General features: G+C 48.0%; 1 protein-coding gene and 1 pseudogene across 1 annotated transcript; both read left to right on the top strand.

The window, feature by feature from the left end:
• Window positions 1-12,493: 12,493 nt before the first annotated feature.
• Window positions 12,494-13,050, top strand: LOC114196967 (translationally-controlled tumor protein-like; annotated as a pseudogene).
• A 37,576-nt stretch (window positions 13,051-50,626) lies between these two features.
• Window positions 50,627-52,297, top strand: SOWAHD (sosondowah ankyrin repeat domain family member D). The gene has a single exon (XM_028087757.2). The coding sequence runs from the start codon at window positions 50,751-50,753 to the stop codon at window positions 51,705-51,707; it is 957 nt and encodes a 318-aa protein (XP_027943558.1). The 5' UTR covers window positions 50,627-50,750; the 3' UTR covers window positions 51,708-52,297.
• Window positions 52,298-71,580: the final 19,283 nt, after the last annotated feature.

Genomic DNA, 71,580 nt, shown 5'->3' with positions numbered 1-71,580 from the left:
GAACTGTAAATGGAAACCACGAGAAACACCCACTTCACACATACTAGGGTAGCTACAATAAAAATGACATACAATAGCAAGTGTTGGCAAGAAAGTGGAGAAATTGGAACCATCCTTCACAGCTGGCTGTAATGTATAAAGGTGCAGCTGCTTTGGAAAGCAGGCCGGCAGCTCCTAAAATGTTAAGCGTAGTCATTATATGACCCAGGAGAAATGAAAACATAGGTCTCCCCAAAAACTTGTATGTGAAAGCACATAGCAGCATTCATCATAATGACCAAAAAGTGGAAACAACCCAAATGTCCATCAATGGATGGGTGGAGAAATAACAGTGGTACGTCCATACAATGGAATATTATTCTGCCTTAAAAAGGAATGAAGTTCCGATACGTGCTGCAACATGGATGAACCTTGAAAACATGATGCTAAGTGAAAGAAGCCAGTCACCAAAGACCATGTACTGTATAATTCTAATTTTACTAAGTGTCCAGAATAGGGAAGTCTACACTCTGTAGATTCATATTTGCCTAGAGCTGGAAAGGTTGGGAGGGGGCGGGGGCGTGACTGCCAATGGCTCTGGGGTTTCTTTTGGAAGTGAGGAAAATGTTCTAAAATTAGATTGTGACAATGGTTGGCATATCCGAGAAATGCTAAAAGCCACTGAATTGTACCTTTTAAAAAGGAGAGTTGTATGATTATGTGAATTATATCTCAATAAAGCCATTATTAAGAAAAATCTTTGGGGAGCCTGGGTGGCTCAATCGGTTAAGCGGCTGCCTTCAGCTCAGATCCTGATCCCAGGGTCCTGGGATCAAGTCCCACATCGGGCTCCCTGCTCAGCAGGGAGTCTGCTTCTCCCTCTCCCTCTGCCTCTGCTGTTCCCCCCGTTTGTGCTCTCTCACCCTCGCTGTCTCTCAAATAAATAAATAAAATCCTTAAAAGAAAGAAAGAAAGAAAGAAAGAAAGAAAGAAAGAAAGAAAGAAAGAAAGAAAGAAAGGAAGGAAGGAAGGAAGGAAGGAAGGAAGGAAGGAAGGAAGGAAGGAAGGAAGGAAGAAAGAAAGAAATCTTTGTGGTGACAGGTGCAGAAAAGAAACTGGAGACAGTGAGACCAGAGGCCACAGAAGTGACTGGTGCATGGGTCAGGGCAGGAGAGGATAAGGTCTGAGCTGGAACAGGGTTGATGGAATAGATTCAAGAGAGAGATTCCAGATGGACATAGGCCAGGACTCGGCGCTGATTGGGTTTTGGCTTGATTCTTGGTTGCATAGTATCTGTCCTGACACTACCAGAGTTTGTATCCGTGCATTGCTCTTTGTGTACAAAGTTGCCACATGCTCCAAGCCAGCACCATCATCATTCATCTCAACTACTGCCCTCCTGGATGGCCTGCCTGCATCCACTCGTGCTCCCTGCCAATCTCTTCTCTACACCGGAGCCACGGCAATCTTCTCACGCTGCAAATCTGATACGTCAGCCTCCTGCTTTCAACTCGCCAATGATTTCCCTTTGCGCTTCAGATAAAGACCAAAATCCTTAACCCAGTTGACCCTCCTGAATGCCCTAGCCCCTGCCTATCTCTCTGAACCTGTCCTTCACTCTTTGCGCTCCAAGTCCGCTGACGGCTTTGCAGTGCCTCCCCGTGCTCTCTCCTACCACAGGGTCTTTGCACATGTTGTTTTCTCTGTGGAATACTTCCTTGCTTTGCTTGATGACTCCAACTCTCCCTTCAGTTACCAACCTCACCATCATTTCCTCCGGGAAGCCTTCCCTGATGTCCTATTTTATGTTCTCAAAGCTCTTGGTGCTTCTCCTTCATGACTCTTATCACAGGGTGTTTATTTGTGGCATCCTTTGATTAACGTCTGTGTCTTTCATTCAATTGTAAGCTTCATTAAGATCGGTATCTATGGCCATTTTTGTTCACCATTGTGTCTCTGGTACCTAATACAGTGTTCAGCACATAGTTGGTCCTGAATTTTATCTGTTGAATAAATAAGCCTCAGGAGCAATTTTATTTTTTTATTTTTTTTAAAGATTTTATTTATTTATTCGACAGATAGAGTGCATAAGTAGGCAGAGTGGCAGGCAGAGAGAGAGGGAGAAGTAGGCTCTCCGCTGAGTGGGGAGCCAGACGCGGGGCTCGATCCCAGGACCCCAGGATCATGACCTGAGCCGAAGGCAGCCGCCTAACCGACTGAGCCACCCAGGCGCCCCAGGAGCAATTTTAGATGCAATTCAAGCCAACAGTGATCTACCCTATTGTGCCCATAGATTGGCAAAGTTGAAAAAGATTAAAAATACTCACTGTAGGCAAGGATTGAGGGAAATGGGCACCCTCACACCCTGGGTGCTGGGTGGGTAGATTGCTATGTCCTTTGTGGAGGGCAATTGGACCTTCAAATGTTCACACTGTTGGATCCCACAATTCTACCCATGAAAATTTATTCCAAGAAAATGATCACTCATGTGCATAATGGTATACACAGGAGGATGTTTACCGAAGCACTGTGTGTAATAGAAGAGGGTTGGAAACAACTTAATGTTCAACAATAGGACATTAGTTCAATAAATTATGGTACATTCATACAATGGAATACCGTGCAGCCAAAAAAATACTCATGTGAATTGTATTTATTGACATGATAAGACGTTCGTGATAGAATCTATAGTAAAAATAAGCAGTTAATAGTGTGATAGGAGGATGAAAGGTTTCCTTTTTCAATAGTATGTAAAGCAGATCTCTAAATTTAGAGAAAAACAGCTGAGAGGATAAATGCAAAGCTATTTACTAGAATTGCTTCTGGGGTCTTTCACATTTTACCCTATATTGTTCTATATTTTGTTGAAAGCTTTTATGAAAATGCACTCATGTACCACTTGCATAATTGAAGAAGTTTCAAATTAAAAAAAAAGAAAAAGAAAGATAGAATACCAAAGGTAAATATCCACATATGACCATATGGATATCTATTTTAGATAAACGTACATATCAAAAGGATCCGAACTCATCACAGAAGTACTAACACACAATCACAAAGGTACTAACAGTGGTTGTTGTGGGTTGTGGGGTTTATGGGTGACCTTTATGCTCTCGTCTTGCTTGTCTGTATCTTCTATAATTAGCACCTATTACTTCTGTAATAAGAAAACCTCATGAAGGGCGCCTGGGTGGCTCAGTCGTTGAGCTTCTGCCTTCGGCTCAGGTCATGATCCCAGGGTGCTGGGATCGAGTCCCGCATCGGACTCCCTGCTCGGCGGGAAGTCTGCTTCTCCCTCTCCCACTCCCCCTGCTTGTGTTCCTGCTCTCGCTGTGTCTCTCTGTCAAATAAATAAATAAAATCTTTAAAAAAAAAAGAAAAAAGAAAACCTCATGAAATATATTTCATGTTGAAAAAACATTACAATGAGAAATAGAGGCCAAGAGAGAAGGACTATTTATGCAGGCTAGCCAGCCCATTGTGCCCTCTGGGCAGATCTGCGAGAGGGGCCACATTTTAATGAGAAGGTTGCTTAGTGACCATAGAACCAGAGCAAGGGGCTTAGCTGGATGGCTTTAATGTCCAAAAACAGCAAGCAACAGTAGGGTGCTACGTTCACCGCCCCTGCAGTGAGAAACTGCCTGCCATGCCTAGTGCCCCAAGAATCCACCCCAAGATTGTTGGATCGCATTGCACTGGACCTCCTTGCTTGTGTGTGTGTATATATATATATATATATATATATATATATATATATATATACACATGACTTCGCCTCCCCCGACCGTGTCTTAGAGGCCGACAGTAAACTCACAGCTGTACCACTCAGCTTTGCATCCATTTGAGGTCTGGCGTCTGACCCTCTGTTTTGCCCTTGGACTTCTCGAGGCTTCATCTGCAGCCTCTCCCCAGTGGATTTCACTTTGGACTTGCTCCTTGACTTCCCTCTAAGCTTCTCTAGCTTCACAACCCCAATAGGGGCCCTGCCTCTACCTGCCCCACTCCTGGGGTGGGGGCAGGGCGCGGGGATTCAGACACACACCTGACAAGTGACCCAGACATTTCAAGAAGTTGAGTGAGACCCTCAGACGTGAGGGCACTGGGTGGGCCCTGCCAATTCTTTCTCTAGTTCCCACTTCTCTGTGTCTGGTGTTGACTGCTTCCCTTCTGAGCAACACATCCTCTCTTCAGCTTATAACTCTCTGTTAAGTTACAGTCAATTTCTTACTCTCCCTGCTTTGGGCCTGGGAAACATTTTGCCCTTAAAATATTATTTTTAATGTCTGATCTTCTCCATCATATGCTGATTGTATTACTTTGAGGGAGGGATTGCCCTGCTAATCAACAGAAACCAAAGCATATTTTAAATTTCTTATATACCCCTAGCATCTAACACAATGCCAGGCATACAGCAGGTGCTCAGTAATAAATGAGTGAAAGAATGAATTCAATGAAAGGGAATGCGAAATATACGGACAACAGAGTGGGGATGTGGGACAAATCAGCCTTTTAGAGTTTGAGTCTTAAAACATAAGTGCATTATTAATTGCACAGATAATGCATGAATCCAATGTTATAAAAAAGAAAACAAAAGACAAAAGAATAAAGTCAAAGTTCCCCAGGGTGGCTGGCTGGCTGGGTCGGAGGAGCATGTGACTCTTGATCTCAGGGTTGTGAGTTCGAGCCCCACACTGGGTGTAGAGATGACTTAAATAAATAAATACTTTTTTAAAAAAAAGTCAAGTTCCCTTTCATCAACTATCCCCAAACCTAATCTCTTCCCTACAGGTAACCACTGTTTGACATGCATCTTCTGAAGCACTTATTTTTTTTTTAAGATTTTATTTATTTATTTATTTGACAGAGAGAGAGACGCAGCGAGAGAAGGAACACAAGCAGGGGGAGTGGGAGAGGGAGAAGCAGGCTCCCCGCCGAGCAGGGAGCCCGATGCGGGGCTCGATCCCAGGACCCTGGGATCATGACCTGAGCCGAGGGCAGACGCTTAACGACTGAGCCACCCAGGCGCCCCTTCTGAAGCACTTTATATGTATATCTCTATGTCCACTGACATGGAGTGAACTCAAAGATACATTGTAAAATGAAAAAACATTGGAATACAATAGTTACAATCTGGTGCCACGTATATTTTTTAAAACTCTCATTAACTGTGACGTTGGTTCTGGAAACAATTCCAATGTGTAGTGGCAGGGCGGGGGGCAGGGGTTCCCCTCACACCAACAAGCAATTATTGGATACCAGCAGGGGGACCGAGGAGTCAACACAATACTGACACTATGTGATAGCGTCAGGTCTCACAGGTCAAGGGTTCAATCTTACAAGACTCTTCCCACCCCCGCCGACCGCCACTTCAGAGACCAATGGCAAGTACAGGTTGTTAGGGTTATAAATCAGAGATTCCCACAGCCCCCTCCTCAGGTTCAATTAATTTGCTAGAGTGGCTCATAGAACCCAGGGAACACGTTTACCAGTTTGTTGAACGGTATGATAAGGATGCAGATGGACGGGGCGCCTGGGTGGCTCAGTCGGTTAAGCATCTGCCTTCAGCTCAGGTCATGATCCCGGGGTCCTGGGATCGAGCCCTGCATCGGGATCCTTGCTCCGCGGGAAGCCTGCTTCTCCATCTGCCTGCCGCTCCCCCTGCTTGTGCTCTCTCTCTCTCACACACACAGATAAATAAATAAAACCTTTAAAAAAGGGGGGGAGGGGGAACGCAAATGAACAGTCAGATGGAAGAGGTGCACAGGGCAAGGCATGTGGAAGGTGCCACAGAGCCTTGAACGTCCTCTCCAGGAAAGCCACTGTGCCCAATCTCCACATGTTCGCCAACCTGGAAGCTCTCTGAACCCCGTACTGGGGGGACTTTATGGAGGCTCACTCACGTGATCACGACTGATCATTAAGTCCATTTTTCAGCCCTTCTCCCTTCTCAAGGAAATAAGGGGCAGGGCGGAAAATTCCAAGCTTCTAATCAAGGCTTGGTCTTTCTTTCTTTCTTTTTTTTTTTTTTTTTAAGATTTTATTTATTTATTTGACAGAGAGACACAGCCAGAGAGGGAACACAAGCAGGGGGAGTGGGAGAGGGAGAAGCAGGCTTCCCGTGGAGCAGAGAGCCCGATGCGGGGCTCGATCCCAGGACCCTGGGATCATGACCTGAGCCGAAGGCAGCCACTTAACGACTGAGCCACGCAGGCGCCCCAAGGCTTGATCTTTCTGGCGAGCAGTCCTCATCCAAGCATTACCCAAGAACCCACCCAGAGTCGCCTCATTTGTCAGAAAAGGACACTGCTGTCACCCTGAAATGATAAGGGTTTGGGAGTCCTGTGCCAAAACTTGTCAAAAAACCCCAACATTAGAGCAAAAGAGGCTCCTGGTGCTCTGATCGCTTGGGAAATCTCAATGGCTCAAGAGCCCTATGCCAGGAACCGGGCGCAGAGACAGACACATATTTTTATTTCTATTATCTCACAGCCCACCCCCTGGTCCCTGGCCACAGAGCCCTTACAGCAAAATGATACACAAGTCAAAAGATAAAGGCTCATTACTAGAACCTCTTGCAGTCATTCATACCCACCCAGTCCATCATCTTATTGTAGGAAAACGTCTCCCAGTGCGAGGCCACTCAGGCGTGCAGGCTTCCACTCGGTCTTGTCCCAAAAGCAAGAGTGGTTTCAGCAAACATATGGCTTCACCACTTCAGGCATCTGGTATAATCAACTAAGAGCGAATATCATCTTTTGCTCGGAGCTCCTTTCGAAGTGTTACTGTAATATTGGAGTTCCCTTTATTACGTAACCCATGTGTTTATTTCCTTACCCTCCATGACTCTTTTTCCTTCTCTCCATTTATATGCAAACGTTCTCACCTCGGGGAGGGACATCAGGTGCTGTCTACTGTGTTGGTCTAGACTGCAGGCAGCTCTATCAGCCCAGCAAATACCCACGCTCGGTCCAGTGCTGTTCACACACGGTACAGGTCACGGGTGCAGAGCTAGTGGGCTCTCTTCCCCACCAGGCAGTATATAGCTGCATTTGCTGTTCATTCCAATTTTGTCAGAGGAGGCGAACGTACATCCTGCCCCATTAGGCCCTTAGAAATTCTGTCTGACATACTGGTCACAATCATAGTTAACGGTGTCTCATTCTGAAATCAGCCCTACTTCCAGCCCCTGTAATTGCAGCCCCGGTCCTATCACCACTGCTCCAAGTAGGGGGAAAAAAAGTTGAGGTGATGTGAGGAAGAAGAAAAAAAAAAGTATAGGGCAGCCTGGGTGGCTCAGTCGGTCAGTTCAGCATCTGCCTTCGGCTCAGGTCATGATCCCGGGGTCCTGGGATCGAGCCCCGCGTCGGGCTCCCTGCTCAGCGGGGAGCCTGCTTCTCCCTCTCCCTCTGCCTGCCCCTCCGCCTGTTTGTGCTCTCTCTCTCTGTCAAATAAATAAAATCTTTAAAAAAAAGAAAAGTATAGCTGTGATACCTGTGTCTTCCCTTGGCAAGAACTGCATAGTCAACAGTGTATTATGCTAAGTGAAATAAGACAGAGAAAGACAAATACTGTATGATTTCACTTCTATGTGAAATCTAAACTACAAAACAATGGAACAAACAAAACAAAACAGAAACAGGCTCCTAAGTACAGAGAACAACCTGGTGGATGCCAGAGGGGAGAGTGGGGGGATGCATGAGGTAGGTGAAGTGCATCCAAAGGTACCACCTTCCAGTTATACAATCAATAAGTCACAGGGATGTAAAGTACAGCACAGGGACTGTGGTCAGGAATATCATAATGACTTCGTAGGGTGACTACACTTACCACAGTGAGCATTTTGTAATGTATATAATTCTCTAATCACTATGGTGGGTGCCTGAAGCTAATTTTTAAAAAGAATTGGATTTTTTATTTTATTTTATTTTATTTTTATTTATTTATTTGAGAGAGAGAGAATGAGAGATAGAGAGCACAAGAGGGAAGAGGGTCAGAGGGAGAAGCAGACTCCCCGCTGAGCAGGGAGCCCGATGTGGGACTCGATCCCGGGACTCCAGGATCATGACCTGAGCCGACGGCAGTCGCTTAACCAACTGAGCCACCCAGGCGCCCAAGAATTGGATTTTTAAAAGACTTTATTTATTTATTTGAGAGAGAGAGAGATCATGAGCAGCGGGGAAGAATAGAGGGAGAAGCAGCCCCCCCACTGAGCAGGGAGCCCGATGTGGGGCTCGATCCCAGGACCCTGGGATCATGACCTGAGCCAAAGGCAGACGCTTAACCATCTGAGCCACCCAGGTGTCCTGTTCCGGGTCTTTTAGAGCACTCAGAGCACTGGCATCTACCACCCCGTAAGCAACACCCAGGCTAGAGTCAACATCTGTCTGTTCGTGTCAGGACCCATTAGTGGCCCCCAGTGCTGCCACAGTCAGTCTCGCTTGCCAGCTACGTTCAGGGCCTTCCCACCCTTGGCCACACAGCCATCTGCAGTCTCTGTCTCTCTTGATGGCAGACAGAACCGTTTTTATTGGCATTTTGTGCCTCAGAAGGTGCAGGAGGAACATGTCTACACTCGGCCCATCTCTGCCTTGCTGGAGACCTCCAATGTCCACTTATTTCATGGATCCAGGTGGCCATCTCCAGGGAGCACCCGAGGATATCTGTTTGTAAATTCCTGTCATCTTCCAGACCTGGAAGGGAGCTCTTCTGATGGGCATTGACATGTCCTTCTTCAATGCACCCGTCTAATTTCCATAGAACCAAGCCCCATACAGGCATCCTTTTAACAGGCCAGATTTTCATTGTCCTCCTATCTGACCATACGACCAGGCCATTGGCCACTTCCTATGAGTCGGTAAAAACCCCAACATAAGGGCTCTTTCCACTATTCAATTCTTCCATCACCGCAGGAAAACAGTGTGCGTTTCAGCCCACTGAGCCGATTTGTTTTGACCTTCTTTGATCAGAGTGGTTGGCCATCCAAACAAGATGTTGTCCATTTACCGTGGAGCTGCCACTCACAAATCAAGGGACTCTTTGTTGGGCCATCAAGAGCTGTGTGTAGGGCACTGTCCAAGTTACAGTTGATGCCAACAAGTCCTCATGCAGTTCCAGAGTCAGTCCTAGGGGGAAAAAAAGTCTCCTTGCTCACGAGCATCTCCTCCTCATGATCCCATATAAACCACTTCCATTTTCTTATGGAACACCTCTGGGCGCGGCCATTTCCATTAGAGCTTTGCTCCAACATCACCCAAGACATTGCGAGTATTTCAGGTTTCAAGAACATTTTATGTCCTTCAGTCATCAGAGTAGATTTTTAAAGATTTTATTTTATTTATTTATTTTTGTATTAGAGAGAGAGACACAGCGAGAGAGGAAACACAAGCAGGGGGAGTGGGAGAGGGAGAAGCAGGCTTCCCGCCGAGCAGGGAGCCCGATGCGGGGCTCGATCCCAGGACCCTGGGATCATGACCTGAGCCGAAGGCAGACGCCTAAGGACTGAGCCACCCAGGCACCCCCATCGGAGTAGCTTTAATTACTGTCCGAAACCAAGGTAGTGAGTGCCCCTCAAATTGAATTCTCTAGTCCAAAGTCCTACTAGTCATTGCTGGGAGGCACTCAAAGACTTTCCCAGAAGTCCCAGTCCATTGTCTACACAGGCCTATTGCCCCAAGAAATGGTCCCTACCAATACTCTAGCTTCTTCTATTCCTCACTGTGTGGGCTCACGTGGTCTTCCTGATTCCCATTCAGCATGCCCAAGTAATATCTCATGAAAGGCCAACTTGCCCGCCTTCTGTTTATAAAACAGAACACTAGGTGGGGGAAACATTCCCCAGTCAGATACAATGTTTATTTCCAAAATACAATCAAGTAATGACCCAAACACTTCACAGAAAGACCATTCACACGTACCAATTCTCCTACAAACTTTTACTGAATTCCATCAACCCTTACATTCCTAACTGTAGCCTCCATTAGGACTTCATCAGCAGGTTTGGGTTTTACAGAACTGGATAGGGAAAGGGTTTGGGGGCCAGACATAATATCCACTCCCATGTAGGGGACGGCTGAGACCTCCCTGTAATAAAAAGACAGATTATTGGGGGGAAAAAAAACATAGAAGTTTAATAACACGTACACCTCCTGTAAACATGGGACATATACCAGGAAAACTAACTTCTAAAAATGGCCCAAGCTACCACCTTAAATATCTCCAGCTAAAGACAAAAGATGGGGGTGGGGGAAGCAGTTATGGGAGGTTCCCAGGCAAAGCACAGTGAAGGAGGGTAAGTCTCAGATTTCAGTGTCTGCCTTCTCCATGGATAAAAATTTCTAGAGATTTCTCAGCCATCCTTCTCTTTCTGGTACACCAAAGGAGACACCCTTACAAATGGAGATTTCCCTTATAAACATAAATGTCCCTTACAAAAGGGTTTTTAAGGTTTTATTTATTTATTTGTCAGAGAGAGAGAGAGAGCACAAGCAAGGGGAGCTGCAGGTGGAGGGAGAAGCAGGCTCCCCACCAAGCAGGGAGCCCGATGTGGGGCTCAATGCGGGGCTCGATGCGGGGCTCGATGCGGGGCTCGATGCGGGGCTCGATGCGGGGCTCGATCCCAGGACCCTGGGGTCATGACCTGAGCCGAAGGCAGATGCTTAACAACTGAGCCACCCAGGCGCTCCTCAAAAGGGTAACTTCTACTTGTTTTTCAGAGCTTCTCCTGTGTCTGCTGTTTCTTAAAAATAACCAGCTCAAGATAATCCTTAAGCCAAAGAGACTTGTTTGGGGTGGCCGCTTCTGCTCCCCTTTACCCATAAAACATTCAGGGGGCCCAACTTCTTTACACAATGCCTGTTTACACGTTCCAACCTTCACAATCCTATCAACCATTTTAAAATTCTTTTGATCTAATTGTAGCCCGAATCAGGGCTTCACCAGTGTTTTGGTACCACAGTGTGTGAGGCTCCTGTATTGATGAGTCCTGGAAACTTCTCTTCTCCATCCCCTGACCATTTTACTCACTTTTGTTCAACGGGTTTGCATCACCATCGAGGGGCCAAGCCAAGGGACCCTGGACCTTTTGTCAGTCTTTACCTTGATTAACCTGCCTAACCATCACCCCCAGTGATTGCTGGTCAACTTTCTCATAGTAATCTCTACCTTCCAGCTTTTTAAAAATTTAACACCAGTGGCGCCTGGGGGGCTCAGTCGGTTAAGTGTCTGCCTTCAGCTCAGGTCATGATCTCACGAGCCCAGCCTCAGGCTCCCTGCTCTGCAGGGAGTCTGCTTCTCCCTTTCTCTCTGCCCTCACCACCACCCCCCACCCCGCTCATGCTCACTCTCTCTCTCAAATAAATAAAATCTTTTAAAAAGAAAGATTCTCTCTCTCCTCCTTCCCCTGCCCCCTCCAATTTTTTTACACCATAAATAAATTAATTAATTAACTAATTAATTAATTAATTTTAACACCAAACAGGGGTAAATAGAGTACACTGACTTGGGTCACTTTAATGTTGGGGGAACCAATAAGGAGTCCCTTTGTTCGACACAGCCTTTGGTAATACCAATTAAAACCTTCGTTTTGTTAAGAAGAAAACCACAGGCCCAAAATGGCATTGCTTGGGTCAAGCCAAGTCACCAAACCAGGGCTTCATACCTAACCTAATTGCAGTCTCAACCTCCTCCTAAAATGTAAGTCAACGTGTCAATCAGGAATTTTCTGATAAACATCAGTGAGGTAATCTATCACGGGGGCCTTCTCCATTGGGCAAAGGAAGATGAGGTGATCTGCATAAGACCCTTGCCCGTCTTCCAAGGGAAGGTGATCCCACCTGAAATAATCCTGGCTTTTCTTTCGCTTATAACTTTCTTGCCCTTACCTACAAAAACCCTTCTTCCATTTTGTTCTTCTGGGAGTGTCCCTCTACTTGCTAGATGAGGTGCTGCCCGATTCATGAATCGCTGAATAAAACCAGCTAGATCTTCAAATTTACTCAGTTGAATTTTGCTTTTCTTTTTTTTTTTTAAGATTTTTTTTTAAATTTATTTGACAGAGAGAGACACAGCGAGAGAGGGAACACAAGCAGGGGGAGTGGGAGAGGGAGAAGCAGGCTTCCCGCGGAGCAGCGAGCCCGATGCGGGGCTCGATCCCAGGACCCTGGGATCATGACCTGAGCCGAAGGCAGACGCTTAACGACTGAGCCACCCAGGCGCCCTTGAATTTTGCTTTTCAACAGATCAAACCCTATCCATGTCCATTTTATTCATCCCATTTCTTAATAACCATCTAAAGACTTCCACCCTGTGGGGGAGAGGCCAGTGACTCTCTCCTTTCTGCTTCCTCTTGGTTTCTCCCCATCAATATTTGCCTTACTCACCGTATTTCTTATTAGCCATTTAAAAATGTTCACCTTAGCTTTTCCACCCGCTCCCCCCTCTCCCCGAGTGCCGCTCCGGCTGCACCGCGCTCGCTCAGAGCTCCCGGCTTCTGCTAAGGTAGTGCCGCGGTCGTCTCTCTCCAGCCGTCGTCATGATCATCTACCGGGACCTCATTAGCCATGATGAGATGTTCTCCGACATCTACAAGATCCGGGAGATCGCGGACGGGCTGTGCCCGGAGGTGGAGGGGAAGATGGTCAGTAGGACAGAGGGTAACATTGATGACTCGCTCACTGGTGGAAATGCCTCCGCTGAAGGCCCAGAGGGCGAAGGTACGGAAAGCGCAGTAATCACTGGTGTTGATATTGTCATGAACCATCACTTGCAGGAAACCAGCTTCACAAAAGAAGCCTACAAGAAGTACATCAAAGATTACATGAAATCAATCAAAGGCAAACTTGAAGAACAGAGGCCAGAAAGAGTAAAGCCTTTTATGACAGGGGCTGCAGAACAAATTAAGCACATCCTTGCTAAACCAGTTCTTTATTGGTGAAAACATGAATCCAGATGGCATGGTTGCTCTGCTGGACTACCGTGAGGATGGTGTGACCCCATATATGATTTTCTTTAAGGATGGTTTAGAAATGGAGAAATGTTAACGAATTCGGCCGTGACTTTGGATGTGTCACCTGTCGCCGTAACGGGCTGCTCCTCTTCATCCACACGACACCAGGACTTAGACAGATGGGACTAATGGCATCTTGAGCTCTTCATTTGTTTTGACCCTGATTTATATGGAGCAGAGGCATTGTTTTTAAGAAAAAAACATGTCATGTAGGTTGTCTAAAAATAAAATGCATTTAAACTCAAAAAAAAAAAAATGTTCACCTTAGGGCCACCTGACGGGCTCAGTTCCTAGAGCATGCCAAGTCTTGATCTCGAGGTCATGAGTTCAAGCCCCACACTGGGTGTAGAGCTTACTTAAACACACACACACAGTTAAAAAAAAAAAGTAATTAAAAATTTCCACCTTGATGATAAGAGTTCCACGACTCTCCCCCAGCCTCTCCCCATTCCCTTGTTAATTAACCTACTGGGGTTTTTGTTTGTTTTTTAAAGATTTTTAAAAAGATTTTATTTATTTATTTGAGAGAGAGAGAGAGAGAGACAGTAGGAGCAGGGGCAGAGGGAGAGGGAGAAGCAGGCTCTACTCCTCTTCACCACGAAACGAAACAACTCCTTCACACTATCCCCCCTGGTTTCAATGATTTCTTGGTTTTTGCCCTTCCCCCATGTTGATTACCTCCTTGGGGACCAGAGGTCCTAGAGGTACGTTCTTGTGGCCCCTACATAATTGTTCTCTTTGTAGGTGGCTTTGAGGCTAGTCACTGAAGCTTGGACCAACCCAAATCTGAGCTTAGTTTAGCATCAAGGACAGATCAGGCACTTTCTCTTACTTTCATTTTAGCTTGTTAACTTTCAAAATAAAACTGTCCATTATTTTACCAGCAACAATGGGTTTATTCCGGAATAGCAATTTGGGACAAGAAAGCTACATAAAACCATTGGCCCAGGGGAGCTGGGGGGGCTTTCATAAGCACATTGCTAGGGCCCCAGGGCACCCGTGGTGACCAGGGCAAGAGGATTTGCTTTGCCGGCCCGCTGCTCAGCTTCTGGCATTGCCAGTAAAAAGAGTCACCTTTCCCGGGGCAGGAGCTAATTGCTCCCAAAGTCTTCAGAGAGCTATTTGGATCAGCAAGGTGTGGCCTTGTGCAGACAGAACACTCCCGGAGAGTCCTCACAAGCTCTCAGAATTTATAGTCTAAATGTCCCTTTGCCGTAGTTGCTTCTTCCTATGTTTTTATTGATGAGCCCCCAGTGGGGCCCCTCAGCAGCTGAGCTACTGAGTTCTTTTTTTTTTAAAGATTTATTTATTTATTTGAGAGAGAGAGAGAGTGAGTGTGCACACATGTGTGAGGTGGGGAGGAGCAGAGGGAGAGGGGGTATCTTAAGCAGACTTCGTGCTCAGCGTGGAGCCGCATGTAGGGCTTGATCTCACAACCCTGAGATCATGACCTGAGCCGACATCAACAGTCCGACGCTCAACCGACTGAGCTGCCCAGGCGCCCCCTGAGCTACTGAGTTCTCATCGGTGAGAAGACAGGAGAGGACAACATCCTAACACAACTTACTTCATTCTTAGAACAACTTTACCTCCAAAAACAACTTTTTTTTTGGGGGGGGGCGCTTTGCCATAAAAAGTAGATTAAAACAACTTCACTTAAGTCATAAACAAGTGGGTTTGAAATCACATCAAGCCAATACACAACAGTCCCTCGGTGGTGTCTGCCTTTACTGGAGCTATCCCTTTCCTGCTCCGGGAACCACTCTGACCCATCAGCAGGATGGGCCCTGCATCGGTTCCCTAGGGCTGCTGTATAGCAAAGTACCACAAACTAGGTGACGAAAACTCCAGAAATGTATTGTCTTACAGTTCTGGGGACTCCGAGTTCAAAATCAGGAGTCATCAGGGCCACACTCAACTCTGCCACCGGCACAGGAATCCTTCCTTGTCTCTTCCTAGCTTCTGGTGGTTTGCCGGGGATCTTTGCTGTTCCTTGGCTTATAGAGGCATTGCCCCGCCCCTCCAGGTTCCCATGCCATCCTTGCCATCCTCCCTGTGTGTCTCACACCATCTTTGCTCTGGCCATGTCTCTGTGTTCAAATTCTCCCTTTCCATGAGGACGCCAGCCATATTGGATTGGGGCCCACCTTCTTGACTTCATCTCAACTTGAATACCTCTGTAAAGACCCTCTCTCCAAAGACCCTCCCTCCAAATGAGGTCACATTCTGATGTACCGGGGGTTAGGATTTCAACATATCTTTTTTTGGAGGGACACGGTTCAGCCCATAACAGCCCCCAGGAAACCATGTTAAGATTGCAGTGCTTGCCCTCCTGCCCATGGCTGATTGAACGAGGGTGACTCAAGGTGAATTAGTCGGGCTTTTTCTCTCAAGATTTTGGATCTAGAATCGAGAAACATAATCTTCAGGTGTGAACTGGGAGCTGAAAAGTGCTATTTTGCACTCTGTGGACCAGAAAAGCAGAAAAAGCCAGTCTGTAGAGGGAATATGGAAGCAGATACACACAGAGAAATAGAAGATGAAAATACTTAGAGTCTACGCAATACCCATGTACTGAATACGGCTAATGCGTAAGGTCCGGGCAACTCCTTTCTATCCGTTAGCTGATTGCCTCATCTTAACATGTATTATCTCCATTGTGAAGACGAGAAGAGTGAGGTTCAGAAAGGTTAAGTTGCTTGCCCAAAGCCACCCAGCTATTAAATAACAAAGCAAAGCTTCAAATCTGCCTGGACCCACAGTTCTATACTCTCAGTGCTCACACTAGATCTCTGTCCTGGCTCTAACCCCATCCTGAGGCCCACATACATTTCTGCTCTTGAATTCTAAGACACATTATAATAAAGTACATACATCTTAAGAGCATAGATCAATAAATTTTGACATATTTGGGGGGCACCTGGGTGGCTCAGTCGTTAAGCGTCTGCCTTCGGCTCAGGTCATGATCCCAGGGTCCTGGGATGGAGCCCCACATGGGGCTACCTGCTCAGTGGGGGAGCCTGCTTCTCCCTCTCCCTCTGCCCCTCCCCCCACTCATGCTCTCGCTGATTCTCTCTCAAATAAATACAATCTTGAAATAAATAAATTTTTACATACTTTTATATACACCCGTGTACATGTACCTAATTCATGATGGAGTACATTTCCGGCACCCCAGAAGCCTCCCTCCTGACACTTCCCAGTCAATTCCCCCCAAAGGTGACCACTTCTCTGATCTCTCTAGCACCACAGACAAAGACGTGGGGTTTTTTTGTTTTGTTTTTTTTTAACCAGCTCTTGTGCTCTTCTCTTACCTACAACCTGAGAGTCCTCTAATTCAGTGTGTTTCATACTAAGTTTCGACCCATTAGTGGCTTTTGAAATCAAGCATTTTCTTTTTAAGGGAAAACATCAGAGTACATCAGACGTAGTAAGGGCATTATTTTGAAACTTGTATGATAATGGCGTGTGCCTGTGTGTATGAGTGTGTGTATACTGAGTCGTGATGGAAAATGCATTTCTCTGTAGGAATCATACTAAAAAAAAAAAAATGTTTCCAAAACACGCATTAATTCCCACAGGGGGCTGGGGAGAAGGGCGGCCCCTTCTCTGTCCCAGGCCTGGGGCGGGGGGGGGACCCATTCCAGCTGGCTAGCTACCAGGGCCTCAGAAGACAGACAGACACAGAACACCTCCCTGAGCCCTGGGTCTCTCTGTGGGGTGACTCTCTCTCACTCCGTGCCGGGCCGTGTGTATCGGTCCAACCCCAAGGGGGTGCGTCTGTGCATCAAGAGAGACAGCAACCAGGCTGGCGGCGAGCTAAGTTGTGCCCTTGGATCTGTGGCCCTGACCTTGGGCTGCCCTTGAGTCTGCCTCATGCTGCCTTTCAGATCACGCGGGACAGTCTGCTGTCCCACCCACCTAGTGTGTTATCTTGGTGGCTCGAGGGCCACAGTGGCTGAGAGGAAGGGCAACCTGACGCGCTCAGAAAGGACTGGCGGCGCCCAAGAAACAGAGCCTTTTGAAACGGGAGCTATACGGGGGTTCTGTGCGTCAATCTTGCAGCTTTTCTGGAAGCTAGAACTCATTTCCAAAGTAAAACATTTTGATTCGAAACCATTAATTGCCTTCTGCAGACTCCTTCCTGTTAGAAACAGCTCAAAGAAGCCAGAATGGTTCTCGCTGGGTCCTAGGTGGTAGGTGCAATGGTAGAGGTTCAGAAAAAATGAAAACATGCATTTTCATTCCTTCGTTCCCTAAATATTCATCAAGAAGCAGCTCTGTACTCAGCACTGGGGACACAGCTGAGGGAAGGACCGCCAGCATCAAGCCCTCATGGAGTTCACAGTCTAGTAGAGGTCAATAATTAAGAATCACATACAGGGGCACCTGGGTGGCTCAGTCGGTTAAGCGTCTGCCTTCGGCTCAGGTCATGATCCCAGGGTCCTGGGATGGAGCCCCACATGGGGCTCCCTGCTCAGCGGGGAGCCTGCTTCTCCCTCTCCCTCTGCCCCTCTCCCCTGCTCATGCTCTTGCTCTGTCTCTCTCCCAAATGAATAAATCAAATCTTTAAAAAAAAAAAAGAATCACATTACAGGGGCACCTGGCTGGCTCAGTCGGTAGAACATGTGACAATTAATCTCAGGATTGTGAGTTCAAGCCCCATGTTGGGCAAGGAGCCTACTTAAAATTAAAAAAAAAAAATCACATACAGAAGTGCCTGGGTGGTTCAGTTGGTTAAGAGTCTGACTCAGTCTCAGGGTCCTGGGATCAAGCCCCGTGTTGGGCCCCCTGCTCAATTGAGACTGCTCAAGGATTCTCTCTCTCCCTCTACCCCTCCCCCTGCTCACTCTCTTTCTCAAATAAATAAATAAACCTTTTAAAAATTTTTTTTAAAAATTAAAAATCACATACAGACATGTAAAATTGCAACCATAATCAGGTCCGGGAAGGAGAATTAGGTGAGAACCCATAATCAGAGGAATTCTCAGGCCTTTTCTGAGGCAATGATCATAAGATCAAAAGGATGAATAGGTGTTAACTAGGCAGAGTGGAGGGAAGACTTGTTTCAAAAATGGGGGGGGGCAGTATGTGCAAAGGCCCTGTGGTAGAAGAAGGTAGCTGGGCATCCACAAGGAACTGAAAGCATGCCAGTGACACTAGAGTCATGAGCTCAAGGGGGACCTTGGGGATGAGGAGGCTGGAGAGGAAGCAGAGCCAGACCCCACAGGACCTCAGAGGCCAGGCCAAGGATTGTGACTTTTATTTTAAAGGAAGGGAAGCCATCGAAGCATTTTCGACAGGGGTGAGTAGAAGCAGGGAAACCAGTTAGACGACCATCCAGGATAACAGTCAGAAAGATGGGTGCGCTGGTGAGAGTGGAGATGGAGAGCCGAAGAAGATCCATAGCCACAGGACTTGGTGGTGGGTTAAATAGAGGGGGTGGAAGAAGAGAGAACAACTATGGAACCCACTGGAAGACAAGAGGGCCAGAGGTCTGGAGGTGAGCGGATCATGTTGAGTTGGCGAGGCCTTTGAAACATTCAGGCCGAGATGTTCGAGAAGCAGCTAGATACGTCGTCTGGAGTTCAGAGGCATGTCTGGGTCAGACATAGACATTTGGGAGGCAGTGGTGTGCAGATGGTGTGGACGCTGGGCACCGCGGGGAGAGGAGCCAAGAGGGAAGAGTACAGAGACCAGAAGGACCAGAAGAAAAGGCGCTCAGGAATGAGGCTTGAGGCGCACCTCCTTAATGGCCAGGGAAAGCAGGTTGAGCCTGCGAAGGAGACGAAGGAACAGCCAGAGAAGGGGGAGGAAAGCCAAGGGAGGGTGGGCCGCAGAAGCCCAGGATATCAGCCATGTCAAAGTCGGAAAATTCGCAATCTCCAGAAAGGGGCTGAAAAGTGACCTTTGGACTGGGTGACAACGGAGACCCTTTGTGACCTCACCGATGGCTGTTTCAGCCGAGTGGCCGTGTCAGGAGCCAGGCTGGCGCGGGTGGAGGCAGAGGCGAGTGGGGAAGAAGTGGAGGTAGCCCGTATAGACAGACACCCCAGGTAGTGCGGTTCCGAAGGGGCGGGATAAATGGCAGCGGCTGGGAGGGGGTGTCGTGCGCTCGGGGCAGGGATGGTGTGTTGTGTTTTACATCAGGATCTTGAGTTGACTTTGAGGCAAACTAGCCTAGAAACAGCAGAGGATGGTCGAAGGAGCTTGGCCTTGACCTCGGGTTGCATCTCATCCGTGCCAGACGGCAGCTAGGCTGCCTCACCTGTAACCCCAGCTCCGCACTCAGACTCCCTGGTGTGACTGTAGGTCAGTTACGTGCTGTGCCTCGGTTGCCCTTTCTGTCAAATGGGTATAGTAACAGTATACCCACTGCATAGGATTGCTGTAAGAAGTGAGGTAATTCCTGCAAAGTGCTTAGAACAGCGAGTGCCCGGTGCGGAGTTAAAGCTTGCTGCGCATTAACTGCTATTATCATTGCGGGCTAATTGACCTTGGCCGTGTCATTTAACTCCCCATCTGTCTTTCAACCTCTCATTTAACTTCTCATCATTCCTCACTTTTGCTCTAAGGCCTCAAAGCACCTGGGACATAATAGGTATTCAATAACAGTTCCCTTCGTTCTTTATACAGTAGTAATAATATTTCACATATGAATCCTTACTATGTGCTGAGCATTTTACCTACTGCCTTAATTATCCGACCATATGAGGAAGGTGTGAGATTGGGAAGCCGGTATCCCTTGTTTCCAGATGAGGAAGCGGAGGGGCGTATACATTGCGACTGGCCCAATGGCTTATACACAAAGTGGTGGCGCTGCGATTTAAACGATTTACCTTTTGAATATTGATGCTGGAGCGGGAGATGGCCGGTGGTTTGTGAATTCAGTGGCTGGTCCTTTATTGCTATATGGCTTCAGACTGATTTTCCTTACAGGCTGGTGAGGGAAGGCTTCCTAGCCTCCCTCTGAGCAGGAACGCTTTGCTGCCCCCTTGTGACTCATCAAGGTCTTACTTCCAGGTTCGGCTTCATTAAAAAAAAAAAAAGGTTTTATTTATTTATTTGACAGAGAGGGAGAGAGAGCACAAGCAGGGGGAGTGGCAGGCAGAGGGAGAGGGAGAAGCAGACTCCCCGCTGAGCAGGGAGCCCGACGTGGGGCTCAGTCCCAGGACCCTGAGACCATGACCTGAGCCGGAGGCAGACGCTTAACCGACTGAGCCACCAAGGCGCCCCCCATAAGAGACTCTTAATCAGAGGAAACAAACTGAGGGTTGCTGGGGGGGGTGCGGGGATGGGGTCACTGGGGAATGGATATTCGGGAGGGCACGTGATGTAATGAGCACTGGGTGTGACATAAGACTGATGTACCTCTGAAACTAATTATACACTATACGTTAATTAATTGAATTTAAATAAAAATAAATAAAAGCCAAAAAATTCAGTTGAGTAAATTTGAAGATCTAATTGGCTTTATTCAACAATTCATGGATTGAGCAGCATCCCACCCAGCAAGTAGAAAGGAGCTCTGAAGAGCTACATAGAATGAAGGGCTTTTATAGACAGAAGGGGGCAGGTAAAAGACATTTCTAGTAAGGAGTGGATTTTTTTAAAGATTTATTATTTGAGAGAGAGAGAAAGAGAGAGAGCATGGGCATGCGTGGGGAGAGGGAGAGAAGCCGACTCCCCAGTAAGCACAGAGCTTGATGTGGGGCTCGATCTCACAGCCCTGAGATCATGACCTGAGCTGAAATCAAGAGTTGGACGACGCTTTTGGGGCGCCTGGGTGGCTCAGTCGTTAAGCGTCTGCCTTCAGCTCAGGTCATGACCCCCGGGTCCTGGGATCGAGCCCCGCATCGGGCTCCCTGCTCGGGGAGCAGACTCCCAGGGAGCCTGCTTCTCCCTCTCCCTCTGCCTGCCACTCCCCCTGCTTGTGCTCCCCCCACCTCTCTCTCTCTGTCAGATAAATAAATAAAAATCTTAAAAAAAAAAAAAAGAGTTGGACGATGCTCAACCAACTGAGCCACCCAGGTGCCCTGAAGAGTGGATTGTTTTAGGCAAGGTCACCTTCCTATAGGGGACAGGAGGGGCTTACCTCACTAGCACTGACCAGGCGATTCCAGACTGACTGGTTCAGGCTGACATTGCTGGGAGAGGCTGAGACTGCAGGTAGGTTAGGTATTAAGTCTTAGTTTGCTGATGTGGGGCTGAGCACAAATGACTCCATTTTGGGCCTGTTGTTTCTTTTTTTTTAACAGAGAAGATTTTTAAAATTCAAGCTTGTTGTCTCTACAACACATGCTCAAACTTGTCATATAGTGGGTCCTCATTCTGGAGTTTGGAAATTAAAGTCATTGTGGCTGAGAGGTTAGCATCTGTTTCTAGAAAGTTTGGGTAAGGGGCAAGGTATTGAGGTCAGTCTGGAAAACAGGGGAACTTCCCTAGTGAGGGGATTCCAGGCACCCTGAGGACACCTACAGGGAAAGAAATGGTTTCCTCTTTCCCCCCTTTCTACTTCTTTCCTCTTCCCTCTTTTCCTTCATTTATTCACTCAGGCAGCAAACCTTTACCAAAATACATAAGGCTGTGCAGGCACTGGATGAGGCCCTGGGGATACGGGGCTGAAAAGACACAGAGCCTGCCCTCGGGAAGCTCACAGTTTCCTGGAGAAGAAAGACAAATTGCACGAGAGGCAGGCATTAACTGAGGTGTGGGCCGTGGGGTCCCTGAGGACCATCTGGCTAACTCTGCCTCAGGACATGGGAGTTTCACAAAGGTGGTGACGGTTGGGTTGGGTCTTGAAGGATGAGTAAGAGTTTTCCAGGCAGATGAGGAGGAGGAAGGGCCTTCCGAGCAGAGGGAACGGTATCGGCAAAGGCAAGGAGAGTTAATGGAGCACTGTAGGATTTTAAGCTAGGAGAGCAGCAGGATCAGATTGATTCATTCATGGACTCCATATATGTGCCACGTCCCACTAGGTGCTGAGGGTGATGGTGGTGAAAAACCCAGCCCCTAAACTCAGGGAGCTTACGTTCTAGTTGGAGAGATTGACAAGGAGCAAAGGGATAAAAATGAGGATACGGGGGCACCAGAAGATGCTCTTTTATTTTTTTAAAGATCTTATTTATTCATTTGAGAGAGAGAGAGAGAGAGAGCACGAGCAGGGGGAGGGGCAGACAGAGAGAAACAAGCAGAGTCCCTGCTGAGCAGGGAGCCCAATGCGGGGCTCGATCTCAGGACCCCGACATCATGACCCAAGCCGAAGGCAGACACTTAACCCACTGAGCCACCCAGGCGCCCCAGAAGATGCTATTTTAGACAGGTGGTCAGGGAAGGCCTCCCTGACCAAGTGACATTTGAGCAGCACTGAATGAAGTGAGGGAGCAAGCCTCCTGAATAAATGGGGACAGATACACTAGGCAGCAAGGACTGCAGGTGCAAAGGCCCTGAGGTGGGAGTGTGCTTGGCATGATCAAGGAACAAGCAAGCTGGGTGGGGGAAGACTGGAGCAGCATGAGGGGATGGGGTGGAGCCGGCAGGAGATGGAACGGGGGAGGTAGAGGAGGACTCGATCATGTAGGGCCTTGTGGGCCACACACGGCGAGGAGTGGAGATCTCACTCTAGGTGGGATGGGAGTTGTGCTGAGACTGCATGTTGGGGCATGAGAGGAAAGTGAGGCATTAGGATGACATGAAGGTTTTCACCCAAGCAATTGGAAGGATAGAGATGCCATTAAGGGATGCGGAGGAGACTGGGGGGCAGCTCAGGAGGACTTCAATTTGGACATGCTAAGTTTGAAAGGCCTATCAGACCTCCAGAGGGAACTGTCCAGGAGGCAGCTGGATCTGTCTGTCTGGTACCCAGAGGAAAGTTCTGGGCAGCAGGTGTCCTTGCAGATAGAGCGTTTAAAGACCTGAAACTAGATGAGGTCCTTGAGGGGGTGAATGTACAGAGAGGTAGTCAAAGGCCGGAGCCCCAAGGCCCTCCAACCTCCAGACTCTAGAGGATGGGGGGAAGAGGAGCCGGCAGAAGGCACAGAGAACTGACTGACTGGTGAGATCAGAGATAAATCAGGAGAGCTTGGTGTCCCAGAAACCAAGAGAGCCAAGGGTGGCAAAAACAGGGTGATCAGTTGTGTCAGATGCCACTGAGAAGTCCAGTAAGACGGGGACTTTGAACTCGCCATTGGCTTTGACAGCAGGAAGAGAGGCCATGGATGACCTTGGCACACTCCTGCTTCATAGGCATGCAACCTATGCACTGGGACAGGGTCCCGTTCTCAGCAGGGTCCTGTGCTTAATTTAATGCTCTTCTTCAACCATCTTGACATTCTTAAATAACTTTTTTTTAAAGATTCTATTTATTTATTTGAGAGAGAGAATAAGAGATAGAGAGCACGAGAAGGAAGAGGGTCAGAGGGTCAGAGGGAGAAGCAGACTCCCCGCCGAGCGGGGAGCCCGATGCGGGACTCGATCCCGGGACTCCAGGATCATGACCCGAGCCGAAGGTAGCCGCCCAACCAACTGAGCCACCCAGGCGCCCTTAAATAACTTTTTATAGTGGGTTGAATGATGGCTCCTCTCCTAAAAGATATGTTCACCCCAAGTGTGACCTTATTTGGAAAAAGGGTCTTTGCAGATGTAATTAAGGTAAAGATCTTGAGATCAGATCAAATTAGGGTGGGCCCTAATTTAACGGCAGGTGTCCTCACAAGAGAAAAGTGGGGGAAAGACACACAGAAGGTGATGGGAGGACAGAGGCTGAGATTGGGGTGATGTATCTACACAAGCCAAGGAATGGACACCGTCAGAAATCAGGAGAGAGGCATGGAACAGGTTCTCTTTCCGAGTCTCCAGAAGGAATCCACCCTGCTGACACCTTGGTTTCCAACTTCGGCCTCCAGAACCGTGAAAGGATAAATTCCTACTGTTTCAAGCCACCCAGTTTGTGGTCGTTTGTGATAATAACTCTTAAGAAACAAAGGCACCTTTGAACAAGGGGCCTGGCCTCACATTTTTACTTTGCACTGGACCCTGCAAATTATGTAGGCGGTCCTGCTTGGCAAGTGTGGATTCCGAGGTTTGGTGAACTTTATTGGAATGTGTTCGAGAGACAATGACAGGTGAGGAAGTAGAAACTGCCAGAAAAGACAACTCGAATTCCGGAGACTCTTGCTGCAAAGGAGGGCCAGGGAATGAGGTGGTGGGTAGATGGGGATATTGGGTCAAGAAGGTTGTGGGTTTTTTTTAAAGAGAGGAAACATTACAGTATACTTGAATGTGGGTGGCAATGTTCCATTGGGGGGGCAAGGTGTTAATGATGCAGGAACAGGACCCCTCCTGCACTTGCTCAAGCCAAGTCCTTGAGTACTTGTGAAACTGACTAAAAGAAACCTTATTTAAAATGGAGTTGGGGGGACGCCTGAGTGGCTCAGTCGTTGAGCGTCTGCCTTCTGCTCAGGTCATGATCCCGGAGTCCCGGGATCGAGACCCGCATCGGGCTCCCCACTCAGCGGGAAGCCTGCTTCTCCCTCTCCCACTCCCCCTGCCTGTGTTCCCCCTCTCGCTGTGTCTCTCTCTGACAAATAAGTAAATAAATAAAATCTTTTTCAAAAAATAAAATGGAGTCGGGATGGGGTGTCTGGGTGGCTCAGTCGTTAAGCGTCTGCCTTCGGCTCAGGTCATGATCCCAGGGTCCTGGGATCGAGCCCCCATCGGGCTCCCTACTCAGCGGGAAGCCTGCTTCCCCCTCTCCCACTCCCCCTGCTTGTGTTCCCTCTCTCGCTGTCTCTTTCTCTGTCAAATAAATAAATAAAATCTTTTTTAAAAATAAAATAAAATAAAAATGGAGTCGGGAGGCCAGAAGGGGGAGCTCTAATGCCCTACCACCCCTCATCAGTGGCCGACCCAGCAGGGTGAGAGGTACCTGGCCGGCCTCGCCCAGCAACAAGCTCAGCCAATAAGAAAGTAGCACAACCTGGCCAATGAGACACCGCCACCTCCCTGAACTCTCGGTTTCCTCCAATAAACTAGTTCATAGCCGCCCCTTCCAACTTCCTCTTTTTCTCTATAAAGTAACGTTCCTCTCCCCTTTGTCTTTTTAAAGATTTTATTTGTAAGTAATTTCTACACCCAAGGTCGGGCTTGAGCTCACAACCCCCAGATCAGGAGGCACACGAGCCACTGAGCCGGCCAGGCGCCCCTCCTCTCCGTTGATCTCCCCGCTTGCCTCTAGTTTTGCCCTCCCTTGCATGCCCTGAATTGCCGTTTCCCTATTTCGAATAAATTCATTTCCCTGGTATAATATCTGGCTGTTTTACTTTTAAGGTCGACATACTTTGGAGGAGAATCAATGGCAGATTTTATCTGTGTACACACACACACACACACACACTTTCCAATCAGTGTTTTTGTGTCTTATTTGAAACGCTGTGCCCATACCACACAGTATGCTTACCAAGAGTGTTCCTGTCCAGGATCTCATTTGATCCTCACAAAAAACCTGTGGGGTAAAAAAAAAAGTAGTTCCTTTCATGTCCATTTTTCAGATGAGAAAATAGAGGCTCAGGGAGGTTAAGTCATCACCCAAGGTCACACAGCTGGTGACAGGCAGACAGACCTAGGGCTCCGATCCTAATAAGGTCTTACCCTCTCTCCTTGACTGCCCATTTTTAGCCAGTTTTCAGAGTAGGAGGAGTGTGGGGAGCAAGCTCCTGGGGCAAGTCCACTCGCCCGTTTGGAAACCATGTCTCTATGGGGAATGGTGGCTCCTGCTCTCACAACGGTGATCCGGGCCAGCCCTTGGCAGGACTCCCTCCCTGGAGTTGGCTTCGGAGTTGGCTTCAGAGTCGGCCGGCTGGCAGCCAGCCGGGCTCACAGAGAGGCCCCGAGTGGAGTGAAGAGCCCTGGGAAGGGCAGCGCAGGGACGTGGAGTCCAACGGGCCCAGGCTGTGTGCTTCTGCCCCATGGGAGACAGGGCTGCTGGGGGAGACGGAAGGCACAGGCAAGGGCTGCCTTGAGAAGCACTAGAATCCTCCATGTGGCTGTCGAGAGGGGGTGGGCACGGCGGGGGGAAGAGGGAAGAGTGCCCAGGGGCCGTGGCTGTTGAGCTGAGGCTGGATCGGGATGGCAGTTTGAGGTGCCGGGTGAAGGAGGGAAGTGACAAGCTGAGCTCAGGGGTGGCGGTGGGTAGGAGGGCAGTCCAGGCTCTGGGGGAAAACAGCACATGAACCTTCCTTTGTGACAGTGAACTGAGCAGGAAAATGTCACTTTCAGGGCCTGGACATGGCCAGAGAGGCCTGATGCTGATTCCTGCGACAGCCTCCTTCCCACTCAGGAGCTGGGTCTCTAGGGCAAGGTGGCCGGCCCGGGAGACAAAGAGACTTGGCACTCGGTGTTCAGTCAGCAAAGTCAAGATCAGGAGCCCTGAGTCGCATCCCTGGAGGAGCTGCGTGGCCCAGATGCTTTGGGGGGCCCAAGGATGGACAGGGCCAGGTGTAGGGCACCTGTTACAGACCGTCAGGCAGGAGCCAAGGGGAGAGGGGCAGGCTCGAGCCTGCTCTCTGAATGACAGCTGAAGAAAGCAGGCCCCAGCAAAAGGGCAGAGGAGCTCAGGGCAAGCCAGGGAGGTCATAGCTGAATCAGGATCATAAAACAAAATCAAACCCAATCCAGCTGTCATTAGCTGAGGCTTGCCACATGCCAGGCTTGGTGCTGGATGCTGTCTTCGGAAGAGCTACTTCAATTCTTGGGACCATCTTGGGAGGCAGCCAAATTACTATGACCTCCACTTTATACAGGTGGAAGCTAAAGTACAGAACAGCGAAGTGCCTTACAAAGGTCACATAGTTAAGACTCCAAGTTGAAGTTCAAACCTGGTCTGTCTGACTCCAAAGCCCATTCTGTTCATTCTCCTCCATACAGGGCCACGATAAACATGAAATAAAATAAAATATATTAGTAATAGTAAAAATAACCACCTCCTTGCGTTGAACACCTGCTATGTGCCAGACATTCTTTTTTTTTTTAAAGATTTTATTTATTTATTTATTTGAGAGAGAGAGAATGAGAGATAGCGAGCACGAGAGGGAAGAGGGTCAGAGGGAGAAGCAGACTCCCTGCTGAGCAGGGAGCCCGATGTGGGACTCGATCCCGGGACTCCAGGATCATGACCTGAGCCGAAGGCAGTCACTTAACCAACTGAGCCACCCAGGCGCCCTGCCAGACATTCTTCTAAGAGCTTTTACAGGCAAAAAAAAAAAAAAAAGAGCTCATTTAATCATCACTACCAGCCTGGGAGTAGATTTTACCATTGTTGTCACCTTCCTTCTACAAGTGAGGAAACTCATTTGGGGAAAATGAGGCAGAAGGTCTAGTTTTTGCAAATTGCCCAAGGGCTCCTGGATGGCTCCTGGATGAGGGCTGGTCAGAATGACCAAGCCAAGGGCACCTGGCTGGCTCAGTGGGTAGAGCATATGACCCTTGATCTGAGGGTTGTGGGTTCAAGCCCCACGTTGGGTATGGCGATTGCTTAAAAGTAAAATCTTTTGAAAAAGAAAGAAAGAGGGGCACCTGGGTGGCTCAGTCGGTTAAGCAACTCTTATCTTCGGCTCAGGTCATGATCTCAGGATCCTGGGATCGAGCCCTGCATCGGGCTCCCTGCTCAGCAGGGAGCCTGCTTCTCCCTCTCCTTCTGCTGCTCTCCTTGCTTGTGCTCTCTCTCGCTCTCCCTCTCTGTCAAATAAATAAATAAAATCTTTAAAAAAAAAAAAGAAAGAAAGAAAGACCAAACCATAATTAGGAGCTTGGAATTTTCAGCCCACCCCCCCAATCTTCCAGAGAGAAATGAAGTTAATAATCAATTATGCTTGCATAAGGAAGCCTCCATAAAATCCCAATAGTAGGGGGTTTGGAGAGCTTCCAGGCTGGTGAACACATCCACACCAGGAGAGTGACACATCCCAACTTCAAGGGGACAGAAGCTACTGCACTCAGAACCCTCCTGGTCCTTGCCCTATGTACCTCTCTCCCTCTGTGGCTATTCCTTTCATTAAACAACAAAATTTTCAACTGAGTACATTTATTTTTTTTCCATTTTTTAAAGATTTATTTATCTACCTTAAGAGAGAGGGAGAGAGCATGAGTGGGGGGAGGGGCAGAGGGAGAGAATCCTCAAGCAGACTCTCCGTGGGGGAGCCTGACATGGGTTTGAATCCCACGAACCCAAGATCATGACCTGAGCCAAAACCAAGGGTCGGACGCTTAACCGACTGAGCCACCCAGGTGCCCCTCAACTGAGTACATTTAAAGATCAAATTGGCTTTATTCAATGATTCATGAATCGGGCAGCATCCCATCTAACAGATAGAAAGGCGCTCCAAGGAACTGTACAAAATGGAAGGCTTTTACAGGCAGGAGGGGGAAGAGATAAGGAAAGAACAGATTGCCTCACCGTTCTTTGGGGGATAGAAAAGATTTATGTGGCAGATTCCCTCACCAGTGCTAACCAGGGAATTCCAGATTGACTGGCCAAAGGTCACATTCCTGGGAGACGTTGAAACTGTAACTAGGTTAGGTATTAAGTCTTGGTTTGCTGACATGGGTCTTAGCACAAGTGACTCCATTTTGGGCCTGCTGTCTCCTTTTTAACAATCTGTATCCTCTATCATATCCTTTAATAAACTAGTAAACATAAATGTTTCCCTGAGTTCTGTGAGCTACTCTAGCAAATTAATCTAAACCAAAGAGTTTGCTGGAACCTCTGATCTATAGCCAGTTGGTCAGAAGCACAGGAAATAACCTGGCTTCACAGACTGGCCTCTGAAATGTGTGTGTTTGTTGCGGGGGGTGGGAGTGGAGTCTTGTGGGACCAAGCCCTTAACTTTCTGGGATCTGGTACTATCTCCAGATAGATAGTGTCAGAATTGAGTTAAATTGTAGGACACCCAACTGGTGTCACAGAGAATTGCTTGGTGTGGGGGGAAAAGCCTCCATACATTTGGGGACCAGAAGTGAAGTGGTTTGTGTGAGCAGCAAGGGAGACTCACAGGGAAGAAACACACAGCAGGGGAAGAACTGGGTTTTGCCCCACGTAGTGTGGAGGGAGGAAAAAGAATTTCCCCCTACCCTTCTAGGTACTTGGCCGAGACACCCCTGTAATAAAAAGACATATTAACAGGAGAAAAACAAGCAAAAGTTTAATAACATATATACCTCCTGCATCCGTGGGAGAGACCCAGGAAAACCGAGTAACTCTCCCAAATGGCCCAAACCACCAGCTTAAATATCTCTAGCTAAAGACAAAAGATGCTGGGCGGTGGGGACAGGAGGAAGGAACTACGGAAGAAATGACCATAGCTCCTTTTCCTTCGGTGGAGTGGTGTCTTGACGGTGGGGATTTGAAAGAGGGCGCCAGTTACCTCCATTTTCTTCTTTCCGACGTCTCTCTTAATTCAGGCCAAAGACCCGGTGGGCAAAGCATCCTGGGTTGGGAACTGAAGCTCCCCCCTCAAACAATAGGGACCGCCCTGAGCCAGCAAGACCCCGCGGGACCGACCCCAAGACAATGATCAACCTGGCCTTTCCTGCCCACCTGCCTGTACCCACCGACCTTTGTCCCACATTTTCCTTATCAGGAGCCGGAGGGATTTTCAGCACTTTGGAGACCATCTCTGAGCGGCTAGTGCCCTGTCTTCCCGGTGGTGCCCTCACCGACATAAACCCCTTCCTCGTCCCACCACTACTCATCTCCGTGCCTTTGGATTTTGGAGTGGCCAAGTCTGGTCTGTTCGGGGCCCCCGGAGCCAGGGGCTCTGGCACCCGCTGTGCCCTGGTTACAAGAAGCTAGGGGGCCTGCTCACCAATGAGAACAAGCGATAAGGGGCAGCAAGAAGCCCCATCCTCCGGGATCTGCAGAATGGAGCCCCCCACAGTCTGCGCCTGGGGTGGGAGTGGGCGAGAATGGTTGAGAAAGATTCCCGGTAGGTTCAATATTTGTTAACTGCAATCCGTGTGAAGGTGTCATTCCATCCGCGAGACCCAGCCACGTGCCAAGTGCGAAGGAGGTGGCTCCTTCGTTCTCTATGAGGCCAAATTCCCAGGACAAGTCTTCGGAGGCCTGAGCCAGCCTGGCCCAGGACATCAGCCCTCAGGGACACCGTTTCTATAGCTGTAGAAGCCACACCTTCAATTTAACAGAGGCCTGGCTGAGCAGCTGGGGGGCTCTGGCTCCCCCAGCGGGAAGTCAACCCTGGGAGGGAAAAGGCTCTCTCTCGCTTTCTCTATCCCCAGCTCTTAGAGCACCCCAACAAGGGATAGGCGCTGCACAGACAGCATGTGTGAAGTGCAAGGGGTGGGGGGAGGGGTGGGGGCCGGAAGGGGTACAGTCCTGGAGACCGGTCAGCACACCCCAGCCCCAGGATGGCTTTTGGCACTTACTGAGTCCTTCAAACCTTTTCTCTTTACTTCCTGGATACTGTGGCCCCATATAATTTTCTTTTTAAGATTTTATTTATTTGACAGAGAGAGCACAAGCAGAGGGAGAGAGAGGGAGAAGCAGGCTCCCTTGCTGAGCAAGGAGCCCGATGTGGGACTCGATCCCAGGACTCTGGGATCATGACCCGGGCCAAAGGCAGCCGCTTAACCGACTGGGCCACCCAGGTGTCCCACTCTATATAATTTTTAATGGATTTCATTTTTTATTTCTTTTAAATCCCACAAAAGTAATACAGGAATACATTTTCCTTGGAAAAAAACATTACGCATATGACTACAGTCTTCTTTGACACCCCTCCCCCAACCCCGGGTCCACTGGGGACAACCCTAATTATAACCACTGCTATCGCTTGGGTGTGATCCTTCCCGAGCCCATTCCGTGCATTTACATTCATTTGCATATGCATATATGCAGACAGAGATTGGTGCCTTGTGGGCGTTCTTTTACATAAATTAGCTCACACTATTCTTGTTGCGCAGCAACTTGCGTTTGTCACTTACCAGTCCATCTGGGAGATTAACAAACATTTATCGAGCACTTACCCTATGCCAGGCACTGTTCTAGAGGCTGGAGCGAGCTCACCACACTAAAGTGTACAACACAACACAAAACTCCCTGCCCTCGTGGAGCTTACGTTGTAATGGGGGGAAGACAGTCCACAATAAACAACATACTTGAGTAAAACATATAGTATGCCAGATGGTGATGAGTGCTAAGGAAAAAATAAAGCAGGGAACGGAGAGTGGGACAGAGGGGCTGGCCCGAGAGAGTGGGGGAAGCTGCAATTTTAAGTAGGATGGTCGGGGAAGGCCTCACCAAGAACACCTGAAGGAGGCGGGTGAGCAAGCAGACCAGATATCTGGGGAAAGAGCATTCCAGGCCAGGAGCTTGGCCGGCATCTTGGAAGAATAGCAAGGAGGTCGGCTGACTCCTGGAGCAGATTAAATGGGGAGAATAGATGGGAGATGAGGACTTTGGCTTTTGCTTTGATTAAGATGGAGCCAGGGGCACCTGGGTGGCTCAGCTGGTTAAACATCTGCCTTTGGCTCAGGTCATGATCCCGGGGTTCTGGGGTCCTGGGGTCCTGGGATCAAGCTCCTCATCAGGTTCCCTGCTCAGTGGGGAGTCTGTTTCTCCCTCTCCCTCTGACCCTCCCCCTCCTCACGCTCTTGCTGGCTTGCTCTCTCTCTCTCAAATGAAAAATAATAATAATAAAAAAGATGGAACCATTGGGCAGTTCTGTGCAGAGACGTAACATGATCTGATTTATGTTTTACTGGGAAGTGAAAAGTGGCTGGGTTCTGGATGCACGCTGAAGGTAGAGCTGACAGGATTTGCTGATGAACTGGATGGGGGTGGTACAAGATGACCCCAAGGTTTTTAGCCAGAGTGACTGAAAGCATGGAGTTGCCATTTGTGGAGTGAGGTGGATGGTGGGAGGAGCAGGTTTGGGGGTAAGGCGTGGGGGATTTGGTGTGGAGCCTGCCGAATGCGGCGTGGCAATTAAACATCCAGGCGGTGATGTCAAGGTTGATTTATACAGGGATGGAGTTCAAGACAGAGGTCCCGGCTGGAGATGTGAACATGGGAGCTGTCCTGTATATAGAAGCAAAAATGATGTTCAGGGGGCGCCTGGGTGGCTCAGTCGGTTAAGCGTCTGCCTTCGGCTCAGGTCATGATCCCGGGGTCCTGGGATCCCGCTGGGGGAGCCAGAGCCCCCCAGCTGCTCAGCCAGGCCTCTGTTAAATTGAAGGTGTGGCTTCTACAGCTATAGAAACGGTGTCCCTGAGGGCTGATGTCCTGGGCCAGGCTGGCTCAGGCCTCCGAAGACTTGTCCTGGGAATCTGTCCTCGTAGAGAACGAAGGAGCCACCTCCTTCGCACTTGGCACTCTCCCTGCTCGGTGGGGATCCCTCTTCTCCCTCTCCCTCTGCTGCTCTTCCTGCTTGTGCTCTCTCTCTCTCTCTGTCAAATAAATAAATAAAATCTTAAAAAAAAAAAAGAATGATGTTCAGTATATATTTAAAGCCCTGGTCTGGACGAGACTGCTAGGAAACACTAGGGAAGAAAAGAGATCTGAGGACACAGCCCTGGGGGCACTCCACCTTTCAGAAGTCAGGAGATGAGGAGGAACCTAAAGGAGACTGAAGGCCAGTGAGTTAGGAGAGTGTGGTGTCCTGGAGGGAGGAGGGAGGTCAACTTTATTGATTATGCAGAAGGGACAAGTCAGAGGAAGATGGAGAAAATTGATCCATGGATTTGGCAGCATCTAAATTGTTGGTGATTGTATAGGGAAAAACCTTGGTTTTAGTCCTTCCAGTTATTTCCTGTGTGTCTCCTTTACCTTCACAGAGAACACTTCACTTCTGACACTTGTGGTCACCAAATGTGGAGGTGTTTCCCCACGCCGACAAGCAATTCGTGGACACCACCAAGGTGTCCGGGAATTCAACTCCGTTCTGACAGTATTTACCCAGAAATGGCATCAGATTCAGAAGTTAAGAGCTTAGGTCCAGAAGACTGCCACCCAAATTCAGATGCCAGTCACAAGCCCAGGCTCTCCCCTGTATTTCTGACCTACCGGCTATGGAACAGAAATTCCAATAACCTCTCCCCCTCTTAGGTTCCATGAATTTTCTAGAGCGGCTCACAGAACTCAGGGAAACACTTACGTTTACCAGTTTATTAAAGATATGATAAGGGATACAGATGAACAGCCAGATGAAGAGATACATAGGGCAAGGAGCTCAATGTCCCCATGGAATTGGGGCGCCTCACCCTCCCGTTGTGGATGTGTGTGGATGTGTTCACCAACCCGAAAGCTCTCTGAACCCCCTACTACTGGGGATGTTATGGGGGCCTTCCTCATGTAGGCATAATCCATCATTAGCTCCATTCCCAGCCCCTTTCCCCTTTCTGGAGGATGGGGTTGAGGCTGAAAATTCCAAGCTACTAACCACGGCTTGATCTTTCTGGTGACCAGACCCCATCCAAGAGCCATCCAGGAACCCACTCACAGTCACTCCAATAGCATAAAAGATGCTCCTAGTGCTCTTATAACTTAGGAAAATACAAGGGTTTTAGGAGCTCTATGCCAGGAACTGGGGGCAGAGGCCAATATATATTTTGTCTATGAACTCACAATGATCTTAAGAACAGCTTTGGTGGAATGGTGGGGGCAAAGGCCAGATTGGAGTTTGTACAGGAGAGGCTTGGAGCGGGGGCGCCTGGGGGGTTAAGCGTCTGCCAGCGGGCTCCCTGCTCAGCGGGGAGCCTGCTTCTCCCTCTCCCTCTGCCCGCCGCTCCCCCTGCTTGTGCTCTCTCTCGTTCTGTCAAATAAATAAATAAATAAATAAATAAATAAATAAATAAATAAATAAAATGTTGTAAAAAGAGAGAGAGAGGCTTGGAGGAGAAAGACGAGAGGCAGCAAATGCAGGCAGCTTGTGAACTGTTTAGAAAAAAGGGAAGGAAAGAAATGAGGCAACAGCTAGAGGAAATCAGTTTTCTTTTTCTTCAGCTGGAGAATCAACAGCATATGTGTGTGCGAATAGAAAAGATCCAGTAGAGAAGGAGAAACTGATGATTCAGGAAAGCAGGGCCAACTGCTAGGCAAGGAGTGGCAAGCAGGCGAGAGGGAACGGGACCCAATGTAGAAGTGGAGCCTTATAGTAACAGTTCCTTAGAGTAACAGGACTGTGCAGGAACTCAGTGTAGAATCTTCAACCCAGGGGGCGCCTGGGTGGCTCAGTCGGTTAAGCGACTGCCTTCGGCTCAGGTCATGATCCCGGGTTCCTGGGATCGAGCTCCGCATCGGGCTCCCTGCTCCCCTGGGGAGTCTGCTTCTCCCTCTCTCTCTGCTCCTCTCCCCACCCCCCGCTCCGGCTCATTCTCTCAAATAAATAAATAAATAAATAAATAAATAAATAAATAAATAATCAATCTTCAACCTTAAATGCTGGGAAGGAGCTTAGAAGAGATGCACTCTGGGGTGCCTGGCTGGCTTGGGGTTGTGAGATCGAGACCCATGTTGGGTGTAGAGATTACTTAAATAAATAAAATTAAAAAAAAAAGAAGTAATGCACTCCAACTTTATTCCACATGCAGGAATTCCCCCATGCAGCCTTCCAGAAAATACTGGTCCAGCCTCTGCTTGAACATCTCCAGTGATGATGAACTGGCTCCTTCTCAAAGGAGCCGTTTGCGTGTTAAGATCCTTCTGTCGGTTAGGGAGCTCTTGTAATTGTAGGGTGCCAAAGCCGCGACTCTGTCAGGCCCACCCACTGGACCGCGCTCTGTGCTCCTGCGCCACAGACACTCACAGTAATATAAATTGCCAGGAGTTTTGTAGATTTCAAGCACTCTTTTGTAGACCACCTCTCACTGAATTCTCACACCAGTGAGGAAACTGAGGCTCAGGGAGATTCAGTGACTTACCAAAGGGAATAGCCTTGGTAAGTTGCAGAGCCACGAATTTGGCTGGGGGTCCTGAGTCCCAAGCCCACTTTACACTCCTCCACTCTGCCTTGAGTCCCCTCCAGCTCTCCTCCCATGGGCCAGCCCTTCGGTTTTTCAAAGGCAGCTGTCATATTCCCCCCTGAACCTGCCCTTCCTGCAGCTAAACTTTCTCAATTTCTTTCAATCATTTCTCATCGGGAGTCCCTTCACTCCTGGCCACTGCCACAAGTGGGTTCCAAAACCTGAGTACCATATTCCGCGTGGGGTCTGGCCAGTCCCGTGTAGAGCCACCTTCTTGTGCCCCTCCCCCCCCTTTGCAGCCTGGAATCAAATGCCTGGCTTGGTAATGCAGCCTCTTCAATCTGTTGTCTTACTCATTTTTTCACTCATAAATATGAATAATTTGCATATGTGTTTGGTCTGTTTTGTTCCTTTACAAAATCTCCAGTCCCCAGGAGCCCTGAGAAACAAGTGTTACACAAGCACAGAAGGAGATGCATGAGGCAGCCCCGACATTTAATTATACTTCGAAATGTGTGGAGAAGTGTGAAACCTGCCCTACCCGACTTGCTAGATTGGGCATGTGGGTCTTATCTGTCATTGGAAGGAGTGTGTCCTCCCTCTGGATCTCGATGAATGAAACCATGTCGAGTTGTTGCATCCGTGTGGATTTCCAGCAGCTCTGAGCGTCTGGCAGACAGGAAACAAATCAAGCAACTCTTCTTCCCAGCCTGCTCTTGCCAAACTGGCAGCCAGGGGACCCCAGCAACAGAGCCCTTGATGGTGCCAGCTGGCCAAACTGGAACGTGGTGGCCAAACTGGGGCAGATTCTTCCTTGTGCCTTAAGGGAGCAGCCAAACTCCCCCAAAGAATGGGGTTGACCCCTTAATGGGTAATACTGAGCTGTAGGCTTCAGGGTCCTAGAGCACCCGGCGGGTATTGGACCCTGATCCCTCCACGATCCTGGACCAGGCAGGGTTGTTTCCCTTCAAGGGGTTGACAGCCTGCAGCATGCGTGCCAAAGATGGCAGGCAAATCCATTAGCCATGGCCCTGGGACCCGCTGCCAAGCTCTCTCCCTCTCCCTTCCCCTGCTGTTTGTGGGCACCGTTAGCCATTCACTGCAAGAGCTGACCCACGGACAGTGTCTTCTCTCGAGAGCCCGTGCTGAGCTCGAGGCCCGCCTTGCCCCCCTCTACCAACCTGAACCCAACCCCAGCACATCAGGCAGAGAGCTCATGCTCTTAGCAGACCAGCTGTGAGAGACCGTCCACACCTGCCCTAACCGATAAGTGAAAACAGAGTATGGTTTCCACAAGGCCACGGAATGTACACGTGACAGCCTCAGACTCAGTGCCATCAAAGGCACGGGCCAGGTTTCTTTCTCCCCCTTTTTTTTTTTCATATTTTATTTACTTGAGAGAGCGAAAGAGAGCATGGGTGAGGGGAGGGGCAGAGAGAGAGGGAGAAGCAGGCTCCCCGCTGAGCAGGGAGCCCAATGTGGAGCTGGATCCCAGGACCCAGAGATCATGACCTGAGCCGAAGGCAGATGCTCAACCGACTGAGCCACCCAGATGCCCCTCTTTTTTTTTTTTAATCAATTAATTCACATATAGTGTATTATTAGTTTCAGAGACAGGCCCTGTTTCTTAATCTCCAGAGTGAGAACAAATGACAACAAAGTATGACACACCCAAGAATGCTGTATGTTGAGACCTCACCAGATCCTGCCCGCTCGAATCAGAACAATGTTCAAGGAAACTCAACCCTTAACGAGGGCCACTGAAACATTGAGGTCAAGCCTTGGAGGCCTTGAGTCATTTGGGAAGATGCCACAAGCCCAAGCAAGGAGCTATGTTCCCTTGTTTACTTCCCGCAAGAGGCAGGTACGGTCTCCCAGAGAAGCCGCCATGAAACATAGGACTCGGATGGCAGAGTTGAGTGGGCCTCCATGAAAGGTCTCCAATACCAGAATTCTCTCCCCTGTCAGGCTCTCCCATGTCTGAGATCTCCACCATTAAAGCCACTCCTTCAGTTTAAGGCATTGAAGGCTCGTTGTGATGATAAGGCAAATATTTCAGAGTATAAGCTCTCAGCTAAACATCTGCCCCTGGAGCCACACCACCTGGCATCGAATCCCAGCTCCACCACGTACTAGCTGTGCAATCTTGGGTGAGTCACTTAACCTCTTAACTTCTCTGTGCCTCAATTTCCCCATCTGTAAAATGGAGATAATAATGGCCCCGCTGATGAGGCTAGTTTGAGGACTCAATGAGTTAATGCACATAAACATCGGAAGTGCTCACCAGATGTTAACTGTTATCATTACGATGGGGTCAGATTGTGGAGGGCTTTGAATGCCGGGCTAAGGAACAATGCGGGCTCAGGTCCGGCCTAGGACCCAGACCTAACTCCTCCCCACTCCATGACTGGAGCCAGTTTCCAAGGATCAACCAACGCTCTAGCCATGGGCTCAGCCCTGGCCCAGGCTCTAGGCCAGAGGGACATCGGTAGCTCCAGCTGAGCACTCTGAGACTCTGCCTGCGATCACCCTTACTGTTGAGCCAGCCCTGACTTTAGACCTCAGTTCTTTTTTTTTTTTTTTAAGATTTTATTTATTTATTTGACAGAGAGAGACACAGCGGGAGAGGGAACACAAGCAGGGGGAGCGGGAGAGGGAGAAGCAGACTCCCTGCCGAGCAGGGAGCCCGACGCGGGGCTCGATCCCAGGACCCTGGGATCACGACCTGAGCCGAAGGCAGACGCTTAACGACGGAGCCACCCAGGTGCCCCCAGACCTCAGTTCTGGTAACTCGGCAGCCCCCTCGTGTCCCCTTCCATCATGCTTCAGTTCTGGCTGCTAAATTATTGCCTTTTTCCCCTGTGCTTGCTTTGGAGACCTTTCAGCCAGGTGGGAAATTGAGACATAAGTCACTGAGAACCATTCAAGCTACTATATGATAACATGCTGGGTTGGGTGTTCCAGACGGCAGGGATTCTGTGAGGGGGCAAGTGATTAGGATTAGAGCAGTCGGGCAGAGCAGCCTGGAGGGAGCAGAGCTGGGATAGGTAACATTTGCCCTGGCAGAAGGGAAAAGCTGGAGTCTGGTCACATGCCTGGACCCTGCGCTTAGCCCCCTAAAAACTCACCTGACAACCCCGCTGTCTGTCCTGTCCCACAGCCGTTAACTGGGTCATGTCCAGCTATCTCTGGGGAGATGGCAGTGCCTACTAACGCTGAGGACAGCAGTGACGTGTGTGGACCTGGAGGATGGCACATCGATGCCCTCTGTTGATGGCTGGTCATCGGAGCACTACCAAGAGAGCCCTAGAAATAAAAATGACACTGGATCTTTTTATCATCTAAAGCCAACTGCCTCATCCTCTTTGGAGAACCCGCAAGAGGCACGGGGTCAGGCCCTTATTGTCTCTCACAAACCCTCAGCATCAGGTTCAACTCGGGATGAATCAAGTCATTCCCAGAATCCTTTGAGAACCACTTGCAGGCAGCTCACCACTCCTCTGGCTTGGAGTTGACCACTCCTGCTCTCCAAATGACAGACAAAGCGCATTGATGATGCACAGGATTTGTTTATACTAGTGCTTCTCAAACGATCTGTGGTGAAAGATCAGTTATTTATTTTCTTTTCATTTCCAATCTGTCATGAGCAGATACTTTAGTAAGATTTTTAAAAAAATGAGTCATGGGCTGAGATGCCTCAGTAATATCGAATCTCCAGAAATGCTTCTAAGCTCTCAATTTCCTTTCTTCTCCTGTTGGACTGGCGTCAGTCCACAGACCACACCATTCTAGGCCTCTCTGGATTCCATCTGCTCAGGGAGGAGATGCTGACGGCACCGTTATCGGGCTCCCCAGGACGGGCTGGCTCTACTGAGAGTCTGTCCATTCCCTACCCAAAGCCACGACGGAAGGGACGCCAGCCTGGGAAAAGATCTGCCACTTGCTAGCAGCCCTGTGACCCCCGGACAAGTTGCCTAGCCTCTCTGAGCCTCAGTTTCTGCATCTGTAAAATGGGTTCCTTTCTCGTGAGAGTGTTGTTTGAATTCAATGAGATATAACCCATGGCACACAGCACCGGGCACGTTGCTAAGTCTTACCGGGGGCTTGCTGAAACTGCATTATCTACAAGGCAGACGGTCTAGAGACAATACTACACGTTGGTTAAGAGCCCAGGTTTTGGCATCATTGCATTTTTGGCGTGGAATTAGGTGGTCACCTAATCCATCTGTCATCTGTGAAACGGCGATAACACTCAGACCCACCTCCTAGGGCTGCACGGGGGATTCGGTGCTCAGCTCTGCGTCTTTCACAGAGTAAGTGCCCAGGGACTGGTAGTTAGATTCCAATTGTGCCCACATCCTCTCTCTAATCCTAACCCCTACTCTGCCATAGACCACCTGGAGGGAAACGTGCCCTCAGCTGAGAAAATAAGATTCAGCGTTCACCATTCTGGTATCTGAAACCAGAAACTATGTCTCGCTGAGTCAGCCAGAATCTTTTGCTCGCAATTGAAGGAGCATGAGCAACGGAGTCAAACAGACCTGTTTGATGCCTCACTCCAGCACCTACTGGCTGTGCGTCCTTGACTCAGTTGTTTCACCTGCCTGTACCTCAGTTGCCTCATTTGTAAAATGGAACCAGTGCAATGAGCCAGTTGTCTCCAAAGTGGGGTGTGTGAGATGACTCACTGAGGTGTGGGAAGAAGATATGAGAACTTCTATGAAAATTTCTCTTGTGACAAAGATACAAGGGAAATTAAAGTGTAACGCACACAACTCGTGGGTTGGCGCCAGCACCCTCATCCGGTCCCTTTGTAAGATAGTCCTGGGTGTCCTGAGGGAGGAACAGGAATTCCACGATGCAGAAAGATGGATGGTGACGCCAGCCCTCTTTCATTTTATTTTTAACTTATTGCAAAGTTCTGCAATTTGTGTGTTGGATTGTGAATTTACAGATTATACCATCTGGTATTAACTAAACCAGTCCTCCCCAAATGGAAAAGTGGCTTGAAAAGATGCCTACAAAACCACAGCCCAAATGAAGATAATATGAAGAATACAAGTACAAATGGGGAGAGGAAAATGGCAGAACTGATTCATCTCCATTCCTAGTGTGAGCTTCTTATCTGCCCCATCACAAAGTAACAGCAACAACAAACACATTGATTCTGATAAGAAATCAGCCAAAAGAAAAAAGAAGAAACAAAAAAGAAAAATATCAAGAAAGCTACTTAAAGTATGATTCACATCCACTTTGTTTTTTTTTTTTAAGATTTTATTTATTTATTCATGACAGACAGAGGAAGAGAGAGAGAGAGAAGCAGAGGGAGAAGCAGGCTCCCAAGGAGCAGGGAGCCCGATGCGGGACTCGATCCCAGGACCCTGGGATCATGACCTGAGCCGAAGGCAGACGCTCAACCATCTGAGCCACCCAGGCGCCCCACATCCACTTTGTTAATAACAAACTCACTTTAAGTGTCTACTTTGCCTTGAGATACTGGCTAAAAATAATACGAAGGGATCATGATTAGCAGAATCCATGAGCATAATAAAATGGTTACTTCTCACCACTAAGTTTGGGGGTGATTTGTTACACAGCAATAGGAACTGAAGGGATAATGAAAGGGTAGGGGCACAAAGGACACTTCTGGATACTATGATGCTCTATTTCTTGATCTGGGTGCTGGTGGTAAATTTGTAAAAATTCGTCAAGCTGTACACTTATGATTTGTGCACTTTTCTGTACGTATGTCCTAATTTTTTTTAAGTTTACCTTTAAAAACTGGGTATCCAGGGGCGCCTGGGTGGCTCGGTCGGTTAGACGTCTGCCTTTGGCTCAGGTCGTGGTCCCAGCGTCCTGGGATCAAGCCCCACATCGGGCTCCGTGCTCAGCGGGGAGCCTGCTTCTCCCTCTCCCTCTGCCTGCCTGTCTGCCTACTTATGATCTCTCTCTCTCTGTCAAATAAATGAATAAAATCTTTAAAAAAAAAAAAACCTGGGTATCCAGAATATAATGACAAATCTCTGGGGCACCTGGGAGGCGCAGTCGGTTGAGTGTCTGACTCTTGGTTTTGGCACAGGTCATGATCTCAGGGTGGTGAGATCGAGCCCCGCATCAGGCTCTGCACTCAGCAGGAGTCTGCTTGAAGATTCTCTCCCTCTGCCCCTCTCCCCACTCATGTGCTCTCTCTCAAATAAATAAATAAATCTTTTTTAAAAAAGATAAATCTCTACTACTTCTTCAGCAATGTTTAACATCATGTGAGTTTCAATACAGTACTCTATTAAATCTCATTACATGTAAAGATACATGTTTAGAAGCTTCATTTGGAGTTTCTTGCCAAATAATGAAAAACAAAACAGATCCCTCTGGGAAAACACTTGTTTTTCCTATCATGGTAAAAATGGTCAAAATAGGGGCATCTGGGTGGCTCAGTTGCTTAAACGTCTGCCTTCGGCTCAGGTAATGATCTCAGGGTCCTGAGATAGAGCCCCACGTTGGGCTCCCCGCTCAGTGGGGAGTCTGTTTTCCCTCTCTCCCTGCCCCTCCCCGCCACTTGTGTGCTCTCTCTCTTCCCCCCAAATAAATAAATAAAATTAATAAAAATAAAAATAAAAGTGGTCAAAATAAATCCACGTGAAATAATATGGTGACAACCTGAAATTCGTTCTTTTGTCAGCAAATACTGTTGGAAGGGCATCTAGAGAACATTGCTGAAGATGTGAACAAAGAGTATTAGAATAAATGATATAGTGTGGGAAGTTTGCTATACGGCTGGATAAAATGTTTCTAACATTTGCAGCTTTGTATTTGCTAGATTCTGTTTCATTAATGAAATCCACATAAAACAACTTTTTTGTGGGCTACTAAAGGAAAGATATAAAGAAAAAGATGTAATTTGATCAAAACATGACTGGTTTAAAAAATGACTGGTTTAATTATTTTATTTTATTATTCTTTTTAAAGATTTTATTTATTTATTTATTTGAGAGAGAGACAGAGATAACGAAAGAGAGCACAAGCAGGGGGAGTGGGAGAGGGAGAAACAGACTCCTGAGCAGGGAGCCCAACGCAGTGCTCAATTCCAGGACCCTGGGATCATGACCTGAGCCGAAGGCAGACGCTCAACCTACTAAGCCACCCAGACGCCCCTTTATTTTATTATTTAAAAAAAATTTTTAAGTAGGCTCCACACCCAACATGGGGCTTGAACTCACGACCCTGAGATCAAGAGTTGCATGCTTTACCGACTGAGCTGGTCAGGCACCCCCTAATTTTTTTTTTAAAGATTTTTTTTTTTTATTTAGTTGACAGAGAGAGAGACAGCGAAAGCAGGAACACAAGCAGGGGGAGTGGGAGAGGGAGAAGCAGGCTTCCTGCCGAGCAGGGAGCCCGATGTGGGACTTGATCCCAGGACCCCGGGATCACGACCCGAGCCGAAGGCAGACGCCTAACGACTGAGCCACCCAGGCGCCCCCTAATTTTTAAAAAATATCTTGTAGAAAAACTGGGAATACAGTAGTGCTGCTTTGACAGGATTTTTTTTCAAAAGGTGGGGGGTGGATTTCAAGGTAAGTTTACTGAGAAAGTTGGCAAGCTGTTTCAGCCAAGAAACTGGAAGCGTGAAATATGCAAAGTGCTATCAGATTCATCCAGTATGGTATAGATAGTAGATCTTTTGATACACAGTAAAACTTTTACAATGTTCTATTTTGTAACAAGGTAGAGAATGATACTCCCATGGTCACTTCGGTACCACACAGAGGCTGACTGTTTAGTGACAAAGTCCTTAAAAGAGTTTCAACCTATGGGCGCCTGGGTGGCTCAGTTGGTTAAGCGACTGCCTTCGGCTCAGGTCATGATCCTGGAGTCCCGGGATCGAATCCCGCATCGGGCTCCCTGCTCAGCAGGGAGTCTGCTTCTCCCTCTGACCCTCTTCCCTCTCGTGCTCTCTCTCTATCTCATTCTCTCTCTCTCAAATAAATAAATAAAAAAAAAAAAGAGTTTCAACCTAAAAGATACGCTTTCCTTTCCCACAAAGGTGTTTCAAATTTACTGATTTCTTCCATGGTGTCCTATAGCAGTCAGTGAACATTTAAAAAAAAGAAACAACAATTTGGGTGTCTGGGTGGCCCGGTTGGTTAAGCGTCTGCCTTCGGCTCGGGTCATGATCCCAGGGTCCTGGGATCGAGTCCCGCATTGGGCTCCTTGCTCAGTGGGGAGCCTGCTTCTCCCTCTCTCTCTGCCTCTTCCCATCTGTTTGTGCTCTCTCGCTCTCTCAAATAAATAAATAAATCTTTTAAAAAATCAACAATTTCCCAATTAAATGGCAAAAAATGTAGTTTAAAAAAATAAAACAATTATAATAAATACACCCAATCTAGCTATTCAAAGTTAAATTGATATTTTAAGAATGAGTGAGAAAGTAACCGCTTTGGTAGGAAACTCAGTACATGGAGAGAACATTTGGAAAACGAATACATGTGTTTTCACTGTTATGTAATTTTATTGCCAAAAATGACTTAAGTTGCATACCTAGAAAACCTCTCATATCTGCACACTTACAAACCTGGGACTGAAATTTTCTACCCTGGTTTAAAATCTTTCCAGTGTAGAGTTTTTGTGGGTTTTGGAGACATTTGTTAAAAACACAAAAGTGCAACGGGCGCTGACTCGTTGGCAAGAACCAATGACTGACATCAGGAAAGGTGACCGTTTGTTTACCAGCTGAATTTCATCAAAAACCGTTGCCTAATTGGTGGGTGGAATTGAAAAATGAGAATCATGATGTAGTAAGCCCAGCCAGTGGAATTGGCCTTCTGTTCGTGGCTGGTATCTTTCTCATCTATGACAGCCCCTGAGGCCAAGTGCTCAAATAAACTAAGTTCAGAACCACACCTTTGCATAGCTATATTACAGTGTTAACCTGAGGTTTGGGGTTTTTTAAAGGATTTTATTTATTTATTTTTAGAGAGAATGAGAGAGCACAAGCAGGGGGAGGGGCAGAGGGAGAGGGAGAAGCAGACTCCCTGCTGAGCAGGGAGCCAGATGCGGGACTCGATCCCAGGACCCTGGGATCACGACCTGAGCTGAAGGCAGACGCTTAACCCACTGAGCCACCCAGGCGTCCCTAAGCTGAGGTTTTTAAAAAAATGAAGCATGCGCAATCACATTCTCTTCTGAAAAGATTTATTAATGGTAACATTGCAGTGACAGTCAAAATCAATTTTGTACTCAAAGTATATAAAAAGTTTAAGTTATTTGAAATCAGTTTATCTCATCCTTGTCTCAGCCATGAAAATGTCCTTTTTGTGTATGCTTTCTAATATACATCATATATTAGTAGAGTAACACATCATTTTGAAATTACAAAACCCTCAAATGTGGGGAATACTGGCTCAAAATATTTTCATTCGAGGGATGTGCAATCAAAAAAGTTGGGAGACCTGGGGCACCTGGGTGGCTCAGTCGGTTAAGCATTGGACTCTTGATTTCGGCTGGCTCGGGCCATGATCTTGGGGTTGTGAGATTGAGCCCCACATTGGGCTCTGTGCTGAGGATAGAGCCTGCTTGGGATTCTCTCTCTCTCTCTCCCTCTGCGCCACCCCCCCCCTCCAGCTTGTGCACACGCACACACTATCTCTTCCTCAAAAAAAAAAAAAAAAAAGTTGGGAGACTACTGCTTTCATAGTATCTACCTTGTTTTAGGCATCAGCAAGATCATGAACGTAATGTGCTTGGCACATAATAATAAGTCCTCAGTGAATATTGGCTCTAACAGCGTCCTCTGTCTGAGGGATGCACTAGAGACAGTGTAAGATATGAGAACAGGCACCAAGCCCTCCAGTCAGGCCAGATCGGATGGGTTCCCTTGACACTTACTAGCTAAGTGAACGTGACCACATTATTATTTTCGTTGGGCCTCCATTTCTCACCAGTCGCCATCTCTTAGAGTTGTAAAGATTAAGAGAGAGAATGCTCTTTTTTTGGTGACGGCTTTACTGAAATATAATCCACATACCATATAATTCACCCTTCTAAAGTGTGCACCTCAGTGATTTTTAGTATATTCACGCGGTTATGCGACCATCACCATGATCTAATTCCAGAACCTTCTGGACACCCCAGAAAGAAACCTGTACCCATTAGCAGTCATTCTCCAATAGCTCTTTCCTGCCTCCGCCCCACCCCCCAGCCTCGGCAACCGCTAACCTACTTTCTGTCTCTATGGATTTGCCTCTTCTGGACATTTCCTATAAATGGAATCAGACAATATGCGGTCTTTTGTGTCTGGCTTCTTTTACTAAGCCTCATGCTTTCAGGGTCCCTCCATGTTGTAGCATGTGTCATTATTTCATTCCTTGTTATGACCAAGTAATATTCCACTGCGTGGATACGCCACATTTAGTTTATCCACTCATCGTTGGACATTGGGATCGTTTCGACCTTTCGGCTGTTGTGAATACAACTGCTAGGAGCTTTTGGGCACCTGGGTGGCTCAGTCGTTAAGCGTCTGCCTTCGGCTCAGGTCATGATCCCAGGGTCCTGGGATCGAGCCCCACATCAGGCTCCCTGCTCGGCGGGGAGCCTGCTTCTCCCTCTCCCACTCCCCCCGCTTGTGTTCCTTCTTTCGCTGTGTTTCTCTCTGTCAAATAAATAAATAAAATCTTAAAAAAAAAAAAAACAACACAACGGCTAGGAGATTTCATGTATGATTATGCACGTTTAATGCTTGGCACAGGGCCTGCCAGGTACCCAAAGGCTCAGGACCAGCAGGTAGCTGTCACCCTTATTGCTAAGGAGTACTACATTGGGTGATTTGGGACACGGGGTGTCTGGATTAGAAACAGAAGGCAGAAGGCATTCCCATACTGCACAGTGCGGCTGACAAGCTGCCTTGGCCCACCAGACCCAGGTAAGGCAGCATGACACCGAGGCAGGAGCGCAGACCCTGCTCCACCACTTTTGAGCTGTGTGACTCTGGGCAGGTCACTTAACCTCTCTCAGTCTTCTGTGTGAATTGGATATAAATACTGTCTTTGCTACATACCTCACAGGCTTGCTGCCTGGGCCAAAGAGATCATCACAAACTATGAAAGCGCTTTGAAAATCACAAGGGATTATTATTCCAAGCCTTTCATATTACAGAAGCCTACCCCTCTTGAATAAAGTAAGGAAACACTATGTTCTGTTCACCATCCTCCTCTTTCCAGATTGTTCCCATTCTCTTCAGGATGACACCCCGGCCTTCTCCCCACAGGCCCGGATGCTAGCACCTTCTTCTTCGCATCTACTTACGGGCCAAGGGTGAGCCGCCTGGGTCAAAACCTGAATCCACATCGACAAAGGACCTGCAAATGCCTCTTTCCTCCCAGGTTGACACCTGTACGACCTTTCTGGTTTGCTGGAGCTCTACTTGCTTAGAGCGCCCTCGTGTGTCTCCACGTGGTAATAGTTCAGGTCTTCTCCGGGATATCAGTATAATGTGCGCGGGGAATTTTTTTTTTTTCCTCGTCGCACTTCAGGGCCCATGCTTGACACGTGGAATCCGGTTAAGCCATTGCAGCCCAGGTCTTTTTTTTTTTTAACTATTTGCTAATTTTTTTAAGATTTTTTGTTTATTTAGGGCAACCCTCTCAGGTCCCCTCCCTCCTCTGGAGCTTTGTACTATCACTTCTGTATCACTCAATAAACCTTGCTTTGCTGCCCCCCTCCCCAAAAGATTTTTTATTTATTTATGAGAGAGAGAGAGAGAGGGAGAAAGAGCATGAGCAGAGGGGAGGGGCAGAGGGAGAGGGAGTAGCATATTCCCCGCTGAGCAGGGAGCCTGACGAGGATCCCAGGACCCTGAGATCATGACCTGAGCTGAAGGCAGATGCTTAAACTGACTGAGCCACCCAGGCGCCCTGAAGTGTTTTTAAATGATTTGTTCTATCAGCCAAGGAAAAGGTATTCAGAATGTCAAACCTTTCCCAGGGGTGTCCTTGTGTAAAGCCTTGACCCTTGGAAAGGGGAAAATGACAACCAGAGACAGTTATGCCTGACAGTGTGTGCACACACACGGAAACACACTCAAGCATACCCTTGCACACACAGCCACACACTCTTTTGCTCAGCGGGAAAGGAGCTTTCTCTCGTGGCTTTCTCCTTCATTGAGAATCACGTGATGATATCAGCACAGGTTTCCAGAAGAAAGAAAATCTATTTTATATCTAGAACCTCAAGAATGTTCCCTGCTCCCTCCATCAGCAAGGATTATAGAAGCTGGAGGGACTTTCCTTCCCATATGCCACATATCCCCCTCTTGCCTGTTTTGCAGCCATGAATTTCTCTAAATCCCTAAGCCTCACTGACAAACGCCACTGGGAGCCAAAGATACATGTGCCTTTGGCTTCCCCCCAGGAACATGTTCCTGAAAAGTTGCATGCAAATTACATTTTTGCAGCTCAATGATCACTCCCCATTGACTTCTAATAAGATACACGAGCCCCTCTCTCTTTTCGTTGAGATTGAGTTCCAATGTATGCCTAACACTTCGGCTTTACGTTTCTCTGCTTCCCGCCACCCCTTCTGACAGTTAAATCACATCTGAAAAATGAAGAAACGACCAACAAAACATGAAATTCTAGTTCAAATAGTCCAGGATCTGTAAACAAACTGAACAAATACATCAGAGAGGCTATTTGGAAGAGACACCAGGCATCGCCATTTGAAATGCAAATACCCACCCCGTGTGCACCTTTGGGGGAGTCTATTTCCAAGGGCTTGAGGGATTTCGGCCCCACTCTCTTGGGAGGGAGCAGCCACCTCAAGGCGATGGGCATCTTCATTTTGGGGGGGGGTGGGTCCCGACTGTCCCTTCTGCTTTCTGCATCCTCTACCCCACTCCCAGCTCTGAAATTCCAGAGACCCTCTCTACTGGAATAGAGACGGGGTGCTGTGGCTCTGGGGACCCGTGTGTGCAGCTGGTGGCCTCGGGTAGGAAGTACTTGCTAAGTAAAGAGGGAACGAGTCGTTAGGGAGGTGCCGTGGCTTCGGTCCCTGGCAACAGAGCTAAGCGAGGGCGCGTGCGGCATGGGTGTGCGCAGCCAGTCAGGCAACTGCCTTTGCGGTCTTTGGACTGGAACCGGAGATGTTATTAGTGCTGATAGGGAAGGGACTTGCTTGCTTAGTGGTGAGGGAAATTAATAGTCCAAGCATTCTTCCATCCTGCATTCTCCATGCTGGCATTTTGATTAAAAAAAATATTGCTGCAGCTGTTTGCATATTCTGGAAGTGTGTGTGCACGCGTGTGGTTTGGTGTTTACAGATTTGGGGTTGTGGAGGGGAGTTTCCAGAGCAGCGGAAGTAGCTGCTTGTCAGTCAGGGTTCATTTTGAAAATGAAAGCTTGGGGCCCACGCTGGGCCTGGGCCTGGTCCCTGAGGAGTCAGCAAAGGCCAAGAGGTGGCTTTGGCTAGTTGGCTCAGTGAAGCAACTACGTGATCACTATCTTATTTTCTCCGAACCGATGAAATCTAGGAGCTGTTTTTGATGTCCCGAAGGTGCAGTGTGAGGCAGGGATGTGGGAGTGGGCACGAAGGCTCTGGCTGCAGACGCACCCCCTAACACGCCCGCACACAGCGCCCCCCTCCATGTGCACACACAATCACAGTTTCCCAGGCGGCCAAACCAGAACAAGGCAACAACTGGTTCTCCCGCACCTACTAGGGGCACAAGGATAGTATGACACCTGTCATCAAAGAGTCTTCGAGTCTAGCTGGCGTGTCAACGCAACACAGGGCAGTCTGTGCTGGGTACCAGAGGAGGAAGACGACCAGCCGGCTGGGGCGGGGGGGCGGGGGGAGCGATCACCCTGGGCTGAGGTCATCGGAGGAGGCACACTGGAGAAGGTGGAAGCTGAGGCCAACCTTGAAGGACAGGGAGAATGTCCCGAGACAGAAGCTCTGAGGGAGGACATTCTAGAAGAGGAGGGCGACTTCAAGATATGCTCAGGTCAAGGCAAGTCCCTCTGCTGGGCTGGAATTTGGGGCTTGTGTGAATGATCTGCAGTTGATAAGCCTGGCTTGAATGCCAGTCCCTGGGTGCCAGGACAAAGGCTATGGTGTCACACAGACCTGCTCAGCCACTTCCTGCTGGGTGACCTTGAGCAAGTGACCTCAACCTCTCTGCAGACTGGGGACAGTAATAATACTTAGCTTTTGACGTGGCTGGGAGGATTAAAAGTGTTAACATATATATAAAGCATCTAGCACAGTGTCCGGCACATAATAAATGTTCAAACATTGATTACAAATGCATAGGCTGTCATGAAGGAAAGCTCAAGATATTTAGGGCAAAATATTTGAGGGCCAAGGAGGAAAGCCTCTGATACCTTCCATCACAGGTGGGCCCAGTGGAGTGGGCTGGCTTGGCTTGAACCCCCCATCACCTTTGGCCTAGACTGTTGGAACAGTCTCCTGCCTTCTTGTCTGCCTCTCCCAGAATCATCTTCCCAAACACCACCTTAATCACGGCTGTGTCCCTCTCTGACTCAAGAATCGTCTGAGGGTCCCTGTCGCCCACTAACTGAACTCCCTAACATGGTAGGGGGCAGGAGGCAAGAACTACCACTTATTGAGGGAAAGGAAGAGCAAAGAGAAGGTCACTCTTAGGATGAGGTAAAATATCCTCGAGGAGACAACAGGGACACATCCCTGAAGAGGGCAGGGCATTCCCGTGGCAGCTGACGGATTCACCTGTGCCTGCTTCTTCAAGCCAACTTGGGGAAGGTTAAAGAGAAGAGGGCGGAGGGCCGAGTGGGAACCCGCGGGGAAGAAGGGAACACCTTTTTTTTTTTTTTTTTAAGATTTTATTTCTTTATTTGACAGAGAGAGACACAGCGAGAGAGGGAACACAAGCAGGGGGAGCGGGAGAGGGAGAAGCAGGCTTCCTGCCGAGCAGGGAGCCCGATGCGGGGCTCGGTCCCAGGAGCCTGGGACCGTGATCTGAGCTGAAGGCAGACGCTTACTGACTAAGCCACCCAGGCGCGAATATTTTCCCAGTTCCCCCCGCAAGAACTTCTGCCTGGATCCTTGCCTCGGTTCCTCTGCAGGAATCCCGGGCAACTCCAGGATCTGCGGGGAGGGTCAAGGCCATACAAAGGGCAAGGCAGGGGAGCCCGAGTCCCAGGCCGCCTCGCTGAATGCTAGGGGCGGGACAAAGGCTGCTCGGGGACAAAGTGCAGAAGATAAGAAGGAAGGGCGAAGGAGGGGGGCGGGGAGCCAGCGCCCAGGAGCTCAAGGATCGCGCTCCCGGAGGCCTTGGCTGCCGGCCGAGCTCAGCCCGCCGGGGAGGGGGCGCCCTAGAGCCTCTTCACCCCTGCAGCTGCCGGGATGCCGAGAAGCCGGCGGCTGGGGCGCTCGGGGCCCGCTCGCCCCCACCCAGCGCCCGCCCCCCAGTTGCGCGCGGTGCGGGAGGCGGGGCTGCCCCCGCTCACCTGGCCGTTTGAGGCGGGGCCGCCCGCCACCCGGGGACGCGGAGGTGGCGGGCGGTCCCCGCGGGGCGCTAGAGGGGCTGGCCCCCGGGCCCGGGCCCGGAGCTCCCACCCCTCCACGCCCCCCACCTCCCGCGCCGGGGCCCTCCCTCGGCTCGCTGGCTCTCTCCCTCCCTCTCCCCTCCTTTGCTCCCTCCCTCCCAGAGCCCAATTGCTCAAGCCGCTTCCTTCCCCAACGCCAGCGCCAGTTCCTCTCCCGGAGGGGCCCGGGAAGGGCAGCGAACGCTCGACACTGGAAGCGCCGCGGCGGCGGCGGCAAGACCATGGCCGAGCCCCGGGGGCCCGCGAGCCCGGGGCCCAAGGCCTCCCTCGCGGCCACCGCGCTGAGCCCGCGGAGCGCCCTGCAGCCCCGCCCCTGGAGAGTGGACACCGGCACCCTGGGCAGGTACCGGGGCCACACCGCCGCCTCCCGGGACCCCCTCCTCCACGGCTCGCTGATGCTCTCGGGAGCGGGCTCGGGCCGCCGGCGGGGAGCGCTGCGGGAGCTGCTGGGGCTGCAGGGGGCGGCCCCCGCCGGCTGGCTGTCTGAGGAGCGCGCCGAGGAGCAGAGCCCGGCCGGGCCGAACGGTCCGGGCGGCGGCGGGCTGTGCCTGGAGCCCCACGAGCACGCGTGGATCCTGGCGGCCGCCGAGGGCCGCCTGGAGGTGCTGTGGGAGCAGCTGGAAGCCGAGCCCTCCCTGTTGCTGCGCTGCGACCCGATCACGGGCTACACGGTGCTGCACTGGTTGGCCAAGCACGGGTGCCACGAGGAGCTCATCCTGGTGCACGACTTCGCCCAGCGCCGGGGGCTGCAGCTCGACGTGAGCGCCTCGGGCAGCGGCGGCCTCACGCCCCTCCACCTGGCCGCCCTGCAGGGCCACGACATGGTCATCAAGGTGCTGGTGGGCGCCTTAGGGGCTGACCCCTCGCGCCGCGACTACAGCGGCCACCGGGCCTGTCACTACCTGCGGCCCGACGCGCCCCAGAGCCTGCGGGAGCTGTCGGGGGCCGAGGACTGGGAAACGGCGGGCGGCTGCGAGCGGATCAACGCCAACAACAACAGCAGCGGCGCCGCCGCCCGGGCGCTGCGACAGACCCCGAGCTCGGTGGGCACGACCTCCGTGGAGGCCCCGGCGAGAGCGGGGGCGTCGCCCGGCAAGGAGAAGAACTACACGGGCAGCCGGGTGGCGCAAATTCAGGGCCTCCTCCGCCAGATGTTCCCCTTCTTCCAGGACCGTTGAGGGCGACAGAGACTGGAGAGGGCGGACGGATCGCGACGCTGCGGTCGAGGCCTCGGTCTCGGGTGCTCTCGGGCCCCACCCGAAGGGGCGGCAGCTCCGGCCGCAGCTGAGTGCGCTGGGCCTGCAAGCAGCGGACCACCTCCAGGTTTGTCGCAGGTACCTGTCCCAGGTCTCCTACAGCCACCGGCCAGGAGACCTGGGGACCGGGAAACCCTCACCGAGAGAGAGCGCAAAGACCAAAGCTCTCCTGGCGCAAAACTAGTCCCCAAAACTAGGGGACTAAGGAGTTAGGGGCAGGAGTGTGGTCCTGCTTGGGAGAGGAAAAGTTAGGCTTCCAGAAGCCATTTCTGGGCAGGCAGAAGCTCTGCGTGTATTGGGAAGCACTTGCTAGAAGAATGAGTTAAGACTGGAACCCGCTGATACAGAGGAAGCTCCTAACTGAAGGCTAGACTCGCTGTTTCTGCGGGCAGTCACCCCCCACCCCAAACTGCTCCTGAGACATCCAGACTTTACCGGTACTTTTTCTAATGTATCACGGATGACTTCTTAAGCATATTAAAGCCGGGTATGTTTTCCTTTCACATGACAAAGCTGTCCTTTGAGTGACTTTTTTTTTTTTTCATTAACCACTGAGTGCGGGAAGCTTCCTACATTTGCGGGTGATTCGCGGGGAATCACCAACCCATGGCCATGAGCTAGTGATCCGGGAGGCTCTGGACCTTGTTCCCACAGCAAATGGCCAAGCCGGGCACTGGAAGGAGCTACATTCACCTTGGTTCTGAGTGGAGACACACAGTTTGCCTGTCTCCCGGACTCTTTTGGCAGCTAGGTCCCACTTCTGGCACAAGTCTCATCCTAGACGAGTTGTCTGTAGGGGGCAGAGGGGTGGTAAAAGGGAAAAATGTCCAAATGTACATTTCTGATGTTTTGTGGTGAGTCATGTAATTTACCTTGACTTCTACCCTCCTGGGAGACACACCCATTGACAGTTTTTCCAAGATGGGGCTTTAATCCTCGGCATTGCTTTTTAATTACATCTAATACATAAGTTGTAGTTTGGAAACTGGCTCCCATTCAGAAATTGTATGAAGCCAGTAGAATACAGGAGGGTTGACTTTGGCTGAGAGGAGGGAAAGCAGTTGGTGGCTAGGGATCCATGCTGCCTTAGAGAACAGTGCATTTTCTTTCTTAATTTTTTTTTTATATTTTATTTATTTACATGAGAGAGAGAATGAGCAAGAGAGAGAGAGAGAGAGAAAGGGCGTGCATTGGCAGGGGGAGGAGCAGAGGGCGAGGGAGAAGCAGACTCCTGAGCAGGGAGCCTGAATCGGGGCTCAATCCCAGGACGCTGGGATCATGACCTGAGCCGAAGGCAGACGTTTAACCGACTGAGCCACCCAGGCGCCCCAGAGAACAGTGCATTTTCAAAATAGCACTGTATCCCTAGAAGCTTGGGCCCCCCCTGCAATGGACTGTTGCATCCCCAGCCCTCCCCTCCCTGCCCTTGAACACCAGGGAGAAACAGTCATCACCAAACACAGAAAGCCCAGAAACACTACCCTGAACTCATCCATACAGGTTTCCATCTCCGCCTGGCGGTCCCGTTTGCCCCCCCATTACCTCCTCTGTGCTAGAAATGTTCCGATCTTCCCTTAATAACCCATTAGGTTCTTCTCATCCCTGAAATGATCCAAACCCTCCCTATCAATGTTTTCAGCCTGTCACATGTTTCTAGGAACTACACCTTAAAACAAATTTACACAGTGTGATGTAGCAATAACTTTTTGTTCTCAATGAACTTCTTCAATGTTTGAAAGGAGGAAGGCGAATGGTTCCTGGATTCTGGCAGTTGGCATCAGCATCTGGCATAACTGCCTCCATTCCTGTGCCCATTTTATAGTTTTTTTAAAGGATTTATTTATTTGAGAGAGAGAGCACGAGCCAGCAGGGAGGGGCAGAGGAAGAGGGAAAAGCAGACTCCCCGCTGAGCAGGGCTCCCTCCCAGGACCCCAAGATCATGACCTTGATTGGAAGTCAGACGCTTAAGCTTACCCGACGGAGCCACCCAGGTGCCGCCCCGCCCCCCCGCCCCGCCGCACATGCCCATTTTATAGATGCAGGGCTGCAGGTTCTGCTCCACAGTCGCCCTTGACAGCTGCCAAGGCTGGTGGGGCTTGGTGAAGACCGCCGGGACAGGGCCTTCCTGCCCAATGGCTGGGTCTGCGGGCTCCTGGCTTGGAGGGAAGAGTGGCTTGTGCCTTTGCCCAACATTCAGAGGACACTTAGAATGGTAGTCCCCTCTTCACGGGAAAAGTCTGAACCTAAGCATCTTAACTAGTAGCAGATCTGGGGACCGGAGACAAGCATCTGCCCTGCTTTTTCCAACAAGAAAACCAAGTCAGCTGGAAGGTTCGAGAGCACTTTCTGTCGTTTCTCCTGCAGTCAGCTATTCTTCCCCACAGATTTTTCTCATCATGTGATAGTCCCTAGCCTACCTCCTCCATGTAAAATTGAGGTTTGGCTGCAGGGGACAAACTCCCATGCTGAAAACTCTCCCTGCCTAACATCAAGCCATTGGCATTTCTGGTATGCTTTTTGAGGCAAGACTGGTATGCTTACCCCAAGAGAAAGAACAAATTCCCTAAGAAACTGCTTTCCAGGGGAGCAAAACGGAATTAGGCAGATGATGCAAATCTGCTTTCTAGTGGAGCAAGTGCCAAGCAAAGGTGACAGAAGCAGGGCTGTGACAGGTGAGCATGGCAGTTGGCGGGGGGGGGGGGGGGGGGGCTGCACCAGGGCGGGGCTGACCCGGGGGGGGGGGAGATGCAGGGAAGGCTTTTCAGGGAGGAAGGTAAGGCCTGATCTGAGGCTCTAGGGGTGAGTGGGAGTTGGCCCGTGGAGAAGGGGAGGGGCTTCCTGGCAGGGCGGCCGGGAGTACGGTATGTCTGGTCTGGTCCATCCGGGAGAAGAGAGCAAGTACCAGGAAATGTAAGTCAGCCGGTTTGGCAGGAAGGTGGAAGCTGGGGAGTGATTAAGGGCAAAGCTGGAGAAGTGGATGCGGGCTCAGATCACTAAGGGTCTCATAGATGAGGCTAAAAGAGGAACGGAGATTTTAACCTAAAGGTAGCGGGGAGCCAGAGAAGGTTTCTAAGCAGAGGAGTAACCTGATGGGATTCTAGAGGAGTCCCTCTGGCAGTCACGGGGAGAATGGATGTGTCAGGGAGCAGGGCGACAACAGGGGCTTAGGGGGCAGGGGGTGAGGGGCGCGGGGCAGGGGAGCATCACGCAAGCAGAGCCATTCTGGCTAAACGAAACGCTTCAAGAAAAGTCAGGCTTCAGCTGAGAAGTTCAAAGAACCCTGTGGGGAGCGCTGGCTTTCAAACTTTTTTTTTTCCTCCATAGAATTTGCTGTCACGAAGCTTACCTCGAAGCCCCATGTGGGAAAGGCCCAGGCGAACAGAACCCCCACCCCCACCCCCAGCCAGGCTCAAAACCACTGGTGGGCTCTGCGCTCGGCCTGACCCAGGTTCCGATGGGCAGTACCGGTCACTCACCCCTTGGAGTCATGCTTTCCTCATCGGTAAAAGGGGACCGATCCAATCTCCCTCGCAGGGTTCAGAGGGTTTGACATCACGGATCCGCATCCCCCGCAGCGCGCTGCAGAGAAAATGGGCCGCCGTTTGGAAGAACGGAGAGGTGTTCGGCGGGCTGTTGTGGTGAAGCTGGTTTCTCGGCCCGGGTGGTCCTGGAAGGTCCTTGTGGTTACCTGTGTTAACCTCTCTTTAAAATGCGTGCACACTGATTGCAGGTTCCTGTCTCTCTGCTGTTCCTCAAAGGAGATGGTGCCTCCCTTGCTAATATTCTCCACAACCGACATACTTGGACCTCAGACAGAATGGCAGCAAGCCCACAGCTTGTTCCATGGCCCACACAAGTCAAAGCAGCAAGTTAGGAAGGGCCCACCAAGTACTAAGTAGGCGAGATGCGTTTCTGGAGAAAGTCATAGACTAGAGTCAGGGCTAAACCCGAAGTCCTCTGAGGAGAATAAAAGCATGCAAGTCCTTCATCTCCTGACTCTATTATCTACACAAAAGCCCCCTTCCATCCCCTACCCACCATCCACACCCCACCTCCTAAGGGCTCTTCTTCCCTCTTGCCACTCATTTGAAGGAAGGAGATGCCAGTCTATCCTCTCAAGATGTGACTCCAGCTCTCCACACTGGCTCCTCTGGGCCTAATGCTGTCAATGGTCCCTCTCCGGTATCTCCAAGCTCCCCATCAGTGTGGCTCCGTGTAATAAACATTTATTAAGAAGCCAGGCTCTTGGGGGGACAAACAGGCTTGAGACTCTCCCCTGCGCCCCACCTTCTGGCCCAGTCTCCCGACTCTCCCTCTCCTCTTCACCGCCAAACCTCTCCAAGGGGAGGTCTCCTCCCCTCAGTGTCTCTGTCTCCTCACCTCTTAATCTCTCCTCAGCCCTCTGCATTCTGCCCTCCACTTCCATCATCCCAACCCAGTTGTTTCCACGAGGGTCTCCAGCGATGACCCCCCCCACGAGGGTCTCCAGCGATGACCCCCCCCCACGAGGGTCTCCAGCGATGACCCCCCAGCTGCCAAAGGCAAGTCCTTATCTTGATTCACTTCTTGGCCTCACCGGCCAGTGTTGGCTACTTCCTACTCCTTGAAACTCCCTTCTCGAGTCTTCCAAGACCTCCTATAGCTTTAATTGCTGGCGTTTACCAACTTGAAGTCTCAGCAAACCTTTCTTTTTGCTCTACATTCTCTCCCCAAGTCCTTTTCTCCCTTCTCCACTCCCTGCCCTTCTCCCTCCATCCCTCTGCTCCTGCCACACAGTCCTCCTTGCTGTTCCTTAAAGAGCCATGTTCTTCTGACCTCTGGGATTTGTACGTGCTGTTCCCTCTCCAGAAACACTCTTCCCTCTATTCCTTGCCCTCTTCACCTGGCCCACTCCCGCTCATCCAGATGTTAGTCACCACCCTGGGGAGGACTTCCTTGCCCCCTCAGCCTAGGTTAGCACTTCACTCATTTTGCTCCTTTTCATAGTCCTTATTACACAGGAGGAAATTATCCCAGCAGTTAGTAGATTGCTCTCTTCCCTGCCACCACTAGACTGACATTCCATGAGGACAGGGACTGAGTCTGTCTCATTTACCACAGTATCCCTAGCTCCTGGTAGACGGAAGGTGCTCAATAAATAGATACTGATTGACAATGGAATCATAGATTTGAACTTGAAAGCACAGGAAACAAAACAAGAAATAGATAAATGGGACTTCATCAAAATGAAAGACTTTTGGGCCTCCAAGGACAACTACCGGAAAAGTAAAAAGACAACCCACAGAATGGCAGAAAATATTTGCAAACGTATATCTCATAAGGGTCCAGTATCCAGGGCGCCTGGGTGGCTCAGTCGTTAAGCGTCTGCCTTCGGCTCAGGTCATGGGAGCCCCGCGGCTGGCTCCCTGCTCCGCGGGAGGCCTGCTTCTCCCTCTCCCGCTCCCCCTGCTTGTGTTCCCTCTCTCGCTGTCTCTCTCTCTCTCTCTTTCTGTCAAATAAATAAATAAATAAATAAAATCTTCAAAAAAAAAGGGTCCAGTATCCAGAATCTATAAAGAATCCTAAACTCAACAACAAAATAATATAAACAACCTGCCTTACAAATGGGCAAAGGACTTGAACAGACATTTCTCCGAAGAAGATATATATGCAAATCTCCAACAAGCGCATGAAAGGATGCTCAACATCATTAGTCGTTAGGACTTTGTTGTTTTGTTTTGGGGGGGAGGGGCAGAGAGAGAGAGAGAGAAAGAGAGAGAGAGAGAGAAAATCTTAGCAGGCTCCATGCTCAGCGTGGAGCCTGACATGGGACTTCATCTCATGACCCTATGATCATGACCTGAGCCGAAATCAAGAGTCGGGCACTTAACTGACTGAGTCACCCAGGTGCCCCTGTTCTTTGTTTTTTTAAGTAAGCTCTAGGCCCAAAGTGGGTCTTGAACTCACGAACCCAAGATCAAGAGTTGCGTGCTCTACCGACTGAGCCAGCCAGGTGTCCCAACATCATTAGTCATTAGGGAGATGCAAGTGAAACCCAGGATGAGATACCACTTTATATCCACTAGGATGGCTATAATCAAAAAGTCAGATTATAACAAGCATTGGGCAAGGATGCAGAGAAATGAGAACCCTCATACTCTGCTGGTACGGATGTAAAATGGTGCAGCCACTTTGGAAAGTAGTTCTGAAAAGCTGGCAGCTCCTCAGAAAGTTAAACATAGAGCTACCATATGCAATATTATGATTTATCATAAATATACATTTGGTCTCTGACCCTGTTCCAAGGCACAGAGCTCCTAAAACCCTTGGAACTTCCTGTGATAAGAGTGATCGTGGTGTCTTTTGTTATGTTAAACAGGGTGACTTTTGGAAAGCCCCCCTTTTTTTTAAACGATTTTTATCCTTTTATTTGAGAGAGAGAGCACGAGCACAAGCAGGGGGGCGGCAGAGGGAGAGGGAGAAGCAGGCTCCCTGATGTGGGACCCGATCCCAGGACCCTGGGATCATGACCTGAGCCGAAGGCAGACGCTTAACTGACTGAGCCACTCAGGCGCCCCTGGAAAGCCCTTAAGACGGGGGCTGGTTGCCAGAGGAATCAACCACGTGATTACAGGAATGGAACTTTCAGTACCTCCCCCAAACCTCCTGGGAGGGAAGAGGGCCTGGAGGTTGAGTCAATGGTCAATGGCCAATGATTTAAATCAATTGTGACTATGTGATGAAGCCTCCACAAAGACCCAAAAGGACAAGGTTCTAAGAGCTTCTGGGCTGGTAAACACATGGAGGTGCTGGGTGAGTGGCACCCTGGAGGGCGTGGGAGCTCTGAGCCCCTGCCCCATGCCTTGCCCTGGGCATCTCTTCCGTCTGTCTCTTCCTGAGTTATAGCCTTTTATAATAAACTAGGGGTCTAATAAGTAAAATGTTTCTCTGATTTCTGTGAGCTGCTCCAGCAAATTAATCGAACCCAAGGAAAAGGGGCCTTGGAACCTGCAATCTACAGCTGGTCGGTCAGCTGCACAGGTGACACCTGGGTTTATGACTGGTATCTAGAGTTGGCAGGGGAGGGGATGAGTCTTGTAGGACTCCGTCCTCAACCTGTGGAATCTGATGCTACCTCCGGTAAATAGTGTCAGAATTAAGTGGAATTGAGTTACAATGTAGGATACCCAGCTGGTGTCAAAGAATTTCTCCTTGTTAGTGTGGGGATCTCCCCCAACCGACACACACACACACACACACACACACACACACACACACACGTTGGATTTGGTACAAGAACCTGTTTACTATATGACCCAGAAATTCCACTCCTAGGTATCTAGGTATCTACCTAAGAGAAATAAAAGCGCATGTCCACACAAAAACTTCTCCATGAATGTTCATAGCGGCATTATTCATAATAGCCAACAGGTAAAAATAACCCTGATGTCTATCAACAGATGAATGGATAAACAAAATGTGGTGTCGCCATACAATGGAATGTTATTTAGCCGTAAAAAGGAATGAAGTTCTGATACATGCAATAATGTGGATGAACCTTGTAAAGGTTATGATATGTGAAATAAGCCGGTCACAAAATACCACATATTATATGATCCCACTGATATGAGACATCCAGAATGGGCAAATCCATAGAGGTAGAAAGGAGATTAATGGTTGCCTAGGGCTTCGGAGGATGGGAGACTAGAAGGTGATAGCTAAAGGGCAGGGAATTTCTTTTTAAGGTGATGAAAATGTTCTAAAATTCTATGGAGGGGTGCCTGGCTGAGTCAGTTGGAATAGCATGCAACTCTTTTTTTTTTTTAAAGATTTATTTATTTATTTTAGAGAGAGAGAGAGAGAGAGAGAGCAGGGGGAGGGGCAAAGGGAGAGGGAAAGAGAATCAAGCAGACTCTGAGCTGAGCATGGAGCCAGCGCCTGGCTTGATCTCACAACCCTGAGATCAGGACCTGAGCCAAAATGAAGAGTTGGACCCTTAACCAACTGCGCCACCCAGGCACCCTAAGCGTGCAACTCTTGATCTCGGGATGGTGAGTTCTAGCCCCATGCTGGGGGTAGAGATTACTTAAATAAAACTTAAAAAAATAAAAATAAAAATTTTTTAATTGACTGTGGTAATGGCTGCACATAGCTGTAAATATACTAAAAACCACTAAACTGTACACTTTATTTTTTAAAAGATTTATTTTTCTATTTTAGAGAGAGAAAGCACACACATGAACGGGCGTGGGGGCAAAGGGAGAGGGAGAGAGAATCTCAAGCAGACTTTCCACTGAGCGTGGAGCGGGACCCTGGGCTCGATCTCATGACCCTGAGATCATGACACTGGGATCATGACCTGAGCTGAAATCAAGAGTCGGATGCTCAACTGACTGAGCTACCAAGGTGCCCCCACACTTCATTTTTTTTAACTGAAGTATAGTTGACATACAATATTATATTAGTTTTAAGTGTACAACATAGTAATTTGACAATTATATACATTACAAAATACTCATCATGAGAAGTGTAGTCATTTGTCAACCATACAAAATTTTTATAATATTACTGATTGTATTCTCTGTGCTGTATTTTTCATCCCTATGATTTATTTTATAACTGAAAGTTTGTACCTCTTTTTTTTTTTTTTTTTAAGTAGGCTCCACGCCCAATGTGGGGCTAACTCACAGCCCTGAGATTAAGAGTCACGGGCTCTACCAACTGAGTCAGCCTTTCCCTCTGGTAACCACCATTTTGTTATCTGTTCTATCTCTTTATGAGTCTTTCTGATTTGTTTGTTCTTTTTGTTTTTTAGATTCCACATATAAGTGAAATACTATGGTATTTGTCTTTCCCTGACTTATTTCACGTGGCATAATACCCTCTAGGTCCATCCACATTGTCATGAATGGCAAGATTTCATTCTTTCTGATGGCTATGATTCCACTGCCTATATATGCCGCAATCTCTTTTACTGATGGACACTTAAGTTGCTTCCATATCTTGGCCATTATAAATAACACTGCAATAAATATAGGTGTGCATATATCTTTTTGAATTAGTGTTTTCAATATCTTTGGGTAAATAACCAGCAGTAGAATTACTGGATCATACGGTATTTGTGTTACTAATTTTTTGAGGAAACTCCATACTGTTTTCCATAGTGGCTACACCAACTTGCATTCTCACCAACAGTGCATGGGGATTCCCTTTTCTCCACATCCTCTTCAACACTTGTGATTGCTTGTCTTTTTGACACTAGCCATTCTGACTGGTGTGAGGCAATATCTCTTTGGGATTTTGATTTGCATTTCCCTGATGATGAGTGATGTTGAGCACCCTTTTATGTGTGTGTTGGTCATCTGTATGTCTTCTTTGGAAAAATGCCTATTCAGGCCCTTTGGCAATTTTTAAATCAGATTAGTTGGATTTTTGTTTGTTTTTTAATGTTGAGTTGTATGAATTCTTTATATATTTTGGATATTAACCCCTTATCAGATATGTCATTTGCAAATACCTCACGTTCAGTAGGTTGCCTTTTTGTTTTCTTGATGACTTCCTTCACTGTGCAAAAGCTTTTTACTTTGCTGTAGTTGCAATTATTTATTTTTGCTTTTGTTTCCCTTGCCTGAGGAGACAGATCTAGAAAAATATTGCTAAGGCTGTTGTCTAAGAGATTACTGCTTTTTTTTATGTATTTATTTTTAAATAACTCCTTTTTTTTAAAGATTTTATTTCTTTATTTGACAGAGAGAGTCCGCGAGAGAGGGAACACAATCAGGGGGAGCAGGAGAGGGAGAAGCAGGCTTCCCGCTGAGCAAGGAGCCCGATGCGGGGCTTGATCCCAGGACCCTGAGATCATGACCTGAGCAGAAGGCAGACGCTTAACAACTGAGCCACCAAGGCGCCCCCGATTACTGCTTTTTTAATTAAAGATTTATTTATTTATTTGAGAGAGAGGGAGCGAATGGGAGGGTAGGGGCAGAGGAAGAGGGAGAGAAAGAATCTCTTTTTTAAACATTTTATTTATTTATTTATTTATTTATTTATTTGAGAGAGAGAGAGCACATGCATGAACTGGGGAGGGGCAGAAGGAGAGGGAGAAAGAGAATCCCAAGCAAGCTCCATGCCCAGCACAGAGCCCCATGCAGGGCTCGATCTACTAACCCTGAGATCATGACCTGAGCCAAAATCAAGAGTCGAAGGCTTAACCCACTGAGCCACCCAGGTGTCCCTTTACTTCTTCTTTACCAATTTCAATGCCTTTAATTTTTTTTCTTTCTTTTCTTTCTTTTTTTTTTTTTTTTTTTTTTTTTTTTGGCTGATTGCTGTGGCTAGGACGTCCAGTGCTATGCTGGATAAAAGTGGTGAGAGAGGACATCCTAGTCTTTCTCCTGATCTTAGGGAAAAAGCTTTCAGCTTTTCACCATTGAATATGATGTTAGTTGTAGGTTTGTCATATATGGCCTTTATCATGCTGAGGTATGTTCCCTCTAAGTTCACTTTGTCAAGAGTTTTTATCATGAACAGATGTTGAATTTTGTCAAATGTTCTTTCTGCATCTATTGAGATGATCATATGATTTTTATCCTTCATTTTGTCAATGTGGTGTATCGTGTTGATTGATTTGCAGATATTGAATAATCCCTTGCATCCCTGGAATAAACTGCACTTGATCATGGTGAATGATTTTTTAATGTATTGTTAAATTCGGTTTGCTAATATTTGTTGAGGATTTTTGTATCTATGTACATCAGGGATATTGGCCTGTAATTTTCTTTTCTTTCTTTTTTTTTTTTTTTTTTGTAGTACCTGATTTGGGTATTTGGGTAATGCTGGCTTCATAGAATGAATTTGGAAGCTATCCTTCATCTTCTCTTTTTTGGAATAGTTTGAGAAGGAGAGGTATTAACTCTTGTTTAAATATTTGGTAGAATTCACCAGTGAAGCCAATTGGTCCTGGACTTTCATTTGTTGGGAGGTTTTTGATTACCAATTGAATTTTGTTACTAGCAATTGGTCTGTTCAGATTTTTTATTTCTTCCTGATCCAGTCTCAGAAGATTGTATGTTTCTAGGAATTTATCCATTTCTTCCTGGTTGTCCAATTGATTGACTTATAATTTTCCTAGTAGTGTCATAATTCTTTGTATTTCCTTGGTGTCAGTTGTAACTTCTCTTTCATTTCTGATTTTATTTATTAGAGCTCTCCCCTTTTTTTTCTCTATGAGTCTGGCTAAAGCATTATCAATTTTGTTTATCTTTTCAAAGAACCACCTCTTGGTTTTATTGATCTTTTCTACTGTTGTTTTTTTTTTTTGTCTCTATTTTATCTATTTCCATTCTCATTATTTTCTTCCTTCTATTAACTTTGGGCTTTGTTCTTTTTCTGGTTCCTTTGGGTGTAAGGTTAGATTGTCTATTTGAGACTTTTTTTCTTGTTTCTTGAGGTAGGCTTGTATTGCTATAAACTTCCCTCTTAGGACTGCTTTTTCTGTGTCCCAAAGATTTTGAACTGTTGTGTTTCCATTTTCATTTGCCTCCAGGTATATTTTGATTTCTTCTTTGACTTCTTTGTTGATTCATTAATTGCATAGTAGCATATTGTTTAGCCTCTACATGTTTGTGTTTTTTCCTGTTTTTTTTCTTATAATTGATTTCTAGTTTCAAACCGTGTGGTTGGAAAAAATGGTTGATATGATTTCAATCTTAAATTTATTGAGATTTGTTTTGTGACCTAACATGGGATCTATCCTGTAGAATGCTCTATGTGCACTTGAAAAGAACATGTATTCTGCTGTTTTTGGATGGTATGTTCTGTATGTATATGTTAAGTCCATCTGGTCTAATGTGTCATTCAAAGCCATTTTTTCCTTACTGATTTTCTGTCTGGATGATCTATCCACTGATGTAAGTGGGGTGTTAAAGTTCCCTAGTATTATTGTATTACTGTCACTTTCTCCCTTTATATCTGTCAATATCTGCTTTATATATTTAGACACTCCACTATTGTGTACATAGATATTTACAATTGTTATATGCTCTTGTTGGATTGATCCCTTTATCATAATGTAATGTTCTTCTTTGTCTCTTATTACATTATTTCTTTTAAAGTCTATTTTGTTTGATGTAAGTATTGCTACCCCAGCTTTTTTTTTTTTTTGCTTCCATTTACATGGAGTATATTTTTCCACTCATTCACTTTTTGTTTGTACGTGTCTTTAAGTCTGATGTGAGTTTCTTGTAGGCAGCATATAGATGGGTCTTGTTTTCTTTTTAATCCAGTCAGTTACCCTAGTCTTTTGATTGGAGCATTTAGACCATTTACTTTTAAAGTAATTATTGATGGGCATGTACTTATTGCCAATTTTGCTAATTGTTTTCTGGTTGCTTTTGTAGTTTTCTGTTCCTTTTTTTCTTTTTCTTTTTTTTTTAAAGATTTTATTTATTTCATGGACAGAGAGAGAGAGAGAGAGAGAGAGACAGCGTGAAAGGGAACACAAGCAGGGGGAGTGGGAGAGGGAGAAGCAGGCTTCGAGCCGAGCAGGGAGCCCGATGCGGGGCTCGATCCCAGGACCCCGGGATCATGACCTGAGCCGAAGGCAGTCGCTTAACCAACTGAGCCACACAGGCGCCCCTCTGTTCCTTTTTTTCTTGCCTTGCTCACTTTCCTTGTTGATTGATGACTTTCTTCAGTGTTACCCTTGGATTTCTTTCTCTTTATTTTTTGTGTATCTATTGTAGGTTTTTGGTTTGTGGCTACCATGAGTTTCATATGTAACATCCTAAGTATATGGCAGTGTATATTAAGTTGATGGTCACTTAAGTTCAAACACATTCTAGAAGCACTACATTTTTACTCCTCCTTCTCCACTTTCTATGTATATGATGTCATATTTTATATCTTTTTATTTTGTGAATCCCTGAATTAATTTTTTAGATGTAATTAATTTTATTACTTTTGTCTTTTCATATTCATACTAGCTTTATAAGTGACTGACCCATACTACATTTACATGTTTGCTTTTGCCAGTGAAATTTTTTTCATAATTTTTTTACTTCTAGTTATGTTGTTTTCTTTTCCACTGAAAGACCCTTTAACATTTCTTGGGAGGCTGGTTTAGTGGTGATGAACTCCTTTAACTTTTTTTTAAAGATTATTTATTTATTTATTTTAGAAAGAGAGAGAGAGAGCAGGGGTGAGGAGCAGGGGGTGAGAGAGGGAGGGGAAAGAATCTCAAGCAGACTCCACGCTGAGCGCAGAGCCTGACATGGGGCTTAACCTTACCACCTTGAGATCAAGACCTGAGCCGAAACCAAGAGTCGCACACCCAATCAATTCAGCCACCCAGGCACACCATTAACTTTTATTTGTCTTAGAACTCTCTCTCTCCTTTAATTCTGAATGATAACCTTGCTGGATAGAGTATTCTTGGTTGTAGGTTTTTCCTTTCACCACTGTGAATGCATCATGCCACCTTCTTCTGGCCTGCTAACTTTCTGCTGAAAGATTAGCTGATAGCCTTATATGCTTTCCCTTGTCCACAACACACACACACACACACACACACACACACACACACACAGAGAGAGAGAGAGAGAGAGAGAGAGAGAGAGAGAGTTACTGAATAAATAAGGAAAGAAAAGTATCAGCTCTTACTTATCCTTGTATCTCTAGTACCCAGTACAGAAATATGAGCATTCATTTTGTATAATGTTTTTGGTCGATCCATTTCATATTTGACACTTGTCTCAACCCCAAGGACAGAGAGACACCTGTAGGATCGACGTTTGGTCCCAGAGCAACCTGTGTGCCCTTGGCTTTCAGCTCCCATCACCCAGCAAAGTTGTTGCGTGTAGTGTGTGGGAGAGTCAGGCTAATGACAGTGAGAAGCGGCAGCCCTTCAGAAAGGAAAGGAGGAAGTCTATCAATAGAAAGCTGACGGAGAAGGGGCACCTGGCTGGCTCAAGCGGAAGAGTGTGCTGCTGACTCTTGATCTCAGGGTCGTGAGTTCAGGCCCTGCATTGGGTGTAGAGATGACTGAAATAAATACATAAACTTTAAAAGAAAGTTGACAGAGGAACTAAAAGACCTGGAGCAACGAGGATCCTGGGCTTGGGGGTAAGTCATCTTCCAGGCCCCAGAGGCCCTGAAGCACCTCTGTGAGCTCAGTTCAGTATGATAAATGATGTTCACATTGGAGACCCTGGGTAATTACAACCAGAGCAAAGTATTCAGTGTTCAGCTGAAGAAGGCAAGAAGTTTATGGGCATCCTGAATATGTAACAGTCTAGGGGGTTACCCGGCTGGCTCGGTTGGGAGAGCATGTGGTTCCCAATCTTGGGGTCTTGAGTTCAAGCCCCAAGTTGGGCATGGAGCTTACTTAAACAAAACAAAACAAAACTCTGTTCTGAATATGTAACAGTCTGAAAGCTTTAGTTAGTTCATAAGGGGGTGATGCGCCCCAAGGTGTGATGGTCTTTTTGATGTGTCAGCTTAGCTAGGCTACAGTCCCCATTTATTCAAACACTAATCTAGGTGTTGCAGTCGGGAGGGGGCAGTATTTTGCAGATGTAATTAAATCTATAGTTCACTTTAAGTAAGGTAAGTTATCCTAGATAACCTGGGTGGGCCCAATTCAATCAGTTGAAAAGCCTTGAGAGCAGGGTTGAAGCTCCCCTGAGAAAAGAAATTCTGGGATGCTTGGGTGGCTCAGTCAGTTAAGCATCTGCCTTTGGCTCAGGTCATGATCCCAGGGTCCTGGGATGGAGCCCTCTTTTGGGATCCCCGCTCACTGGGGAGTCTGCTTGTCCCTCTCCCTTTACCCCTCCCTCCCCACTGCTCATGCTCTCTCTCTCAAATAAATAAATAAAATCTTTTAAAAAAAGAATGAAATCTTGCCATTTGCAACAATGTGGATGGAGCTAGAGTGTATTCTGCTAAGCCAAAAAAGTCAGAGAAAGACGAATACCATATGATTTCACTCATATGTGGAACTTAGGAAACAAAACAGACGAACATGTGGGAAGGGGAAAAAAGAGAAGGAGAGAGGGGGAGGCAAACCATAAGAGACTCTTTACCATAGAGAACAAACTGAGGGTTGATGGAGGGAGATGGGGGGGGGATGGGCTAAATGGGGGATGGGTATTAAGGAGGGCACTTGTTGTGATGAGCACTGGGTGTTATATGTAAGTGATGAATCACTAAATTCTATTCCTGAAACCAGTATTACACTATATGTTAAGTAACTAGAATTTAAATAACAATTTTGAAGGAAAAAAATAGCACAAATTTTTTTAGAAAGTGTACCTTTTTTTTAAAAGGTAAGTGCACTCTTAATTCCCTTCACCTACTTCACCCATCCCCCCAACCCAAGAGTCTGAACTCTTAATTCGTAGGCTCTCCTCCTCTGTAAGACGAATCCCTAGTCCTGTGCTGACCCATCCCGGTTCCCAGCCCTCAGGAGCTTTGATCCATTGACTATTCGTATTGACGCCTCTTGTCTTCCTACTTTTCCTCTCCTGTGTTCTTCCCATCATTATGCAAACAAGCTGTCACTCCTAGGTCAAAACAAAACCCCTCTCCTAACCCACAGCCTCCTCCAGTTCTTTTGACTTGCATACCCACCACCCAACCCTCTGTTGGATATCTTCACCTGGAAGTCTTACCACCGTCCGAAACGAAATAGATGCCAAACTGAACGCTTGATCCCTCCACTTTTCCACCAAAAAATCTATTGTTGCCCTCTCAGTAAATGACACCACCATCCAATCCACCCTGTTGCTCAAACCAGAAACTTGGGCATCATCCTTGCCACCGCCGTCTTCTTCCTCCCGTACACTCGATCGCAAGGCTTGCTGCTTCTACAAAATCTCTCTTATCTGTCCATTTCACTCCATCTCTACTGCCCCTGCCTTAGCACTATCACCATCATTTCTCACCCAGACTACAAACCACAGCCTCTTACCAGTCCACTCGTAGCCTACCTTGCCCCCCAGTTGACCGGTCCACACAGTAACCCCGATGATTCCTTAAACCCCAACCAGATAGACCACTGCCCAATTTTGAAACTTTCAATGTTTTTCTGGGCCTCAGGATAGAATCCAAAGTCCCTCTCAAGACTTAGAGGCTCCCCAAGATCTGACCCTGCTTATGTCTTCAGCCTCATTCCTACTCCTGTCAGCACTCTCTCCGGCCACCACCGAACACGTCCCGTCTGCACTAGCACCACCACACACAGTGACTCTCAGTTCCCTAAATTCTCCCAGCTTCCTCTTGACTGGGCCTTTTCACGGTCTCTTTCTTCTGCAGAGGATATGAACATGCCACACTCCATTCCCCAGACCTAACTCCTCTTCAGCCGCAGAGCTCAGCTTGCTCTTCCTCAGCCCCTTATTGAGGACAGGTACGCAAGGACTTCATGCCTTCCCCACCACAGCACTTAGCATTCCGGGCTGCAACTGCCTGCATGCTCGCCTGTAGACTGTGAACCCGTGAAGATGGGCGCCTGTGGATGTGGTTCACCACTGCAGCCCAGTACCCAGCACTGTGGGTCTGCCTCACAGTCTGTAACGGGTGTTTCGGGAATGAACAAGTGGCAGACGGAGGCAGTTGACCTTGAATTTAGATCCACGGTCCTCCTGATTAAACTAATAATCACTGTTTTGTAGTTCATTTGCCTTCCGTTCCCATGCCTTTCTCCCTTTGGTGAGCCCCGTGGAAACACTTTTTCTAACGAATACTGTATCAGATGTACATTTAGAAAGTTACAAATGCGGCACTAGAGGTTCATGACTTTAGAACCAATTTCCTCATTTCAAGTGGAAGGAAACTGAAGTCCCAAGAGCTGAAGTGGTTTTGAGGGGCAGGCCCGTTGTAGCTATAAAACTGGGACTAGACCTCAGATTTCTTTTTTTTTTAAGTTTGTTTATTTATTTAAGTAACCTCTACACCCAATGTGGGGCTCAAACTCATGACCCCGAGATCAAGAGTCACATGTTTTTCTGACTGAGCCGGCCAGGTGCCCCCAGACCTCAGGTTTCTTGATTCTCGCACTCTAACCCCTCTCTTACACCATGCTGTGATGGATTAAAGGTGATCATGAGTTCTTTGACACTCTTCCCAATGGGGGGCTCTATATGCCCTTCCCTTGCATCCCAGTGGATTCTGTAACTGCTTAGACCAAAAAAATACAACAAAAGAGATATACTAGGCAGAGCGCAAACTGAAAATGTAGGATCCCTTCTAAGCATTTATTAAGAATTTCAGGGGCGCCTGGGTGGCTCAGTCATTGAGCGTCTGCCCTTCGGCTTGGGTCATGATCCCGGGGTCCTGGGATCCAGCCCCGCATCGGGCTCCCTGCCCCGCAGGAGGCCTGCTTCTCCCTCTCCCTCCACCTCCCCCCGGCTTGTGTTCGTGCTCTCTCTCTCAAATAAATAAAATCTTTAAAAAAAAAAAAGAATTTCAATAGGGCGGGCGCCTACTTGGCTCAGTTAGGAAAAGCATGGGACTCTTGACCTTAGGATCATGAGTTCAAGCCCCCACATTGGGTATAGAGATTACTAAAAATAAATAAATAAACTTTAAAAAAATAGAATAATTTAAAAAAAGAATTTCAGGACGGCAGAAAGCAGGGGATCAAACTCAGCGTGGAGCCCTGTGTGGTTACACAGTCTGTACAACCATGAACATGCTCCTGCTGCCAGTTTCAGGGCTCGGGTCAGAAGAGTCTGCCAGCAGCATCCGGTTCCTGTTTCGTGGAACATTCAGTCAAGCCAGGTGCCACATAAGCAGTCAACTAGCCTGAGATCACCACGTTGTGCGAAGCCCAAGCTTCATGGAGAGGCCCTGGAGGATGAGTTGCCATGTGGAGGGAAACAGACCGAGGAGTGCCAAGGTTCTCAGCATGTGAGTGTCGGGGTTCAGAACGATCACCCCAAGATGTGCCACTTTTGCACACAGATTATTTCGAGCTGAAAACAATCAAGGCCCAAAAGACTCGGGAAGAAACTCTGACCCTCCCCTCAACTGCCTAAAAGAATTTGGATAAAGAACGTGCTCCAGAAAGAGAGCTAACACCGTATATAGCTACAGTATAATATGAACTAAGTATGGTAGACAAGGAGGCACCTAGCAAGGCCTGTTTGATCCAAGTTCTGTGTCCCCTTGTTTCTGTGTGGCCCAGCAAACACTGGTTTACCAAACATTTTCTCTTTTCTATCTTCCTGTGGGTTGCTTTCCTTCCCTTTGAAGTCCCAGGTCCCTACCCTCTTCTCCTTGGTTCAGGACAACATATACACCTTGTTTCACTTGTCATTGGAGTCGCTCATGTTTATGTGGATTCCCCATCCATACACAATTAAATTTGATTTTCCCTTGTCAATCTGTCTCATGTCAAGACACTTCTTAGACCAGCCAGAAGAACTTTGAAAGGTAGAGGAGATTTTTCCTTCTCAACATTTAAGTGAAGACGCCATCCTGGGATCCTCCAGTCCCTGTTGCCCTCTACATCCAGCCAAGGCCCCTATACAAGTTCCTGACCCACAAAATGATGATGGAAACAAAATGTTTTAGGCCACTAATTTTGGGGACAGTTTGTCACCCAGCAATAGATAATGGGAAAATGTACTGTCTCTAGTGTGTTTCGAAATGTCAGTGAAAAGCTTTTAAAGCACAAAGCTTTTATTTGAATAAAATGCTACCATGCTGGGACCCCCAAATTCCATACAAAATATATGGTTCTATGCATATTACAAACATAGGAATGTCACTTTGGTGATTAAAGATAAAAAATGTAAAAATGAAAAAAAAAGATAAAAAAGGCAGCTCACACTAGGGACATATGCTGTTTTGGCACCAGAAAGATAAAAAATGTAAAAATGAAAAAAAAAAAAAGATAAAAAAGGCAGCTGACACTAGGGACATATGCTGTTTTGGCACCAGATTTAACCAGACCCTTTAATTTAAAATATGTGAGTTCAGAATACTCCCCTTGGCCCCTAGAAATACCCCTCTGTCGCTGCTCTTTTTTTTTTTTAAGATTTTATTTATTTATTTGAGAGAGAGAATGAGATAGAGAGAGAGCATGAGAGGGGAGAGGGTCAGAGGGAGAAGCAGACTCCCTGCTGAGCAGGGAGCCCGATGTGGGACTCGATCCCGGGACTCCAGGTTCATGACCTGAGCCGAAGGCAGTCGCTTAACCAACTGAGCCACCCAGGCGCCCTGTCGCTGCTCTTATAACAGTGTCGGATAATTAACAGTCTGTGTGTCTAACCCCCTGACTAGATCAATGTTTTTCAAACTGTGGATGCAACCTATTAATGGGTTATGAAATGTATTTTTTAACGAAATAGAATAAAATAAAAATGAGTATGTGCTGCACACAAGTGTTAAGTCAAGAAACTTGCAGGTGTGTGTGTGTGTCTGTGTGTGTCTACTGGACTAGACTGTGAGATCCCAGTACAGTGTCCATGCCTAGCCTGCTCACCACTGTACCCCCAGCAGCCAGCATATGCTATTTGACACATGAGAGAATATTTGTTACTAAAATATTTGTTACATGAGTGAATGTTATTCTTGACATTTCCTATTTGAAGATGAACATCCCCATCTTCTTGGGACCCTTTACTGTTTCCTAATAACGCTGGGCTCCAGGCTTCCACTCCTTCCATAAATTAGGGAGTCTTACAGCAGCTTATTTATTATTCATTCACTTTCAGTCTTTAGTTTTCAGTTTGCTCCTAAATATCTGCACCAGTGTGAGCTTTCTGTTAACTGCCTGCTGAAACAGAAACTGTCCATCCCTCCTCCAAGCCAG

This window comes from Eumetopias jubatus, unplaced genomic scaffold, assembly GCF_037043125.1.
Source record: "Eumetopias jubatus isolate StellerSeaLion01/CBP00866 unplaced genomic scaffold, mEumJub1_p1.0 scaffold_11, whole genome shotgun sequence".
NCBI classification, from domain to species: domain Eukaryota; kingdom Metazoa; phylum Chordata; class Mammalia; order Carnivora; family Otariidae; genus Eumetopias; species Eumetopias jubatus.
The sequence above is the reverse complement of the archived record's forward strand: the minus strand, read 5'-3'. Positions and strand labels throughout refer to the sequence as shown.

Coding starts and splice junctions, on each gene's coding strand:
- SOWAHD (XM_028087757.2), top strand. CDS start 50,751: ATGGCCGAGCCCCGGGGGCCCGCGAGCCCGGGGCCCAAGGCCTCCCTC.